Raw genomic sequence first — 72,089 nt, 5'->3', positions numbered from 1 at the left:
CAGACGCATGCTTAGTTAAAGACAGAGGAAAGAAGCAGAGGTCCAACCACTCAATGGAGATGACAGAATGAGAAGTGATGAGAAAGAGCGCTCAGTTCTTTCCTCAGTACTCTGGCCCAGTCTTTCCCCCTGCTGACCTCAGCTCATCTGCAGGTTTCGCCTGCCTTACACCGTCCCTGCAATTCTATGTTGCCAGACAGCGCTCTTCCTTTATATCCCGCCCTTCCTTCTACTTCCTATGCGTGTCCTTTTTTGTTAAACCACATGGGCTTCTTTTGTTGTCTTCTACCCATCCCCCCCACCCTCGTTGGAATTGTTTGAAATTGCATAGTATTTCCTTAAAAAACAAACAAACACCCTTCGTGGACTCAATTTCTCATTAGGGTCTTTCTCCATGGAACTTCACATGTCATTTTCAGGTTTATTAAAATCGGCTCTCCTAAAATCCACAGTATGTATTTGGCTAAACTCAGCTTTTGCTTACTTTAGAATGCATGTATTTAGAATGCATTCCTTTGGAATGGCTTAAGAAAGCCATGAGACCTGGTGTTGCACACCACGTCTTCTGGAAGCGATTTCTGTAATGCAATGACGCACGGTGTGCAGAAATATTTCCTTTATGAGCAGCCTGCTATATGGCTTCATTTGAATGATTGTGGGTTCTAAGAGTGAGAATTCGAGAGAGAAATATCTCTCAATTTGTGTTCTCCACACTGCATGCAATTTTATATACCTCACTCGTGTTCCTGAACTTGCCTTTTTGCTAAACAAAGAGTGTAAACAAAATTAATTAATGTTCACTTAAGGTTCAAACCTTAATTTCATTGGGGATGAACGAGAACCTTGAACATCTGAATTTCCTTTTTCCAACTTCCTAGCACCTAGCTATGCACAATCAGGAAAACAAGCAAACAAGCAATCAAACGAAAGCACAAACTCAAAGTTATTTGCATTCAGTGTTGACCCACATTTCAACTTATGCTTGCATCAGTTTCTGTGTATGGTTTGTTTCTTTGTTTCTTTAGTTTTGCATGAAGGCCGTATTTCAGATTAGCCTTGATTATAGTCTGTTTTAGGTACATGGAAGCTAAACCTTGAGAAAGATGGTTTCTAGAATGCAGGCATTTCTCAGCTAATCGGATGAAATTGGCGTTGCTATTCCCAATGGCTTTTAAAAAACAATATCAAGCCAGTTCACAAACTCACGGAAAATGTTCAGAAATGTATTACTTTATTCGGGAGATGCCGGTCTTTTTCCTCCAAAGTGAAAATGCTAAATATTTGTTACATCCCTATTAGAGTTGCTTCATGTATTAAATGCCCCATCAAACAAGGGGTGGAGAAATGGATTCGTTGAACTGTGCTAGAGAAAGGCACTCCATTAAAAATAGCTTGGACCCCGCCCCTCACCGCCCTGGGCCACCAAATAAACCCTCATTATTTCTTTCCCTAAACCGTGGAGTGCCTTGTAGGCATTTTCTTATGGGATAAGCATGAAGCCTGAAAACACCTTAAGTCTAGCCAAAAGGAATAATGTGTGGTCTCATTGATTTAACGCTTCTAAGGGACTGAAATGAAATATACTACAGAATTACACAAGCAGTAATGCCCATGACCTGACTCAGCTTATATGGTGTTAGCTTTCTGGAAGCCTGCTTGTATCTGTTCCCAGATACATGTGTGTGCAGACTCCCACGGCAGGCACTTGTTCAGCACCTAACAGAAGCGCTAACTCCTGCTCAGGAACTGGGCCAGCACCCTGAGGTCAGCCCATGGGGCCAGGCAGGTGTGAGCCTGCAACATGCTTACGGTCAAACGGAGATGTGCAGAAGGAGTTTATGCGAGTCTTGCCTGTTTGTGTTTCCCCATCAGGTGAGCCACGTTCGTGCCTTGGCTGAGCACACCTGCAAGCCCTTCTCCAGGCTGTCATGCACAATGCATGGAGATCTCTGAGAAACCCAGGTAAGTGTGAATGCTTCTGTGTGGGGCATAGATGCTTGTGTATGTCTGAACCCCACTGTATTTATTTTTAATGGTCCAGAAACTTCAGTGGACTCAAAACAGGGCAGCGAGGTTGGTAGTGGGGACTGGCAAATGAGAACAAATTGCATCAGGTCTCTTCTAGCTGTGTGAGCCCGATTCAAAGTCCTAGTATGAACCTTCAAAGCCCTTAATGGTCTGGGGCCAGGTTGTCTGAAGGAATGCCTTATCCTATATATACCTACCCAGACCCTGAAGTCATCTTTGGGGGTCCTTCTCTGGGACTGCCTCCAAAGGAAGTGAAGTAAGTGGCTACCAGAAGAAGGGTGTTTTCGATTGTGGCACCCCAGCTATGGAAGGAGCACCCCAAAGAGGCATCTGGTTCATATTATTTTTGGCACACGCTGAAAACCTTTTTATTTTCCCAGTATTTTAACTTTTTAAACTTTTGTTTTACTGCATTTTAGCCTGTGCTTCTGCTGTGCCTCTGGGCTGATTCATTTGTGCTGTGGTTTTATTCTCTTATGCTCATTTTTTGTTGTGTGCATGTTTTTAACTTCCATTAACCACTCAGAGAGCCTCAGGTATTGGGCAGTATAAAAATGAAATAAATAAAAACATAAATTGGCATTTTAAACTGTATATTTAACACATGCATGCAATTGCAAGTTTGGAAGTGTGCAGGGTTTTCCAAAAACTGTGCACATATTTCTCTCACGCTCAGCCCAACCTACCTCACAGGGTTGTTGTTGTGGGGATAAGATGGAGGAGGAGATGTAAGCTGCCTGGAGCCCTTTGTAGGAAAAAGGCAGGGTATAAATCAAAAAATAAATAAAATATTTTGTGGTATGGATGAGCCATTCCAATGATTTGCAAACCAAACCGAAATGTGTGTTCCAACCTTGTACCATCAGCATTTGCTTGCACTGACCAACCTTGTTGGAAACAATCAAGAATCCCTATTTGTGAGCTGAATCTCCTGCATTGTAAAAACACACTGGGCTTTGATGTGAATCAAGAGAATCATTGATTTGTTGTTGTTGTTTTCTCCATCCTCTTCATCCTCTTCATCACACTTCCCATTAATGTACTATCTTCCTGTTGCAAAGAACCCAAGGGAGTTTACAGAACCTTCCTCCCCTTTAAATTTTATTTTTGAGGCAGTGACCAGCCAAGAGTGACACAGTGAGCTTCATGGCTGACTGGGGACTAGGACCTGGATCTCCTATCTCCCAGTCAAAGACTCTCACCACTATACCACACTGCATAGTATAATAAACATTTCAAATACAACATTTTCTCTTTGCCATTTAGAATTTTAAACTGAAGGCAAAAACAGCAGAAATGAAGTGGAACATTTATTTAAAACACATTTAACCAAACATACATTGAACATCTTTATTAAATGTCGTTATTGTTGTTGTTAATACTGTTAAAAATGGTTGTGGACTTTACAGCATTTTTTCTGCTACAGAAGATGAAGGAATGTCCAGGAATGTGAAACCTACCTGGAAAAACTTTGAAGTTCAGTTAAACTGACATTTTACAATTTCGATACATTAAATCCAACAAGCGGAGATAAACACAAGAGCAAAGGAACCCAAATGTTGATAACAAAAGGGAAAACGCCACTCTTCCCCCGTATTCCAGAGCCATCACAGAATGGGGACCTTCTGTTAGGATCAGCTCTTTCTGTGAAGTTTGAAAGGAAGGCAGCGCAGCATCGCCTGCTATTTGTTACGAGGGTGTGCTGACTTGGGCTTTGTAGCTTACCGAAATCAAGGCCAGTGCTTTACATGACCAAAAGCATATAAAAAGCCTTTTGCCACTTGCTAGCCTCTCTCTCTTCCACCCCATGCCTCCTGCCTTTGAAGCAAATCCTGAGCCTGATCACATGCTAATGCGAAAAGCGCTCGCTCACAGCAGCACACGGCTATTTCGTGTGCATCAGACCCCAGGTGAGGAACAATTATGATCTGGTGTGGAGATTAATGCTGCCACAACGTTAGAAGTCTGGCAGAGGCAGAGAAGCCCTCTTCTGGTGGAGGTGAGACCAGACAAACAAGAAAAATATAGCAGCCCATCACTTTCTAGGAACCCAGGAGAGAGGAGGAAGGAGGGAAGCAAGGAACGGAAGAAGGAAATCAAATTAGATGAAACTTGCTCTTTAAGAGAAAATATGCTTGCTCCCAGAGTTTGTTTTGTCACCCTGAATCTGGGAGATTTACTCCCGAGGAAGTGATAATGATCATGATGGGTGGCGGAAAGGAACTTGCTAGGGTTGCAAAATGTTTGAATTCCTCGAAGTTGAATAATTTAATCTGATGCTCATCTCACCGTTGTCTTGCTCCCCAAATGCAAGCACTTGTTTTTCCAAATAGGAAACATGTACATTTTCAAACAAACAAAAATGCATATTTTCCCCCATGCATGCTTTTTCTCATCAGTTAATGTATACAAATGAAGGTTGAAATGTGTATGCATAAGTGCATGGCCTCAAACCTGAACACCAGTTGGGCAAACTGGAGACTCTCCCCAAGAGTGTTCTCTGTTGTTTGTGTTTGGGATTTCAAATGGGACATGAGATGCAAGCATTAACAGCATCCTTGCACATCCCTCCAAGAGGGTTTGTTCGCTTTGAACCCAGGGCAGATGCAGTCATGCCCAGCCCAAAGAGTCAAGATCCAGGTGAGATCCAGGTCAGCTTGGAGCAATACACTCCAGAGTAAAACACCTCCATCTTACCCAGGTCCTAGAGACAGAAGCTTCTCGTTTGCAAGCATCTGCAGGTCTTTGCGGAAGCAAAAAGCCAAAACTCCGGAATGCTGGCATTGCAGTGCAGATGATGTGGCTGAGGGCGTCTGTAGGCTACGATCTGCCTTTTACCATCACGTCTGATTGCCAAGTCACCAGGTGCCTGAAGAACAGGAATAACCAAGCATCCCTCTGAGAGCCTGGGATGAGCCATTGCTGGACAGGCAACCGGCAAAACCCAAGATGTTCTTCAAAGACCTCCACCCAAGCAAGTGGGGAGAGATCAGTGGACATGCAGTGGAGATGGCCCAAGGTTCCTCTCCTGCATGTGTCCAGATGTAGTGTTTTTCCCCTATCCAAAGTGGGTGAGATCCAATACAGGCACCAGGAGAACTTTGCCACCGACATAATGGAATTTCAGGGAACAAGGTAGACAGCTTAGCGCAGAGTTTGCTAGCTAAATGAGATGCTCTCCTTTTGATTGCCCTTTCTTCTTACCTTCCACTTTATTGCTGGTGCACTGAAACCGATTTAAACTGCCTTAATTCTGTGACTCTGCCAACTGCTTATTGTTGCATACATGCTCAGGGACCAGTCCTCTTTGCCCCCATTTTGTACTTTTTCCTGACCCAACTAAATCAACTCATTTTCCCTGTGAAAGAGGAAAGATCACAAAAGATGCAGCACATTTTTGAGTCATGCTGCTCTGAAAATGCTGGGCATGACTTGCAGTCCAGCGGTGCTCCCCTAAGGACACTGGAGGGCTGTAGGAAACCCCACAAATGGGACCCCCACATTGGAATGCTCGGTCAGTCATTCCCAAGGTACTAAGAAAGCCTGAGAAGGGAGGGAACTGGGTTTGTTTTGCTTTTGGTGGTAGCAGCCAGTACCAGGGGCACTTTGGACCAGACCTTGCACGCTTGTTCACACTTGCCTATAAGTGCCAGGTCACTGCACTATGTTTCTGGGTTAATGAGGGCCAGAACTTCATTGACTCTGCAGGCACACACCATGCCTGAAACGCACCAATAGGCGGCCAAAGTCCCAGCTAGCCTTTCCCTGCCCCCACTGCCTTTGGGTTGAGTTTCAACCATCTCAGAACTGGAATAGTTCCATAGAAGCACCTCTGATTTTTCCATCGACCCAAGAAGGTTTGTGTTTTGACATGCCCGCTTCCCAGGATCCAAGCTCCTTCATCTTCTAAGGACTCACGGGTGAATTTTAACCATTTTCCTGTTTTCTTGCTTGTTGCAACTGCTGGGCTGGGATCTCTATAGCCTAGCACTGCTTCCGCAGAACTTGAAGTGCAGAGTAGAGGGAGAGGAAATCGAGTCTTCATTCAGAGGGAAAACTCAGAGGGAAATATTCCAGTTCACATCCTATGCAACCAGCTAATCCTAGGGTCTTGGAGCAAATTCAGTGGTGGGCTGGTTTTGTTGGGTTGGTTGGGTTGGGTTTCCCCCTTCAGCTCTCTTGTCTTCCCCCATTTGCCATCACCCCTTAGAGCAGAACCATTACTACGTATGCCTGAAGCAACATGATCCCAGCCCCAAGCCTATTTCCTTGGATCTAAATTCTTCCCCAGAGACCGGAATATTTGCTGCACAAACAGAAAGATCTCACTTAACATCATTGTCATGCTGAATTGCTAGCATGCTGTTCCAGTGGAAGTGCAGGCTGGAACTTTGGACTGGGACCCTAACCTTACCTCATGGGATAAAATAGAGTGGGGGAGGATGGCTAGGTAAGCCATCTTGAGTTCCTTGCAGGAAAAATGGTGGGTGTAAATATGAGGAATAAAATAATAAATAACAAAGAGAGAGGTTTGCAAGGGATGAACTGTTGCTTTCCCACAGAGCTCCCTAGAGAAGACAATCATGCTAGGGAAAGGCAAAGGCAGAAGGAAATGAAGAGGACCACAGATGAGACGGATCGACTTCATAAAGGGAGCCTCAGCTGTGAGCTTGCAAGAACTGAGCAGGGATGTGAAAGACAGGCCATTTTGGGGGGCTCTCATTCCCAGGGTCACCATAGGCCAGGCATGACTTGATGACACATAAGAACAACAATATCTCTGGAAACACACACACACACACACACACACACCCTTCTCTCTGAAACACAGCTACATTTTCTTTTCTTTTTTTGTGGGGGGGGGTCTGTTTGTTTGGAGTAGGGTGCATAACATATAGAGCTGGAACATTGCTTTTATTCCCTCCCAAATCACAATCGCCTCTCCTAGCCCTAACGTGAACCCTAAACAACTTCCTTAACATGAATCCTTGTAATGTACTCTGAGACCATTTTCAGATGAAAGGTGCAATAGTTGCAAATAAATCTTTAAACAAAAGGATGATCTGGATGCTGGCAAGTTGTTTGGTTGGATTTGCTTTCTGGGAAATTATTTCTGTACTTGCCTTATACGTGCAAGTCAATGTAAAGCAATGTATGCAAAGTATCTACTGTATGTGTTTTATCCCACTGTAATCTGCTCAGAGCTCCTCCAGGCCAATATAGTGGCATATAAGTTTAATAAATAAATAAATAAATTTTTGTCCTATGGTCCTGGGCCCTACTTTTTTAAAGACCCCTTTGAAACATCTGCTGGGCTGTGAAGCCTGGAAGTGTACCTGATCTTCTTCCGAGCAGGGAAGGCAAAAGACACAACTTAATACATTGGTGGAGATAGTTTTCTGCATGAAAAGAAGGGGAAAGGCATCCACTTCCATCCCACTCCATGGAAAGGGCTGGTTAAGTGTGCAGAAGTTTGAACCTCTTGGTACTAGTGTGTTGAGGGGTACCACACGGCTATCTTATAGACTGAGCCCAGGTGAACCAACAAGACATTTAAGAGAAAGGCTGTGGACAAAGACAACTTGCATTTCTTCCCTCAGTGCAATTTGCCAGCCCTGTTTCCAGCAACTGCTTCACCTCTCCACTGCTATGCTTAACCAGGACTGGAATGCCCACCTAGCAACCAGCTGTGGCTGGTGACTATCTTCTGAAAAGACTCTCTTCTTGAGGACGACCCCTTCTCCAGAGTCACCTCTTTACTCCCAAGGAGTTTTCTGCTGCACTCAGAGGCTGGCCTGCCTCTTCAGCTGAAGTCACTCCAGGTAGCTTGGGGATCTCCCCTCTTCCGCATCTCATTGCCCTCCTCCTGTGGGGGCAGAACTTGGGCAGGCATTACCGAGGGTCCAGGCTCCTCTAAGCCTTTTGATCCCGGCAGGCCCTAAGCCTCAGCAGCTGCTGGAGGTTCTAGGCCTTCTTCCACAGAGGACGGCACAGATGGAGCCACGGTATGTAGGTTCTGTAGGCAATGAATGGTGCAGCCATGCAGACAACCTGGGTCGCTTCACACTGATAAACCTCTGATGATTTCACACGAAGCTGTCTCCCACTGATCATTTTCAAGAATGAGGAACAGCCATCGGGCACTGCTTCAGCCACCCTGCTCCTTCTGGCTGCTGCATTTCCTGCATGGCAATGCGGTCCTCCCTAACCCACTCCGAAACGTGTCGGATGCCATCCTGCAAGATAATGTGCTCTGTGCGCACACATGTGCGCATCCGATGACATGATGCTGCTCTTGAGTATTTCTGGAAAAAATCCAACTGGAGGTCAAAAGCAGAAGAGCAGCACCATAGGAATGCTTCCCACTTATTTATTTATTAATTAAAACATTTCTATACCGCCCCTTGCTGAAGCCTCGGGGCAGCTTACAACACAATAAAATACAATAAAAAAAAAATACACTTTGTTGTGATCACCACAAGGGACTGCAAAAAGTTCCCCTCACCTGGGCAGTTATTCGAGTTCCCAAAGGAAGCCACCTGGAGGCCCCTGCAGTGCTTCTGGGCGTCACGTTATTTAGTTCCCTACGAAGTTCTTGCAGCTCATCATTTTCTTCGAAGGGAACATATCCAGAGTGGCTTTTCCATTCATGGTTGCTCCTTAAGGCTGTTGCGCTAGACCATCTTCCCCAGTCTGCTGTACTTGATTTGGACTTCCATTCCCATCAGCCCTGGGGAGCATGTCCTGGCAGTGGTAGGCTACAGCATCTGGGGGGGAACTGGAAGGAACCTTATTCTTTGAAGCTGTGGAGGGAAGTCTCTTTCGGAATATTGGAGGATGCCTCCTGAAAGCATCCAAAGAACCATTGCATGAATGCAGAGCATGAGCCAATTAGTGCCTCTGAACAACAAAAATGGGGAGAGGATAATTCCAGCTGCTCGTTGCTTCTGGTGTTTTCCACTAGTAACAAGTGTGTTCTTCTTGTGCCATGTGAAAACTTGTTCCCAGAGTTATGGCAGTTGTTTGCATCATTCCTGGGCTTTGTCCTAGGAGTAGCACCAAGAGCTGGCTAGAGATCGCTTTCAGCCCTTCATATCCCTATTAGAGGGAATGGAACTTGATGGTGCTGTTTAGCACAAGCTTTCATACTTGTCTATTGCTCAGAGCGTGCTGAACAGACTTCTGCCAGGCCTTTTCTTTTGCAAGCCCCTAGAGCTTTGAGAACTATTCCCTTATCTTATTTTCTTTTTTCTCCAGTGGAATAAAGTTGCAGGCATCTGCCTTGATGATCCTTTTTCCTTCTAAAGATGTTTATACGGTGCTGGAAAGAATAGGATATGGTATGAAATGATAAAAGATCTGACAACTTGAGTTTGGAGCAAGCCAAATATCTGGATCCAAATATTTCTCCTTAACTTCCACATATATACTATGTATTTGGGGAAGATCTAATCTGTCTGCGTGTCGGATTTCAGGTAATCAATTACGTATGTACAGGAAAGGTGCTGTTAAAAAGCAACTCCTGATGACAGGAACGTCCTGGATGTTACTTAAGCTAAAGCAAAAAGTTTCATATATTTCCATCCAGCTGGGAAGAAGAGGAATGGGAGGCCATGTTGGCTGCTTGGGGTGAATTTAGGAGCAAGGACATGCATGACTCCTTGTTGCAGCCCCAGGGTCCTCACTGATGCTATCTCCTTCTCCATCATATCAAGGGAATTGTCATGGAAGTCACTCCCCATCGACAAAGACTGTACAGCATTCCCAAAGTCAGTCTCAGGTTCCTGAAATGTGGAAGAGGAGATGCTATTTCAGCTCCCCCTTTCACTGCAAACCTATGTCATATTTTCAAAAAATTGGCCCAGCCTTTTAGATGTTATATACTGGAGAAAGTTCTCTCACATCTCCTGGACATAGAACCAGTGATGTACAAATCCACAAAACTAGAGCTTGCTGAAATTGTCCTAATGTCATCAGATTATGAGCTTTTTATTTCAGATGAAAACCCATGCATATGTTCATGTATACTGTTTTTCAAATGTATATATTAATTGTGCACGTCTTTGCAAAATGCAGGTTCTCCTCCCATTGATCAAAGCATGTGCATGTGCATTTTCCAACAGTGCACACTCTGAGATGCATTTTTCCCCAGTTGTATGAAAGCTGTTGAACGCTTTGGCAAATGGCATTTGAACCTAGTCCATGCTGGGCTTCAACTGCGGATTGTGACCAGATTCAGACTGAAAGATGCAATCTGGGTTCACCTCCTACAAGATGAAATTCTCATTCTTCCCTGTGAAGAACAAGTGCTGCTGCCACTGTTGCTGCTGCTGCTGTTTGAAGAAGATCCACCAACCAACTTATACAAAGCCTATTCTTGTCAGTTGCGAATTTGCGTCTGACCCATCACGACCTCATGAACAACCTTCCTCCAGGCTCTCCTGTCCTCCATCATCCCTTGCAGACCACCCAAGCTCACACCCTCCATCCCACTGACCCCATCCAGCCATCTCATTCTCTGCCACCCCTTTCTCCTTTTGCCATCTATTGTTCCCAACATCAGGCTCTTCTCCAGTGAGTCCTTCCTTTTCATTAGGTGGCCAAAGTATTAGAGTTTCATCTCCAGTATCTGGCCTTCTAAAGAGCAGTCAGGGTTGATCGCCTCTAGAACTGACCGGTTTGATCGCCTTGCGGTCCAAGGGACTCGCAGGAGTCCCCTCCAGCACCACAGTTCAAAGGCCTCAATTCTTTGGCACTCAGCCTTCCTTACGGTCCAGCTTTCACAGTCTATTAAACTTATGTAAATCTTTACATGAGTGAAAGAATCATTCCAGGTACGCGAGCAGGGGATGAGGACCTGACAGTTTGCAACATGCACACGAAATGGACTTTGCGAGGCATCCACAACCTGTACTGTGTGGTCCCCAGGGCCAGCCTATGTCCAGTGCCATTAGGGGCAACACGCAGAGAGAGAGGTGACAGATGTGGATCCAGTAAAAGTTGATGCAGAAGTTCTTGCAGCCTCTTGCAATTCATTTTTTGTTCTGCCTGCACGACTTAGTAGGGCTTCTGAATGAAACACAGATTTGGAATGCATGGCAGCTCCTGATTTTATTCCTTCCTTCCTTCTTCATTTTTTTAACACTGATTCCTGAACTATGAATCAGGAAAATCTAATCTTTTCCCTCCAACTCCCACCAGTTCTGGGGTTGAAGATATAGTAACAGGGCAAATAGGCAGAAAGTTGCTATCCACATATTCACCTCGGAAACTTCTCCCTGCTCCTTTTTCATGTTTGCAAACTTCATTTATTGGAATGTTTGGTGTCGAACACCAGTTGGTTTTGCATTTCAAAGAGCCGGAGTCTTTTAATTATTCAAGAAAGCTCTCTCATCTTCCCTTTCAGCTCACACAACTCCCAGTGTATACTGTATAAATCCCCAATCACCACAATCCCATCATGGGTGAAGAACGATTTGGGATTATTTAATTCAATTCGAGCGTGATTTAATTCATTTTAAAAAGCACACATTTACGTTCTTGTAAATAAACTTAACTATTCGGCACGGGAGCTGCGCTGAACGTAACACAGGCCCTGATAACGAAGCTTATTTACCAAGTTGCCACGAAGCGCGGCACGGTGTTTGCAATTACTAATGTAACTCCATTTATCTGCGTGGTAATTCTCGGGAAGGCTAGGTTTCATTGGCCGTTTGTAGGTTGATATAGTTCTATAGTACAAACAGATGTTAAATTAGCTCAGAGAAACACCTAGAAACAACTGTAGCGGCAGATTGCTTGTAAGTAATAGGCAAGATGATAAAATTCCGATTACGGCGACGTGTGCTCATTTTATGTGCCAACACAAAGGCAAAATGGAATAGCATATAGGCTGTGGACAAGGTGGAAAATGGATCAAATTAAGATAATGCCATAATAAATGGACTCTGTATTATGTTAATAATGTACAAGTTTTGCACTGTGGGTCTGCCCAGGATTTCTTAATACATCTTCCATATAGGCTGCCTTGTAAAGCTGCTCTCTAAAGGATCTGAACTCACTGGTAGGAACTCAAAGGGAGAAAGCCAAGCCAGCTCTCACATCACAGCTGAAGCATGTCACTCTGATAGTTAAATCATGCTTAGCCACACAGAGAGCTTCAGCTATTAGGGAGCATAAATGGACTCAGTGGAATGACGGTTGGACTTCATCATGGGGGACCCTCATCTGTTTGGTACCATCAGCTGTGTCATCTCCCTAGATTACCTCTGGGGGGCACACGGGGGCCTTTCTTGCTAGCCTCAGAGAGTCACAGTGGGTGAACGTTACTTGACTCCTTAGCACTTGACTCACGGACTTCGATAGGCTACCCTCTTGTCTCCAGTCTTGCTCAGCATCAGCATTTATTTATTATTCAGTTTATATTCTGCTAATCAGCAGTCCAGAAGGACTCTAAATGGACTGAAGCTGCTAGGAGAGGTCATCAGGGAATTTGGGGTCAGGTGCTCTCAGTATGCTGATGACACACGGCTCTATATCCCTTAGACAGCTCAGCCAGATGAAGCTGTACAAGATCGCAGTCTGGAGACTGATGCTGAATCCTGACAAGGCAGCAGCTCTGAGGAGGAGCTGGCCCTAAGTCCAGGAGATGGGTTCATTGACTTTTCAGGACGGGGTTGCACTCCCTTTGAAATATCAGGTGTATAGTGGCCGTAGCAGCATGGAAAGTCTTCCAACCAACTTTGATGGGCAGCTGCAGCTGCTTCTCTCATCTCCTCTTCTCTGGCCACAGTTGCACACTGCTGTTAACCTTGAGACTGAATGGCTGCAGGGTTCTTCGCGTGGGGCTGTTATAATGGCAGGTCTAGAGATTGAAGCTGGTTGTAACGAACGGCCGGAGAAGTCCCTCTCCAACCTACTGTTGCTGGACCAGACTCACTCAGAACCAATCTTCCCCACCACCCCACTCCCACCATGGCCAAGAGTTTATTAAGACAGCAGAAGAGGGAGAAGGGTACCAGGATACAGAAAAGCAAGGGCGAGGGCAAGGGCACAGTAGAAATCAGAGGCAGCATCAAGAATGCTTGGTCTGAAGCAGCTGAACTCCTTGTTGCACCACTGGAGTAAGCAATGAAGCTAACTCCTGGAGCAACCCAGTGTAGTCCTCCTTGCAGTGAAGATGCTGGGAGTGGGTCAGGAGACAGCATCTCCCACCAGTCCAGGATCCAGCAGGAGACAAGGGCTCTCCAAAAGCAGCTTCTCCTTGAGCTGTTCTTCTGGCGATGGAGTGATGCCAGCCAGCCAGCCAATCCGGGGGGGGGGGGCCTCCCCAGCTGCCAGCAGTTCTCACTGGGACTCCCCAGGGTAACAGCTCGAGCCAGATGTCCTCCGGCCGATTTCTATATCAGTCTGGGACATGAATCACTCCCTCTTCCCTGGCAGACGGAGTGTCTCCTAAACTGACTAATTAGCCCTTCCCTATTTCCCGTGGCCTTTGCTACACTGGCGAAGAATGCCGCAGATCTTCTCAGGAGCACCCCATTTTTCATCATGTGTCACCATTGTTGAAGGAACTGCACTGAATGGCTTTTGCTACTAGGCCAGGGTTAAGGTTCTGCTACTGCAGCCAGGAGACATGAAACAACTCCTTATCCTTTATCAGTCTGAGATCATTAGATGGGATAGTTCTGGTGGTTTAATATGGACCAATGGCCTGGCCTGGACTCCAACTGGAGTAGAGTCGTTAGGGTAGTGGTTCCCATTTGTGGAATCTCATCTATGTTCGCCAGTGTTCTGTTGTCTTCAGGAACTGGTGAAGATGCCTTTAGCTCCACAAGCCTCCCATGACTGACCAATCATGCTTTGCCTTGCCTTGCTTTGCTTTTTAAATGATGTTTTAATACTGTTTTGGTCTTTTTTTTTTCTCAGATACAACCAAAAGCTAAGAAGAAACAGGACGGCGTGAACTTGGAAGGAAATACAAGCATAATCCAATTCTCCAGTTCTATCTTGAAGCTTGTTCTGACCTGCATCCATATCAGATTTTCTCTTTATTTTCAGATGAACATTCATGAGTGTGTTCACTCATGTTGCAAAGTGTCCACAAAATGTCTGCATTTTTGCAATAGATGCATTGTGCTCCCATTGATTGAAGTGTATTTGTGAACATTTTTCCAATGCGTGTATGCAGACAAATCTCTTTGTCTGGATCTGCAAAACACACTGGAAGCCTGAAAACAGTTTTTGGTCTGGAAGGTGTGAAATAAGTAAATCCTGCTTTAAAAAAAAATGATCTGCAACAGATGTCTCATTCATTCCTACTCATGTGTAAAATAATGGGCATATTACAGAAAGCAGAAAATACACCTTCATTCATGCCAAATCATAGGAATGTTCTTCCTTCACATTTCTTGTGCATCTAGTGAGCTATAGCTGGGAACATGGTAGCATAAATCTCAAGGTCTTTGTTTCTTAGACGAATAGCATTAAAACCTAGTTTGACCTAAGATGTAAGGGTTTTTCTTTCCCAAATGAAAGGAAATCTCTCTCACCAAAAGAGAACAAGCTTTCTTCTCTTATAATGGAAATCCTGACATGATCTTAACTACAGTCGAACAAGTAGCAGCTCTATAATGAGGTGGCACTCCTGACAGCTTCTCTGGACTCCAGGGAAAGGATCCTACAACAACACAGCATGAAAAGTATCCAGAAGATATGCACATAACTGGCTGGTTTTATTTATTCTTCTTCCCAAAAGGACATGTTGCCAATCCAAATTAGGTTGAACAAGATTTGAAATGAACCCTGTCTCCGTCAACAGCCAAGTAGAAAGAAAATATTCGAGAAGGCTCCGACGTGGGTCGTGATTAAGTATCTGAAAAGGTTTTCTGCCAAATGGAGAGAGAAATGGGTCTTCTCCTGGACAAGTGACAGGTGTGCCAGGAGATCTGAAGAAGAGCGCTGTCTGAAGGTTTTATTTTCCTTGAACCAAGGCAAAAAGGAACCCACAATTGCCTTTTAAGATGTGTGTTGCTCCTATTCCGCAAAGCCTAGAACAGAAGTAGGCAATGTGACACCCCCAGAAACCTGTGCAGCCCCCACATTTCTCGGTGGCCACTGAGTTGCTGTAACCCTCCCATATTTTCTTGAATTTAATATCAAAATAGTAGCCTTGGAGCAGCAGTGAAGCGAGGCAAAGTGAGGCCCTCCACTTGCATGACTTTGGGCCATAGGTGGAGTCTAGAGACCATTAGGAAACGAAGATGGTGGTGTGCGGATCCTTTCATCGGTGGCATGCCGTTTTGTGGTGGTGCCCACTGTGCTTGCTCACATTGCCAAACGTGTACATGGACCTGTAAAGACTGTCCAGCCAACTTAAGCATTCTACCTCTCGCCAGGTCATACACAATGGAAGACCCAGGTGTCTGCCTGACTTCAAATCCACGATGATACCAAAAGCCTGACACAGATGTTCTGCCTGCCAGCTGTGGTGATGAGATCTGGCTATCTGTTCAGCATGCCATTTATCCAGTGATCCAAAAGAATAACCATATGAGCTGATCTCACTGAGGTCTAGGGACTCAGAAAGGTCATCTCCTTTCCCATAGCAAAGAGACAAGGTAGGAAAACCCCAAAAAAACAGGCTACAACAGTGAACATTGATGGTAGCCCACAGGGCCAGCTCAACCATGGACATTTCATCCGCACGTTGTACGGAAGCCCTTTTGGTCCTCCTCCACATGTTAGTTTTCCAAGTGCACGGATGGTCAGACACCGCACCAAGAGGTAACCCATGCAGGTGAGGTCTAAAGGCCATGACAAAGCTTGTGTGTTCAAATTATCTCCCCCTAGCTCATTCCTTCATGTGCAGATTTATCCTGTGTCCTTCCTAAGTAGCCAAAGAACTTTGCCTATTCCCACTAATGCTTATATCAGCTCCGTAAGATAGATCTGTACTATTTTCCCCATTCAACACATGCGTTCTTGAGAGAGAGGGCTGTTATTCACTGATATTGTGCCTGCAATGAAACTTATTTAAAAATGGGAAGTCTCATATGTATTAAGCTTATCTCTTAGCCATGGGGTAAACACCTACACACACACACACACACACACACACACAGGTTGTATGCATGCATACACGCATATCCATTTCCCCCTTCCTTCCTCCTGCCTTCACCTCTGTCTCCAGTAGATCAATGTGCGAGAAGAAAATGTCACAGACTCCATTGAAGGTAATAGGTTTAGATCACCATTACACTTTCTATTCAATGAAGTGAGACTGTTTGGGCCATTTCTGTTGGAAAATTCACCTGTTTGAAAAGATTCATTTTCTTCAGTGCAGTAGAACGTAACAGCAATGCCAGCAATGCCTCCAGTATTTCAGAACTCTTGCCGTTTTCCCTTTCCACTTTCTCCTGCATTTATAGTCTTGTGTGTGTGTGTATTTAAATATGAGTGTGTAGAGGAAGTGTTGGAGAAGCAAGTGCCTAATGGGAGGGAGCTGGCAATTTTTCCTGCTTGTTGTTTCTACTTATTGGTAGTTATTTATTATTTCTTAATGATGGTCACCCAAAATGTTCACTTAACATTCCATAATATATTTTTCTCACCCTCCATCCCTTTTTTGATTATTTCATTGTGAATTTCAGCACGGCAAAACAAAGTGAGACAAAGGGCACACACACAAACAAGAAGCCAACATAAAAGGAACCCTGAAATTTGCAAGCACTGATATACAGCAAGTGACATCCAAATGTATTTATCAAGCATGGACTCCAGAAAAGGCAACCCAAAAATGCACCCGTCTGATGATTCAAGAGTGGCGTCTGCATGTCATTTGCTCGCATAGTCAATGCATCCATTGCAGTTTAGGAGGTGAGATACGTTAACTAGGCAGAGACTGAAGGACAATGTCTGATAGAAGTCAGCTGGTATGAATCTGGTTCATAGTAGATGACCTGGAATGCGGTCTAGTTCTCCACCCTCATATTGCCAAACCATCCCACTCAGACTGAATATTTTAGGGATGTATGTGAATTGCAGTTTTGTTTGCAATCGTACCTGTTTGTTCGCACTCCCAAACTTGGTTACGAATGCAAGCACATGTCCATGGAAAATGTTGCAAATAGCCAGGCAAGGGTGCACATTTCCTAGACTGATTTTATATAAAATTTCCTGCAGACTGAATTGGCCTCACTTTAGTCTGTGGAGGAAAGTCAGACACATTCAAAACATTGGGAACACAGGAGGGCATGTGTGCAAAGGGCAGGTTTGATTGCTGCTTGATTGGTGTCATGCCTAATGCCTCAACAGAGGTGGCACCTCACGAGGAAGAGTCAAACGCCCAAAGAGAAAATCAGGCATCAGAACAGGGGGACTTATACTTGATGCCCTGTGACCAAGTGACCCTTCCACAACCTGGCTTGGGAGTAACTGAACAGGTAGCCATCCCTCATCCTGACCCTTTACCCCTTGGGCAAACAGCCAGACCTCAGCCCAACCACGAGGGCCCCAAGGGAAAAGACACTGAACGTTCTGCCCCTGAAGAACGTGGGCAGGATACCCCCCTTCCTCCTGACGCTGAGTCTCCTGAACAAGATACAGGAGACGCAAGAGGCAGGATAGATTTGACTCGCGCGATTCTTGGATGTAGCTTACGCAGATTGGAACAGAAGGAGGCTTTGTCCCACCTCAGGGGGGAAGGGTGGGACAGAGAAAGCTAATCCCACGTGGGTTCCCTGAGGGACGTCACTAAGAAGATAGCAACTAACTTGTAAAGGTCATTGCAGTAGAGCTTATTCGTAGCATCGTAAATCTTGTAGAAAAGTAGCAATAAAAGACTTTAGTTTTGGTTACCTGAAGGAGCACTTACATCCATATATGCCCACCCGCCCCTTGAGATCTGCGGGAGAGGCCCTTCTCCGGGAACCCTCCGTGAAAGAAATTAGGAGGGTAGGTACTCGGAGGAGGGCTTTCTCTGTGGTGGCGCCCAATCTATGGAATGCGCTGCCCAGAGAGGTCCGCCTGGCGCCATTGTTATTTGTTTTTCGGCGCCAGGCGAAGCCTTTTTATTTAAACGTCATTTTAATTGTTAATATTATTTGCGTATTTTATCTGGCCAGGGCGACTTATTTTATATTGTTAATTTGTTGTATTTTTGAATGTTTTATATTTTAATTTTATGTTGTGAGCCGCCCCGAGTCTTCGGCGAATGGGGTGGCATAGAAATGTTTTAAATAATAAGCAAATAAATAAATAAATAAATAGTTTTATTGCCTGCATAAGTGTGGGTCATTTACAACTGTGAGCTGACACCTCACAACAATTGGCATCATTTTTCCATTTGTTCAGAGCAAGCAGCAGGTGCAGAGATGCAGGACGACAAACAGCAGGATGATGCCTGCAGAGTCTTTGCGCTCTGAGACAATGCTTGATTGCCCATCTCTACATTATATATAACCAAATTTGAATTCCAGAACCTGATTGCTACAAACCAACAACCTGGGTGCATCTCAGTGGACAATGTGGAAGGAGGTTCATGGCTGGGTCAGAAAGAGGCAATGATTCTTGGTGCTCTTTCCAGGCCAGGCCAGGCCGGCACCAACTTCAGATGAAGTTGCTGAAGCCTGGGAGATAAGGCTTCCATCATGTCCTCCATCTCCTTTATACCTCATCTTTCTCCTTCTTGTAAGGAACCCAAGGTGACTTTTAAAGTTTTCCTTTCATCTGTATTGTCCTCAAAGCAACAACCCAATGAAGTAGATTAGGATGAAAGAGGGGGACAAACCCAGTGTCAGTGGGCCTCATAGTTGAATGGGGACGAGAACCCAGATCTCCTTGGTCTAAGCCACTATATCACACTGGCTCTCCTTAATCACTCCTTGTTCTCAGCTGAGTAATCACATGTGTCGCAATCTTTCCTCATTGTGAACGTAAGTTAGGAAGATAATGCATCATTGATGATGGAATGACACACTCATTTCAGTTGGCCATTGCTGCATCTTTTCCAACTCTACAATATCCCGTTCAGGTATGGTAACTAGAATTAAATAGTAAGTGAGGTTGACTCTTGAATTTTTATATGTGCTGTATGATTTTAGGGGCTTTATTTGCAATTATTTCCCTGATTTTGCCTAAATGGCATTTACGCACTTTTTCACAACTGCTGTAGCTTGGACTGGCATCTCCGTCGAGCTTTCCCCAACAATCTCATGATCTGTTCCTTGATCAGCCATTGCTATCACAGACCCCATCAGCTAAGAGCTGAATTTGGGATTTCTTCCCAACTTACTCTTGCTTATATGGAAGCACATTTGCCGTTTGCATGCACCTTCTCCCACCTTGGTAAGATCTTTTTGTGCTCCTCACAATTTCTTCTTGTTTTTACCACCCTGAATAGTCTGGTGTCCTCACCAAACTCAGCCACTTATCCTCTGTTAATAAGTTGAAAAGCTTTGGTCCCAGTAAAAGATTGTATGGGGCTCCTCCATTTACATCCCTCCATTAGGAGAATTTGCCATTTACAGTAAATTCTAGATCCAGCTTTCTGTTGCTTAGCCTGTCACTGATCCAGAAGAGGACTTCCTATTTTATTCCATGACTACTAAGTTTGTTTACTAAATCTTTGGCCAGGGATTTAGTCAAAAGCCTTCTGGAAGTCTGGGAAACTTGCTCACCCCATTCACATGTGTATTGATACTCTGAAATAACTTTTAAAAGTTATTGATACAAGATTTATGGACATCATGTTGAATCTTTCTCAGTGTGGCTTCTCCTTCTATATCCTTCCTAATTGTATATTTTATAACACTTCAAGCCATTTACCCAGAGCAGACACTGAGCAAAGGCATATGTACTTTCCTGGATTCTCCCCAGGTGATCCCTTTTAAAAAGTGTTATAGGGGCTGTTCTCCACTCCTCTGTTTCAGTCCATCTTCACTAATGATTGACTAGAATGTGGGGTTTCTAATATTAGTGCTTAGAAGTGTTCTTAGCAATCCTCATTTTTCGTCATGGCAATGGCAGATTTTACACAATGATCTTGCCTAAAGCAAAGTTTGATGTAGACAGACAAGTCAAAATGGTGACACCTTTGGGACATCCATGAAGAGGTAAAGGAGTGTGGGTAATACCAGCAAAATTCCTCAGAGGGATTCCAAGCATCCACTAATCTTCAGTGACATTCACAGTAAATTTGGAGTCCCCTCCTTTTATAGAAAAGCTGAGAAATTCCATGGAAAGTATTTTGATAAGGCTGGACAAATTTCTCAGCAATTCTATGTATCGCTAGATAATCGCCAACTGCCCACCATGCTGTGAATGTTGAGAAAGGAAATAAAATTTCCTTCTGGAAGGTAATCAGATGTTTGCCAGGTAAAAGCTTGGTGAAAGTTCATTCACAAAGGTTTGAGGAAGACAACAATACTTTATAAATCATTTAACAGTGCAAAGAGATTTAGGATGCTAATGTGGGCTAAAAATTGGATTCACAGTTTTACAGAGTATACCAAACTGAACCAAATTGTCAGCATAACATTTAAATTACTTTTTTGATAAGCTTGGCTATTTACAAATCATCAGACAATTACATCTTCCAAAAACTATTTAACATCAATTCACTCTGCCTTTTCAGTTGCGCACTTGACTAATTCCAAATAAATTGAAAAAAATTACCTTGCAGATTGCAAGAAACTGACCAAGAAAAAGAATCCTACCATTTTAAATGGTGCATCATTTAAGCTTACTCTGCATAACAATTTCCTTTTGTAATATTATTTACTTTTTCAAGTGTGCAGGAAAACATTTAACTCCTGAGTGAAAAGACAGAAATTAACAGGGAAAATGAAATGGGATCTGGCTCTTCTAATTAACACTGGGAGTCTGCAATTTCAAACCATGATTTTAATTTCTAAAAAAAAACTAGTAGACTTTATCAGGAATTTGTGCTGTTGTACAGTACCCATATATTGCAATCTTACCTATGTTTCCTTGGAATTCTGTCATTCTACAAATATGGGAAAATCTCTCCATCCCTCCCAATGTTTGTTGGAATTGGTTGTAAACCACCTGGACAGCATCAGCTATTGGGTGGTATAGAAATGAAGAAGCAGCAGCTGCTAAGGATTAAACGCTGGTCAGAACAGCCCGGCCCCCATTACTGCCCTAATTCAGCAAAAACATAGTCAAGTACAGAGGAAGTTAAATCCAGAAGTTTTTGCTCTATAGCTCATGGCCAGGAATGGATGGATCTACCTGCTCATTTTTTTCACAATCAATCAGTCAATTTGAGTATTGTGAGAAAGGGCAAAACATGTCTCCCTCTCCATGCATAATTTTAAACATTTCTGTCTTCCCTTACAAGCTAATAAACACTATGAATGGTACTAATGAAATTATTAGTGATGTACTCTCAAACTGTTCCTTACTTCTCTGATTATTTACTTGCATCTCCCTTTTGTAATCTTGTGGCTCTTTCTATTCTCTTCATTTGGTCAAGACTTCCATTTCTTGAAGGAACTTATTTCTCTTCAATGGCTTCCTTGACTTTACTTGCTAACCAAGCTGGTGATTTCCTGTAATTTGTGCTGCTTTTCTCACTTGGGATAAGTATATTTTCTGTGCCATTGCTATGGTATCCTTGAGTAATCCCAATCTATGGAATGCGCTCCCCAGAGAGGTCCACCTGGTGCAGTCGTTATTTGTTTTTCGGCGCCAGGCGAAGACCTTTTTATTCAAACGTCATTTTAACTGCTAATACTATTTATTTATTTTATTCTTTGGCCAGGGTGACTTATTTTATATTGTTAACTTGTTTTATATTTTTATTGTATAATATTTTAATCGATATATTTGTGAGCCGCCCCGAGGCTTCGGCAAATGGGGCGGCATAGACATTTTCTAAATAAATCAATCAATCCCCAAGTGCTAAGAAGCCATGTATTTTCTTGGTTCCCTTTCTCTGCTTCTGTTCCCCTTAGTCTTGGGACATTTCCTCCTTTGACCTCAAATGCAACTGTGTTCGGTCTCTTAGGCTACCTTCTACATATTAAATCTGCTGTGAGTGTTGTCACTCAACATTTACAGCCTGTACTATGTCCTGAGTAACTCCACCTATGACGAGATTGCATTAGTATAGCACCAATTCTGTTCAATTTACTTAGGTCTGGTTTCCATTTGTGTTCTTATTATGCATCACCCAAGGAACAATTTGTTTTAGCATTCCTAGCAATGTGCAAATAAATCAGTCATGATCATGTTCAAGTGCTGAACATCTGAGGCCTGGTTTACGCATCATGACCATGAGTCGTAGGCAAAGAAAAACACCAGAGCGTGGGTGAGCTCCTGGCCAGTCTCTGACCAGACAACCTGGAATTGTAGCAAAGAACATTGACCTGGGCAGACCATGGTCTGATCATCCAACGAGCGCACATATGCGGGATTGCGTGATGTAGCACATCCCTATCTTAAGTGTTAAAGGAATGGATGAGGCTGCTGTTGTCCCTGCCATTGGCCTGACCATTGGTTTTGGATGGACCCCGCAAGTCAGATTGCTAGCTTAGGAGCCACTTCATGGTTTACAGATGCACCCGCGAACTGGAAGCATTGCTCATTAACTCATGTGAGGAGAATGAAATGCTTGCTCTGTAGTACCTGGGAGAAAACCAGGCACAGGTGCAAGTTGATGCTTGCTATTACAACATTGAAGTGGTATATATGCAAAGGCCCTGTCCTTTCCCCAAGACCTTCCACACATGATGAGAACTAAGACCAGTACTTTGCAAATGCAAGGCAATCGAGTTTTGCTTGACTATTGAGGCATCTTTGTGGAGATAGCCTGCAAGGCGCCCATTAGAGAGTATGCAGTGATTGCTGTGGGTGTATTTTTTTGCAGCTGGCTTTCAAGCTATCTTTCTTTATACACCAGAACCCTGGGCACTGTCATGGCCCTGTAAAACTTGCCACTGTTCTGAATAAGGACTGGAGATTTGACATGTTGCCAACCATCTCTGCAGCGTCCATGTCTCAGCACAGACACGAGGTGTTTGATACATGATCTGGCAAACAACACTCTGGCTCCATAATCGTCTCTTAGCTACAGGAGCTTACAACTGAGCGCAAAGTCATCTTTCAAGTTTGAATGCGCAAGTAAGCAAAGACACTAATTAAACTTCAATTGGTATTTTATTTTTAATTCAGCTGCAAAGAGCAGAATCTCGTCTTCAGATTTAATTAACAGCCTTCTCCCCGGTCCACCCCTCCTCCCCATCCAGAGACACAATTACCCATATATTAAATGGGAAACAAATTCTACTCATACTTTTAGTGGCACACAAACCCATGGATCAAACTGGAGAAATGGCCGTGCAATTTCGAGTTTCCCACTAAGACACTTTCTTTTATCCTGCCCAGTCAATACTGAGAATATGGTTGCTATTAGATACTCTTCAAATTCAACAACTGTAGAAGCACAATATTTATTTTCTCACCACTGGAGCAAACTACTAGTCTTGATTTCACCAGTGACTTTAAGAATGCATGCAGAAGTAATTCATTATTAATATTAATTGATTAAGAATTAATATTCAAAGCAATCTTTGAGGAGACTTGCCCTTTATCTGTTACACAGTGAAGATTAAAAATGCACTTTGGGGGAAAGAGCAGATTTGACCCCCACAATCTGGAGAGAACGAGGAGGGGTGCTATGCGTGTACCAACGAATGGGCATAGAACTCCTCTGTGTACAAGCAACTTAGGTCAAAGAGGACCCCTCCCCTTGCAGGAAGTGGTCTGGGAACACAGGAAAATGTCCTGACAAAATTTCCAAGAGTGCTTCCTTCAAAGCCCTGAATGTGAATGTAAGCACATCTCCAGAATAAATAAATAAATACTACAAAAAATAGTAAGCTGCCATAGATATGCATTCATTTTACACCTTTCATTTTTCTGCAGATTTCCTTATTTGTACAAATTCCCTAGTAGACTAAATCAGCCCAGCTTTAGTCTCCAAGGAGCCCAGGGGGATCAGGGTATGGATTCCCAGCTCTGAAGCCAGTTCTGTTTTCCTACCTTGGGTATGGGAGCTCCAGGTCTCCTGGGACTCTCCTGGATGGTATCCAGGGGCCATAGGATCACTTTCAAAAAGAGAATGTGCTGTGTTCTGAACATAGCTCATCAGTACACTGAATGCATGGGAAAACACAGGATTATGGGGACATGATCAGAGATGGGAGGGATTCGTTCATGGGCCTCCAATGGTATGCATTGTTGAAAATTAGGAGGAGGGGTCAATTGTAAAGGCTGGGGGAAATAAAGGCAAGCAGAAATGGGACATAATATGACCAGTGCTTGATCCCAGTATTTGATTTTGCTTAAAAATCATACTAGAAACAAAGATGTGAAAGCATTTTATCCACACCCAGACGGGACGAAACAGAATCTGTACCAGGGCCCCCGTCCTGTTCTATATTACTGTGCAGCCATCAATAACTGTGCAGGAAGGGCATTAAGCATGCGTCAGCTTGCAACCTTCTCCTGAGTTTATGGGTAAGCCATCCAATTTCCTACAAAGTATACGCTCTCTAGTGTTTAGGTCTAGCTTAGGCTCCCAGTCTGGTCCTTTGTGGTCTGTCCATTTCCCCCGACCACCAGCTTGATGCTTTCCTGACTTTGTGCTATTCCTCCCAAGTCTCTTACTGGGGACAAGAGCATTACAGTAAAATGTAGGAATATTTATTTTGTGACCTTGGTTCTTCGTATGGGTTTGGACCCATTCAGCAAAATACACCCCTGGAATGTCCCTTCCAGCAATTCCACCGAACTTTAATTTCACCCTCAGACAGAAATATTTTCAACAATCCTGATCTAGCTGGCCCACTTTGGTTGGGGGTGGCCCACGGCAGTCCCTTCAGTCCCAAAGATGCCCATTAGTGTTCCAATGAATCTTCATGACCCCCTGGCATTTGTGGACTTCCTCTCCTGTTTGACCTGCTCTTGGAAAGCTACCTGGGCTGAGATGAAGTCCATCGACACTTGCAGAGTGAAGGCTGCACACCCAACAAGCTTCTCCCACAGCTGGTGCAGCAGCAGAAGCAAAGGGTGCTTCACACGATAAGGCGGATGGGTGCCATCCATGCAGGGCTCAGTTCCTGGCCAATGCCACGTGAACCCTTGGTGCACTTATCAGCAGCCTGGACTCAGAGTCACGACAAGTGGACCAATTACCACTTCTCCTTACAGGAATCCTGATTCCAGCTAGGACATGCCCTGACTGTTAGAGCAATATTTTATTTATTATTTTATTTTTCGATTTATATCCTGCCTTTTTTCCTACAAAGGGCTCAAGGCAGCTTGCATCATTCTCCTCCTCCATCTTATCCCCACAACAACAGCCCTGTGAGGTCGGTTGGGCTGAGAGTCTGTGACTGGCCCAAACTCACCCAGTTGGCTCCATGGCCAAGCTGGGACTCGAACCCAGGTCGTCTGAGTCCCAGTCCCATGCTCTTAACCACTACACCACACTGGCAATGGAACCATGTGGCGAGGGAGATGGTGGGCACCCCCACAGTGGAGGGGTTCAAGAAGCCCTTCATCAGGGATGTTCTAACTTGGAGTCCTGCACTGAGCAGGGAGCTGGACTTGATGACCTTCAAGGTCCCTTTCAATGCTACCATTCTTTGATTCTATGGCTGGAGCCCACAGAGCTGAGTTCAGGGGATCCCTCAGATTCCCACCACAGTGAGGACTCTTCCACATTATTGTTCTACTATTGCAACTGGCGTCTTTAAGGAATGACACCATCCATTCCCGTTTCGGTTGGTGTAGGGTAGGTCAAATTCTCCTAATACAGTCTTCCAACGGCCTTTGATTTATTTTATTTGTATTTATTTGACCTGTATTGAAGCAGAGCTTCCAAATATGATTTAGACAACATTCAGCGGCCACTCGTCAGTAAAATTTCCAAAATTAGTAACAGAAGAAGGAGAAGAAGGGCAATGGCATATGAAAAGGTAGATGGAGTTTCAAGGGTAATTAGTCAACACTTCAGGTATATCTTGTATAAAGAATGATAGTTCATGCAAGGTTTCATGTAGATTAGTGAACATTTATAGAACAATGCTATTACTTTGTGCGGTTGTAGTATAGCTATGGAAAAAGAATATTTAGGCCTCCAATATTTGGTTAATGTCATCCAATTCCATTTCTACCCACACAGCTCTTAGCACAAGGAATCAGCTCCTCACACCCACCCGAGCCCCTCGTTCGGAGTTTCCGTATAGTACAGTGGCACTTGAAACTGCCTGGACTTAATCGGTAGAAGAAATGACATTAAGCAAATAGGAAAAGCTTTCTAATAATTATGATACCTGGAAAAGCAAGCGAATCACATTAAAAGGGAAACAATATCAGCTGCCGTTTCTTAATTGAGTAGTGGAAGCGAGTTAACAGCCCAATGATGTAGTATAAATTAAAATGCCATGAAATCATGATAATATAAAAGTTCAGTCTAAATAAGATTCAGCACCAATCACAGCCCAGTCAAGGACTTCTTTTCTTTCAGATAATTCCATTTTGCTCGTTTCTAGCCTGGAGTCCATCAATGGAGCTGAAAAGAACATTTGCAAAAGGGAGGGGGAATGGAAAACTGATGTATGATGGAAGCCGTGCATTTGCTGAGAGCAGATGAAAACTGTAGACTCTTCATTTCCAGAGATGTCATGTGAAAAGTTTGCAAAGAGGTGAACTTTTCTCTGGTCATGGCATTCTGTTGGTACTTGTATCTGGGAGCTTATTGAAATAATCTGACTGCAGGTCAAAGACAGTAGTAGTAGTACTACAACTAGTAGTATATTTAGTAGAGAAGTCATATACATGGAGTTCATGGAATGCATTCCCAGGTGAGTTTGAATGAACACAGACTGAAGCTTAGATTTTTAACGGAGATGGCAAAGGTGTAGGAAAGAGCACCATCAGTCGTTTGTAATTTCTTCCTCTTCCTCCTCCTCCTCCTCCTCCTCCTCATCATCATCTCGTCTAACTAGACTTCTCACGTACAGTGTGACATATCCCAACACTGTTAACCCACAGGAGAAGACGGTTTCATGGGGACCGGTGTGGGTTGTAGCAGAAGCTACTGATGGGAAGGGCGTGATGGATGGGTGACAGCACCATCCCTAGGATTTGAGCTTGTTCAGCGGAGTCCAGCTCTCCAATTCTAAGATATGCAATGGTGGTTCTTCATCTGGGCACTGGCCAGACTGATATGAGATAGCTGTACCATATCATGTGTTGGAGCAAGATGGCAGAACTAGATCTAAAGGGATGTGATTTTGATGATACCTGGAGGAGGAGCCCAGCCCTGGCTGACACAGTACACAGTAGCATGGGCTACCTCCTCTACCAGAGGTGGCATCTCTGCACACACCAGTGGCTGAGGAGTTTGGGCAGGAGGAGGTCTCCCACCCGTCCTGCTTGAGGGATCCTCTGGGCAGTTGGCTAGCTATTCTGGGTTTGGAGTGCTGGACTGGATGGAGCTTTGGTCTGACCCAGCAGGGTGTTTCTGCTGTTCTAATGCTCTTATGTTCTTCTCATATGGTTGCGGCTATGGTAGTTGATCAGACAAATGGTATGATCCAAAATACTATATTTTTTGCCAAGATCCTTTGTACCATTCCTATGTTCTCCTTCATAAAAAAGAGGCAAGCAAATTAAACAAAGGTGAAGCAAATTGAAGCAAATTACACAAACACAGGCTCAATGAAGGCAAGTTGAATTAATTAAGAGGAATTAATCTATTCTAAATCTGAAGAGAGGTTATCTCCAGATACGAATACAAATTCAAATATTCATTAAAGGCAGTAAATGCCTGAGTTTGATTCATGATGGGAAAAAAAAATCCCATTAGTTTCTGTCAGGCGTATGTTGGTGACCAGAAGGAAAGCTGTGAAGATGGTACAAAGAGAGTAAATCTCCCACTTGTCCATTTCTGGTGGAGGCCCTGATTTAAATCCAAGCTTTAACAAGTGTCCCCTAGCTGCTTTGCCAATGCCATGGCCCTGATCCATCAAGGAAGACTCAACGTGTGCCAGGGTGCACTTATCCAGGCTTCAGGGCAAAATCCAGGGCCCCTAACCTTGTCTGGGAGACCATAGGCATTTCCATAGGCTGACCCCTACTCCTTCTCAAAACCGGCATGGACATGACTATGCCAGCAGCCCTTCGCAAGGAGCAGCTGAGCCTTGGAGGGAGAGGAATGGGTGCATCTGGAGGAGAGGAGGGGAGAAGAACAGAACTGTGGGCCTGGAGAGACTCAGCGGCTGCCTCGAGTTCAAGTCCTTGGCTACACAGGGCTATGGCAGAACACTTGACCTCCTTTCCTGCCATAGATTATTCATGCAGTGCTCGCAACTAAGCACTTGATAGCTATCTGGAAAAGCAACAACAATAACACAAAAAAACAACTCCCCTGCTGGAAGACGCACGTGATAAAACATTGAGGCAAGCGCTACAGGGAGTAAGTTGAAGGAGCCCCAAAATGGCAGCTGTTTAGTGCTTTTTGGCACATTTATGCCATTTTCCAGGATGCAAGATATTAAAATACTTAGGAGCCAGTGTGTTTGTGCCAGAAAAAGAAGGTCTTAAATGCAACTTCATGACCTTTAAAATACTACTAATAATAAAGTCCTTCCAGTAGATATCAACCCCTGCTAAGTGCTCTGTCTTTGATGTCATGCTAATTCAAGGCCATTAAAATAGATTCTGTTAAGGGTGCCATTCCTTCAAACAGCCCAAACATATAACTAGAATCATGGAGAGAGAAAGAGGGGGGAAAAGAGAGAGAGAGAATGAGATTTAATTAGTGATGCTCTGTATCTTCAAATGTGAATGCTTTTCTGAGTAATAATGACCTAAGTTTGTCTTCAAAAGTCACCCTAATACTGCTAATACTAGTAAATATTGCTCATTTCAGTCCTGATGCACTATTTTAAAAGTTCCCATGGATTCTAAAAGTCATTTCTTATTGTTTTACTGTAGCAAGAATCTCACTTTAATTATGGTATAATTGTTTGCCAGCCATAGAATCTTAATTAATGCCAATGGCTTCAAGGCACTTGCTGGATACAGTTGAGGGCTGTACTTGTTTTTTGCCATTTCCTTTTCCCTGCAAAAGCTTGAATACTTGGCCCATCAATTGCACTTCTCAGATGCTCATAGACTCTTGCTGTCACATGCTGGCAAGTCAGCTCCAAGTTATGCTTACCCTATGAATGAACATCCTCCAAACTCTGAACCCCTCTCAGTTCTTGCAACTCAAGGCCATGTTTGCCTTATGGAACTGAATCATCCCAGTTGGCCGTCCTTATCGTATTATTATCCCGCCTTCAACTTCCTGTGGCACAATCATCTTCTCCAGTGACTCTTACCTCCTCACGATGCGCCAAAGTACTCCAGCTCATAGCTTAGCACTGTTGGCCACACCTTCCTCTCCAACATTATTTACTTATGAGTCATTGAAATATCTTCCTTGCCTTGCCTTCCCCCACCCAGAAGGACCCCAGGTCAGCCTGCATGTTCTTCTTTGTCTTCCCCATTTTCTCCATACCGCCACCCTGTGGGGAGGGTTAGACTGAGACTCTGGGATTGCCCTGAAGCTGCCCGGTGACCTTCATGGCCAAGTGGGGACCCCTGGATCCCAGTTCAGGGCTCTCTGCCACAGTGGGTTCTCCTAACACAATTGGGTTGCATGTTGCCTCTGGACTTGCGGTGGTCATGCAGGCGGTATTGATTACCCCACATGGGAAGAGCCTGAAGCCCGTGTATTTCTGATATCTCTCTGCACTGGACGGCAGGGAACTGTCAGAAATCTCCATGCCTCCCCCCCCCCCCCACACACACCTTCCATTTTATTCCATTTATTTGTTTACTGCAGCTCAATGTCTATCTTTACATTTGCTGCCATTAGGACGGACAGCTCATTTCCCTGGTCCATGGTCCTTTTCCATGTTGTTGTTGCTGCTGTGTGCTGTCAAATCATCTTCAACCTCATCCAGAGGTCTGGGCTGCGGAATCATCAGTACGCTGATGATACCCAGCTCTACCTCTCGTTTTCCACCAATCCAGGTGAGGCAGTGGCTGTGCTGAACCGGTGCCTGGCCGAGGTAATGAGCTGGAAGAGGACCGATAAATTGAGGCTTAATTCGGATAAGGCAGAGGTCCTGTTGGCGGGTGGTGATATTTAGTGATATTAGTCCTTGTTCTAGATGGGGTAGCACTCCTCCAAAGGACGGAGTGCACAGTTTGGAAGTGCTCCTCAATCCGGAGCTGTCATTGGACTCTCAGGGGGCAGCAGCAGTGAGGAGCGAGTTCCCTCAGCTTCAGCTGATTTATCAACTCCACCCTTAAGCACCTCCATGAGCCGCTCCAGAAACAAACCAACATGACTGCTTGCTGGGTGGGACACGTCAGTAGAACTCCCATCCAGAAATGGATAATCGGTGCATTGCCAGTTGCTTCCTGTTCCCTTTGGGTTAGGGTCAGCTGGTGCACTGGTGGTGTTCAAAACTGCCCAGTATTGCTGAGTTCATGTTAGAAGATGTCCTCCTCTCCTCTCCTCTCCTCTCCTCTCCTCTCCTCTCCTCTCCTCTCCCTTTTTTAATGGGAAGTCCTGAAAATTATGATGTTTGGGGCATTCTGGGTTTTTTAAACTGAAAAAAGTGGCAGACTGGAACAGATACAGACAAAACATCCACGGCCGCTGGCAAGGGGTAGTCTCCCCTTCCCATGTCACACTAATGAATATGAATGGGCATCCCAAATGGGAGCCCTGGTCATATCCATCTGTTCCTCTGTGCACTCTGGAAAGACTGCAGAGAGGAACAGATGGATATGAATATGATTGCCAGTTGGGCAATCCCAAGCTCCCCTTCATACAGCTTCCAGTGTGTGTATCATGGGCCGATATGAATTGCATAGGTTATATTATGTGCTTAGGGATTCTGATTGAAAGACACCGTTAACAGAAGCAACTTCAGACACTCGCATGCATGAGCAGGACCCAAATATCTTTTTCCCTCCGGGGCTATCTGGCAGTACTCAAGGTTTGCACAGAAAACATTCCAGTTTTACCAGCTACTAAGAAGCAGACAATGCTTCCTCATTTGCTGTCTCCAAAAATGTGGGGAAACACCAAAATGTTTCCCCTGGGGGAGGGGGATTATCCCCACCCTCAAAATGGTGTGACGAAGCTGAGAAGACAATTTCTGGGACACTTGTATGTGAAAAATCATAGAGTTGGAAGGGGCCAAGAAGGCCGTCAGTCCAACCCCTAGTTAGTGCAGGATTCCAAGTTGATCCATCCTTCTCAGATGGTGGTCCAGCTGCCTCTTGAGTGTCCTCAGCATGGGAGAACCCACCACCTACCCATCCAGTTGGTCCCATTCTCATATTCCTGTAACAGTCAGGAGGGGCTTCCTGGTATCCAGCCAGAACTTGTCTTGCTGTGACTGGACCCTGATATTCTGTGTCCTGCATTGTGGGATGATGGGGAAGAGATCCTGGCCTTTCTGTGTGACAGCCTTTCAAATACTGGGAGAATGTTATCCTATCTCTTCTCAAAGAAGTAGAAAGCATTGCAGAAACCAGACCATTATACATCCTTCTGCGGAGAAAGCATCAGTCTCCTGCTAGTTAGATTGCTGCTGGAATTTTCCATATTCTGTCTTCCATTCTGTTGGTGTATCAATACATCAAGTAGCAAAGGCACTATCTTCTGGATGACTCTCCCTTCTAGTTCCCATTGACCTATGACCCATAATGTCCCTCGTTGCTTCAAGCTCTTTTATCTGTGCCATTACTTGGGCTGATACATTTTGATCAAAGAGCCCATATTCTCTGCTCAGACCCCACCAAAGATGCTCAGCGAGAACCGCCAGGGCAGGATAGGCAGTCACCCAATATATGAAATTGTGACAAGGTATAATGTAATGGTAGTTATGTGAATCTCCAATAAACTAGTGGTACTTTACCGATTACTTGGAGAGAAAGTCTTTTAGCGTGCTTGAAGAAGTATGAAATGAATTTCATTTCCTTCTCATTTGCCTTCCCTTTGAAAGGTTTCATGTGAGATATGTGACCAACTATTACAGCAGTAATCCATCCATGACAAAGCTCAATTTTCCCTGAGAATTTACTTCTGAATGGGCTGCTGGGGAAAAAAATAAAATAAAATAAAAAACTGAAAGCTCAAAATTAAAGTACACTGAACAGAGCAGGCACTGATCTATGGACCAACTGTCTATCAAGAAAACCAGTTTCAACAAAAATGTAAATATGAGTTTTGGTTTATTTGGAGTGGATTCTTAAAAGAAACCGACACTAGTTAAAGTGTTGGGGCTGTTTGGAAACACAACCAGCAAGCTGTGAAAATGTGAGTTTGGCAATGAGTTCTTGGCAGGTGGGGCAATGCAGGATCAGTCCTTGGGCACAACTAGGAATGTGAGAAACTTCATTTTTTATTCCTTCCAAAATTCTTCCAACATTTTATTTCAGCAGAAAAGGCTAAATGCGTAGAACATTTGATGTGAGGCAATAATCTGACTCTAATTTTTAAGGCCAGCAACTAGGTACATTCTCAAAAGTTCAGTCAGGGTAAACATAAAAATAAATGGACACAGAAAGGCTGATAGACCTGTTTTTCTTCTGAGTGGCAAAGACCACGGCCCATTCCAGATGATGGGATTGCATGAGTGAATGTGTTTGGTTCATTGAATTATCCCTTGAATGGAAAGGCAGTGTGGGGCAGTGGTTAAAAAGGAGGACTAGCATTTCAAAGGCATGGGTTAAGAACCCTACTCAACCATGAAGCTCACTGGCTAAATCAGGCATAGTTATTCTTCCTTAATTTGACATACTCGACAGGGCTTTTCTGAAGATAACATGAATGAAAGAGAAACACAACGTAACTGGAAGAGAGATGGGGGGCAGAATTCTGTTGTGGTTAAATATTTGCATGGCGTATCTGTCTAGCCAGCCAGCCAGCCAGCCAGCATCTATATATGTGTGTGTGTCCATAAAAGAACAGCCTATGTACCAGGTACCAAGAGACCCCAGAAAACTCATGTGCAACATATGTCCGCACATACATTGTCCTCCTCCTCCCTCCTAATCCTTCTCTGTCTCCATCTTCATCTCTGTCTCAGTCTCCTCCTCCTCCCTTGACTTTTGTATACCGCCCACTACCAAATGGTCTCAGGACAGTCTTACGATAAAACAAAGTGGAGTACAACATCCACACAACCAGGAACTCTAGGAAAGGAGCTTGGGGTAACTCAGCAGGCTGAATTTCAAACATACGTAAATCCTTTCCTCTTCTTTTGTCTCCATGTGTCCTTGGAATGCATGGAGGGGAGATCAGGGCAGGATGTGCCACTCTCAAAATATGACACTGTCCTGAAAACATGTTATGCATATACTGAACATGGTATGCATGTTCTGATAATGCACCCCTTATGTCCACTTCCTTTTCTTAAGATGCAAGATACTGCAGAGGTTTTCTAAGTCTGTGGAGACTCTGGACTGTAGACCTGGGAATTACCGAAATAAAATGAAGGGTTCCACATATCCCTGAAGGAGTGAGGATAAATGTTGCCCCCTTTTCAGCATCATCCGTTCTACGTTTTGGCAGGGGGTTTAATTTGTTCATGTAACGGGGCATGTTCAGCTGCACAATGGTTGCGATTAAAAATGGGGGAAATCAGAACCACATTCAGATTCAGTTCATCAATTCTTCACCACTCCTTGCACATAAAAGCATTTTCCAACTGTAGCATTTGATCCATTCTTCACACCCAACTTTTCAATGAATACAAAAGATCTGTTAAGTGTTTCACATACTTATTGCTCTTTTGCATTGAAAATATTCATTTTAATTGCAATTATTAGCAGAAATAAATCATCCATTCTGACCTCCCCCTGACAAAGCATATCTTCAAGATCACTTCAGATAGATTTGCCGCTACCTGAACTCTTGAAGCATCCCTCATATAGATGCAGGCAGGATGGAGGAAAAGCTATAAATATCCAGTCTTGGTGATTGTGGGGGTGGGGGGGGGAATGGGAGAGGAAGATAAGGTAACAAATGAAGACCATCTGCTACTGAAGGAGAACAGGAACATGGTTTTTGCTATCCCGGAGCCAAACTGCATGTTGCGCTAATTGTGTTGTGTGGATGAGTATCAACTGTTTATTTACTCCTGTGGTGTTACTTCACTACTGTCAATCATAAAGTCATAAAATAGAAGAGTCGGAAGGGTCAAAAAAGGCCACTGAGTCCAACCCCTGCCAGTGAAGAATACCAGGGCACACCTTCCCTCTCTGTCCAGCTGCATCTTGAATGCCCCCAGTGTGGGAGATCCCACCTCCTCCTTAGGTCATGGGTTCCATCATTGTACTGTTGACAATGAGGAAATTTTTCCTGATATCAAGCCAGAATCCGACTTTCTGTAACTTGAGCCTGTTCCATGTCCTGAACTCTGGGATGATTGACAAGAGATCCTGGCCTTCCTCTTTGTGACAGCCTTTCAAGTACTTGCAGAGTGCTAGCCCATCTCCCCTCAGTCTTCTCTTCTCAAACACACACAGTTCTTTGTGTCTCTCCTCAGAAGCCTTTGTCTACAGATCCTGGATCATCCTTGTTGTCTTTTCCTGAAACCTTTCTAGCTTGTCTGCATCTTTCTTAATCAACATAGAGTTTTGCTTTTCTATTGTTACCCCCATGGCGAATTTCAGAAAGCAAAGCGTGTATGGGAGAAGGTTTAATCCTACTTGTCTTGAACAATATGAATAAATCTGGATAGTGGCCACACCCACAAGCAAAATACAAAAATATACTCCTCACCTGCAGAATACTTTGTCAATGTATATACAGTTTGTTTTTTGAAGAGGAGGAGGAGGAGGAGGAAAGGTATTAAAAATTCAGAGGGAAGTAGGAGCTTTTGAAAAGAGGAACAGTGGAGAGCATGGAAAAAAGTGGGAATTTTTTTGTGGGGCAAAAAAAAGCTGGAAATTTGGGTGGATATATGTGGGACAGAATAACAATTGGGAAAGCAGGAGTGTGGCAAGATTGGGGCAAACATCACCAGTGTGGTGTTCTCAAGTTAAGATCAGCTTGGAGATACGTATAAAGCAGTGCACTAAAGAGTAATTTGAATGGTTTGTTTCTTTCTCTCTTATTGGCCTCCTTCATTCAATTCACCCTGGAATGATGGTGGCAGAAAAGCAAGATGCTAATATTTGGGGGCTGTTATTTTTATCAATAACCTTCCCCAAAGGTTATTGTTATTTCAGCTCAGTTGAAAATTAGTTTAAAAACAATAAAGGAGTGAGAAAGACAGTTTCCTTTCTGCTTTAGGCTCTGCAATATCAGACACACAGAAATAGATCAGTCTATTTTCAGTCTATGCTACTTGCACATATATTATTTCCTACGTCAGTTCCATCATATTCCCATCGAATCTGGTCCCTATTTATCCTTCTATCTGTTTCACCCTCCTGGTTGTGTATGTTGAACAACAAGGGTGATCCTGCACTCATGTCCTTCTGGTGGGTTGCCCATGGACAGTCGCTTGGTCTGAACCAGATCTTCTCAAGTTCTTATGCACTTAGTGATGTCTTGATGCTACCGCATTCGATGGGCTACGTAACAGAATTACAAGGAGTGTGTGCCTGTGTGTGTGCATGTGTGTGCATACATTTAAGTCTTCATAAATATAGAGGGTATACCTTTATCAAAACAGAAGATAAAATAAACCATTGCTTATATTTCTAGGAGTTCTGAAGTCCAGGGAAGGTCTGCTGCCTCTTTTCCCTACATGTAATGAATATTAAATGAAATCAAAAGTTGCTAATCAAGATGAGAAAGTGTAGCAGTATTAAGGAGCAGCCCAAGATCCAGGTAAACCAGGTAAGCCCTTTGCAATAACTGAAGAGAAGTCAAGCACTCTTTCATGCATTTCCTTCTCAATAAGATGCAAATAGGAAACCAAACTCCTGGCTGATGGAAGACTTAGATGCTGGAACGGAGATAGGTGGCATTGATGAGGTAAATCAGGCTATCTGGCCACTCTTGAAGCTTCTCTTCTGAAAGCAATGGGGAAGTTCTAAGAAGCCCCTCTCCTTTGGCACCACCACCAAAGCAAACACTAACCACTGGGTACTGCTGCAGCTCAGAACTGTAGTTGGCTTGTAACATTGAAAGGCTACAAGTAAGCAGAAGAAAACTAGAAAGACTCAGAAGCATTGTCAAGGACATTTTGGAGGACGTCCATCAATGGGGTCATCAAAAGCTGGAGATGACTTGATGTTACAGAACAACAGTAACATTGTTACTATTGCCCTGCTCTGCTCAGTCCTTGTAAGCTCAAAATTGTGTCTTGGTTTAGATGAGTCCACCCCTCTCAAGCCATCTTGTCTTTCCTGTCTTCTTCTGCATTCAACTTTCACTTGCATGGTTGTCTTCACCATTGTCTTCTCAGGATACTCCCAAAGTGTGGCAGCCAAAGCTGGTCACTTTGCTGCATTTAAGTTAAAAAGCATACAATTGAACACATGCATGTGCACCTCAGGGCCTAAACCCATCCGATAAAATTCATCAGCAACATATTAAGCTGTTCATAGATTGCAAACTTTCCCGCCATGCTAGGCTCACTCTCTCCGCTGAGTCTTGTTCCACATAGCATTCCTCTGCGCACACTATTTGGTTCTTCATAATCTGGAGAAGAAAGTGCTTGGCAAGTCTTGATTTTTCTTATAAAAGAGAGGGCAGGTAATATAAGATGTTCAGTAAGATTAGTCGGCCTTGGATTCCCGACATTTATGAAGTAAGAGTGATGCTCGAAGATCAATAATATATTTGATTCCAAGCCAACACAATTTGTTCAGATCAACTTAACAGAGAAACATGTTACGAAACAAGCAAATGAGAAAGGAACGGAATCATGACCGTTCCCTGGTCTAAGGGACCCTATGGATTTTGCCAGCTCTGGTCCTTTTCTGCCTCTATTCCAAATTTTCAAGCCATGCTGGGGGTTCTCTCTTCTCTTGAGCCCCCTGACGCTCCCATACCCCCCATCCCAATTTAAGCTAAAGGAGCAAGCTGGGGAACAGCTTGATAAACTCTGATATTTTCTCTTTTAAAAAATCAGAAACATATAGTGAAAGAAGGTCAGGGTGATAGGCCGGCCTAGGAGGCCGTGACACATCTATAAGGTGAGAGTGATGTTTGCAGATCAATATTATATTTGACTGCCAGCCAACACAATTTGCTCAGAATAGGTTAAATGTTTTCCTGCTGGTTCCTTTTTCATAAGGCGTTCCGTTATCAAGCTCAGAGCCTGCCTGAGATCCATCTGAGGTGGAAATGAACATCTGCAACTTTGAAATATTCCATAAACGCAGAGTGATATAGGAGCTATGACAGGCATGAAATCAGGCTGAAACTTTTTATCTGCTGTATATCAGGTTATCAGTGAGACGAAACGACCTTTGCAGAGGGTTTCTCTTGCACTTTTCTTCGCCATCTTCTTCTTTTGCCCCTGAAGTGAAATGTAATATATTAATCAAATGTCAGTTTTCCCTCATTGATGCAGCTGGTATGGACAGCACCTAATTGTTATTTCTGCCATTGTCTCATGGCTGTGGGTCAAATCAGGTGATACCTTTCCCCTGATCCATCATTTCCATGTGGAATGCATGAGGCAAGGAGACACTTCCAGCAGACATGCACTGGGAATTTCCCTCACTGGTCATCCATGCACAATCACGGATGGAGCAGTGCGTTGAGTTCTGTTTCTATCTGTTTGGACTTTGTTTTTGTTTTTGTTTTTTTTTTGAACTATAAATTTCTTCCTTCCTGCTTTTTCTTAAGGTTTATTTTTTTAATTAATTTATTTAAAGTATTTATATGCCATCCAACACTAAAAGTCTCTGGACGGCTTACAAAAAGGTTAGGTATATACAGTATTTCTGTTAATATCTGCATGGATATTATAATGTATATACATATGCATTTCCCCTAATCCATATATTTTTGTCCATACTTTCCCTTAGTGGGCACATTTGTGCAAAGCATTTTACTTGATTGAAATGTCCATCTCTGTAGATTAATTTCACTGTTATTGTTCTTATTGCATCATCAACAACAACAACAGTTGCATGCATATCCCACATTTTCCCCTCTTTTGTGGGAAACTGAAGGCAACTCATACAGTCTTCATTCTCTCCAGGCTGTGCTCACCACAGCCTTGTGAGGTAGGCTCACAGATAGCGGCTGGCCCAAAATCTCCCAGTGAGCTTCATGGTGGACTGGGAACTAGAACCCAGATCTCACGAGGCCCAGTCCAATTCGCTACCCTTTGCACATTCAATTTTTTTGTGCAAATTCCTACACTATAGGTATCCTTTTGTGCATTTCAACTGGAAAATAGCATTCCAAAACGTGGAGCGATGTGAAAACCGAAGGATAACAGGATGTTGGTTTGCACAGAGATCCAGGTATGAATTATCTATTTATATGCTAATTTATTTGCTCAATTACTGTATTGCTACCCCATCTTTCCACCAAAAATTGCCAACACCAAAAGCAGGCTGTCATGGTGGCACGATGATTATACACTAAGTATTAAGTACATTCTCTTCAAAGGTTAACCAAACTATTTTCTCCCCCTTCCCCATGCCAGGCCAATGCATCTGAATGCAGGCTATCCAGGAATAAATCATGGTTCCATGGATAAAATCTGGTAACAAAGCCATGCAATCTGGACATTTTATGTGCAGAGGCTGTGAGCATCATTGCCTTTGATGGGCCTCTGGACTTCTTCTTCTCCCATGGGGATGGACCATATTGTGGAGAAAAACCTTTTGGTCCAGTCTAGGATATTTGACTCCATTGCTCTACTTGGCCACTTGGAATTCCACTATGAAGACAACCTTGCAAGAGTTGTACAAATCATGTGCAGAGCTCTCCTCCACTTCACCAGAAGGTTCCATTCTCTCTGGGTGTGTCACCCTCCATCTGCAGTCCGTTGACAGTGGGCTCAGCAAGAAAGTTAGTGATGCAAGAAAATAGAATGGGAAGCATTGCAGGAAGGCTCCACCCTGCACTGCTTTGTTGTTGTTGTTATTAGTCACGAAGTCGCGTCCAACCCATCGCAACCCCATGGACAACATTCCTCCAGGCCTTCCTGTCCTCCACCATCCCCTGGAGTCCACCCAAGCCCACACCCACCACCCCAGTGACCCCATCAAGGCACCTCATCCTCTGCCCTCCCCTTCTTCTTTTGCCGTCAATCATTCCCAGCATTAGGCTCTTCTCTAGGGAGTCCTTCCTTCTCATTAGGTGGCCAAAGTATTTGAGTTTCATCTTCAGGATCTGGCCTTCTAAAGAAAAGTCAGGGTTGATCTCCTCTAGGACTGACCGGTTTGATCGCCTTGCGGTCCAAGGGACTCGCAGGAGTCTCTTCCAGCACCACAAATCAAAAGCCTCGATCCTTTTGCTCTCAGCCTTCCTTATGGTCCAACTTTCACAGCCATACATTGCAATTGGGAAAACCATAGCCTTGACTATAACACACTTTTGTTGGCACAGTGATGTCTCTGCTTTTTAGTGTGCTGTAGCTTTGCTATAGCTTTCCTCCCCAGGAGCAAGCGTCTTTTAATTTCTTGGCTGCAGTTCCCATCTGCAGTGATCTTGGAGCCCAGGAAAATAAAATCTGTCACTACTTCCATTTCTTCCCCATCTATTTGCCAGGAAGTGAGAGGACCGGATGCCATGATCTTAGTTTTCTTAATGTTGAGTTTCAAGCCAACTTTTCCACTCTCCTCCTTCACTTGCATCAAGCAGCTCTTCAGTTCCTCTTCACTTTCTGCCATTAGAGTGGTATCATCTGCATATCTGAGGTTGTTGATATTTCTCCCAGCAATCTTAACTCCAACTGGTGATTCAGTACTGGGGAAAATACTGCTTCTTCTTGCCATGACAACATTGTCCCTGAGACTGACTGAAGGAGAGACTGTTCCAAGTTCCTTCCTGCCTACTCGGAGATCCATGACCATTAGCTCATGGACCTTGCCCTGTGCAGAAAGGATTCTTTGGAACGTTGGTTCCAGGGCAGGACAGTCAGGGCCATATTCAGTGCCCAGGTGGAGTGAGTGAGTCCTTGTGCAGCCTGAGGCATCAGTGCAGTCCCATGCATCTGGACACCTTCACATTTGCCTCCAGGAAGCCCGAAACACCCCCAGAGACCTGCCTCTTTACCTGGGGATTGTGCAGCCTGCAGAAAATGAATGAAATATTTCCTTGCCCCAACCAGTCTTCATCCAAGCTCTTTTCATTTTCCAAAAAACTACTTGTCTGTCTTGGTGAAAGAGGATACCCCAGATTGATTGACTGATTGATTGATTTCCTCCCTCCCTCCCTCCCTCCCTCAAATGCTTTCTAACCTCTCCACTACAAACATCTTGAGGCGCCTTAAAATAAATGAGTAGAATAAAACAAACACAACAGCATCCAACAGTTGATATAATGAAACCCCACTTAAAATCACTTATACATTAAAATAGTGGGAAAGTAAAAAAGGGATTTGCCTGGCGCCAAAAAGAATATAACGTCAGCTCCAGGCAAACCTTTCTGGGGAGCACATTCCATAGACGGGGTGCCACTGCAGAGAAGGCCCTCCTCTGGGTAGCCACCCTCTGAATCTCCTTCAAGGAGAGCTCCTGGAGCAGGGCCTGCAGCTCAGATCTCAAGGGGTGGGAGGTCACATAGGGGAAAAGGTGTTCCTTCAGGTATCCTGGATCCAACCCATTTAGGGCTTTGTAGGTCATCACCAGAAACCTTAAATTGGGCCCGGACTTCAATTGGCAGTCAGTGTAACCAGTAGATTTCCAGGTTGCTTCAGCAGATTCAAATGACCACCAGCTTTATGGCCGATGAAGACAGAGCTGCACTGCCACTGGCTTCAACAGAGTTTACTCCCAGGTAGGGGTACACACCAGTATGGAAGTAAGTCCTACTGAATGCAATAGCATTTATTTCTGAGGGGACATATCTAGGGAGCTCTCCTAGACATGCATTTCAATTGATGATATAGTTAAAAATTGACTTCTTTGTGAAGGATATCAGCCAGAAGACACTCTCGGTCAATTAATGTAAAGAACCTATTTCTTTTTTTATTTATTTATAGACATATTTTCTGCTAATCAGCCTGAGGGCCCTCTAAGCAGATCACAATCATTAAAATGTATACTAACAATAAAAGCGACAATTAAAATACAATGACCAAAAGACAATAAAACAAGGCAGCACGCAGCTGAGGACATTAATTTAAAAATGTACATATTAATCAATAAACAGTTTAAAATTATGAGAATAAAATCAGTTATTAAAATGCCTAGAGAACAAAACTGTTTTTGCCTGGTGCCAAAAAGATTGTAGCGAAGGCGCCAGGCAAACTGCTTTTGGGACACCATTCCATAAAGGGGGCGGGACTACTGAGCACCCCCTCTTTCGTTCACCATCCTCCCTACCTCCCTGGAGATGGGTCTCTCAGAGGGGCCTCTGAAACCAGGACTTAGGGGCCTGGTTGGTGCATACGGGAGCAGGCACTCCTTCAAATACCGTGGTCCCAAGCCATTTAGGACTTCATATGTCAAGACGAGCTCCTCGGATTGGGCCTGGAGCTCAACTGGTTACCAATGAAGATGGCAAAGTTTTGGGGTCATGAGCACATGGTCCTGCTTGTACCAGCAGCTGCACCACCCTGTTCTATACCAAGTGGAATTTCCAGACCATCTTCAAGGGCAGTCCCACATAGTGTGCATCACAATAGTCAAGCCGAGAAGGCACCAGGGTATGTGTGACTGTGGCTAGTTCTGTCTGTCCAGGTTGGGCTGCAGTTGATAATTTAATTGCAGCTGAAAGAAGGTGGTCCTGGCCACCAGGTCTGCCTGAGACTCAAGTGATAATCTTGGGTCCAGGAGCACTTCAAAGCCAGATCCTGTCCTTCAGAGGGAGTGTGACCCTATCCAGGACTGGTTGAAGGGCATTCCTCTGAGTAGACAGACCATCCACCAACAGCACCTCCATCTTATATGGATTCAGTTTCAATTTATTGGCCCTCATCCAGTCCATTATCAAGCTCAGGTCATGATGCAGAATGGAAAACACCTCACCTGGTTAGACAAAAAGAGAAATTCACCAAGCTTTTGTTACTGCTCAGTTCCCACCTCCAAATGACCTCTCCCAGTGGGTCCATGTATATGTTGAACAGCTTGGGGAACAGTATAGAGCCCTGAGCCACCCCATAGCATAATCACGATGGGGCAGAGCAACTAGCACCAGTTGGTCAGGTAGGAGTGCAGCTACTGTAGTACAGTGCCCCCAACTCCCAGCCCAGCCAGCCAGTCCAGAAGGACACCATGGTCAATGGTGTCAAAAGCTGATGAAAGTTCCAGGAGAACTCCCCCAGTCCCTCTCCTGGCAACAGTTATTCCATAGGGTGACCAAGGAAGTCTCTGTTCCAAACCCTGGCCTGAAACCTGATTGAAATGGACCAAGAGTGGCATAGTGGTTAAGAGCATGGGACTGGGACTCAGATGACCTGGGTTCGAGTCCCTGCTCAGTCATGGAGCCCACTGGGTGACTTTGGGCCAGTCGCAGACTCTCGGCCCAACCTACCCCACAGGATTGTTGTTGTGGGGATAAGATGGAGGAGGAGATGTAAGCTGCCTTGAGCCCTTTGTAGGAAAAAGGCAGGATATAAATAAAAAATAATAATAAAAAAAACACAATCCATTTCATCCAAGAGTGCCTGGAGCTGCTGGGCCACCACTCACTCAAGCACCTTGCCCAAAAATGCCACTGGCTTATAATTAGCAATGGCCCCTGGTCAAAGTCTGGCTTTTTTTAGGAGTGGTCTTACTTATTTGATGCATTTCTAAACTGCCTTATAATTCATATTCTATGGGCAAATGCTGACTAGTTATGAAACTTAAACATAATTTTAAAACTGTTACATGTAAAACATGACAAAATATCTATCACAAGGGACTGCAGTGTATGAACGATCATGGTGCCACCATCACTGTCACAGTGACAGCTTGGCACGAGGTCTCTCAAAATACCTGGGAGAAAAGAGTGGTGTTGGACTGGTCTCAGCGATCTCAGATGAACCGCTGACGTTTCATAAGATAGCTGTCCCCACTAAGAAGGACCTTTCTTTTGTAGCTACCCCATGTAGCTGTTTTAGGATGTCCACAGCGGGGAAAGAGCCTGAAGGTGACCTGTAGGTCTGACCAAGTGCATTTGGGAGGAAAAATGCCATTATTATTATTATTATTATTATTATTATTATTATTATTATTATTATTATTATAACATTTCTATGCCACCCCTTGCCGAAACCTCGGGGCGGCTTACAACACAATAAAATACATTGAAATACAATAGAACATAATAAATTACCATTAAATACAAAAATACAAAAAAATACTCTGAGTTACAAATATAAAATTATCAGTATAAAAATAAGTAAATAAAAATATAGGAGGAGAAAGAGAAGGAAGAAGAAGTTGCCCTGGCCAGATCATATGTTTTAACAATTAAAATGATGTTTAAATAAAAAGGTCTTTACCTGGCGCTGAAAAACCAGTAATGACGGTGCCAGGCAGACCTCTTTGGGGAGTGAATTCCATAGGTTGGGTGCCACCGCAGAGAAAGCCCTCCTCCGAGTACTTACTCTCCTAATTTCTTTCATGGAGGGTTCCCAGAGATACTCCAGCACCAGGGCCATGTAAGACTTTGGCACCACTTTTTCAAACTGGGTTCAGAAGTGGGCAAGAAGGCCATTGCTATCAAATGGTCCACCAGAGATTCCAGGCAGAAATGCAGCAGCTCTGTTCTGAGCTCACTGGAGCATCTGACTGTCCTACATAAATGGTAATTAATGAGCACTGGTTTCTTCAATTTTATTTTATTTATTCCTTCTGCCCCTTTGCCCCATCTCTCTTTTAAGCGTCTCAGGACTTCTAATGCTTTAAAAAAAAAAAACAAATATATTTTGGGCTGACGAGCAGGAGAAAAATAAATAAATAAAGTAAGCAAGTAAGAGGTATGAAGGTGGGAAAGTGTATTGGAAGTTATCCACAGAAAATGAATTATGCACTAAATTGTAAATATTCTATTTTTTCTCCTCATCGGAAAGTCCCCAAAGAAATATGAGCACTTGATTTAAAATTCAGCTCTAGTGACATTTTCTAGCTGTACACAGAACCTTGCCAAATGCACATGAGTTTCCTGTGAAAGATGGGGGGGGGGTTTATGGGGGTACCACTTGGTGTTAATTTTTTTGTTTGTTTGCAGACAGATTGCAATATCTCTTCCCTGCTTCCTAAATCAAATGAAATAATTCTGAGGCAAGGTGATGTGAAAATAAAATAAAATAAATAAATAAGAGAAAAGGGAACAGATTTAAATAAATGCATCTTTTCAAAAATATGCTTTAACTTATTTATACAGTGAAAAATATTTATACAGCAGGATAAAAAATTCATTCAGATAAAAATACATATTATGAGGCACATAAAGCATGTTGGCTGGGGATAAAGCATAATCTCTTTGGAAGAAATGGTAAGTTAGCGCCAGGCAAGGAACTCATAATAGATGATTCCACCTGTTGTGTTTTCTCCGTCTTTGTATCAGCCATAAAGCAGCTTATTAGGGCAACTCCCTGCTAAACAAGGCACACATTCCAAAGCGATAGGCAAAAGGTTGATAGGACATTGATGCAAAACAGGCATTGCAGCAGGGGAATCCCTCTGTCCCCTCTGGTGTACACAACGCTTTAGGAACACAACCAGATCACGGCAGGGTCAAATCAAAGGTGCGTCACTAGAGCCATTGTCATTCCACTCCAGATATCTGGTTGCATCAGAAAAATCCACACTGCTCTTCTTGACCAGAAACTGATAAGCTCAAGCACCTGGTCCTGGACACGATGACCTTGTGTAGTACCCAAGAGATGGAGTTGTGAGCCTCGCACAATGTGAATCAGAGCTGGGCTCCTTTACGAAATGAAATGTTTGGGTTAATGTGTCTTTTAACCATCAGCCTTGGGATGGTATTAAATTTGGGGAGGAAAACTAGCCATGTTTTCTGATGCGAGTATTCTATGAACATGGCTCTGCTCTTACGTTGCTCCTGATCCCTGTTCACTTTTTTGGTCACTGCTCACTGTGTGCAAATGGGAAAGTTATGCAAACGGAGCAGTGGCTGAATAGGACATTGGTGCAAATCACCTCAAATTTGCATATATTTGCATGGATTTCTTCCATATTGCATGTTATTTATTTATTTAAAACTTTTACATGCCGTCACCGCATGCCTCGGCATCTCGGGACAGCTCACAAATATACGATTAAAACAATAAAACAGTAACAGATTCCATAAAATTTTATAAAAACAAAAACAAAAAAGTGACTGTTAATAAAAAATATTAATTTTTAAAATAGCAATTCAATAAAAAGTTTTTAACCTGGTGCTGAAAAGAGTATAAACTCGGCGCCAGGTGCACCTCTCCAGGGAGTGCATTCCATAACTGGGAGTCACTGCAGAGAAGGCCCTGCTCCGGGTAGTTGTTCTTTTTATCTCCTTTAAAGAGGGCTCCTGGAGCAGAGCCTCTCCCGCAGATCTTAAAGGGCGTGAGGGCATGTAGGGGAAGAGGCGCTCCATAGACTAAAGCGGGGTAATTCAGGTACTGAGGAAGTTCATGTAAATGAGGAGAAATGGACAAGTGGAACTGGGATTCTGGAACAATGATGAATGCAGTTGAAAGTTCTCAGTTTGTGAACATTTTCAGTGGGCACTTTCACATTTGAACACTCATGTTTGGACTTTTGCCTGGGCCAGACTTACGTATTGTGTGGGAAAAAGAAAACTGGTGCAGACTTCTCTCTCCTTTCTCACTTTCCCACAAGGAAACCTCGAAAAAACCTAGTCTTTCATTGCAGCTCAACAAACACCATAAATCAAAGGAAGCCGTCCTGAGGTCTTGTATAATAGGACGGCATACAAAAGTGCTAAATAAATAAATAAATAAATAAAGTGACGATTTTCTGTGAGAAGGGGAAGTAGCTTCTGCCCATGTGAAGAGCTGACTCTGAACTGAATTGGCCTTTCCTTTTCCCCCTTTTTGCACCCTTCCGACTCCACTCTAGCAGGGCGGCTCTTGATGCTTGAGAGCCAAAGGAACGGAGTACCGATGCTGCTTACTTGGTCTGTCTGTTTTGTCCATTGTCTTATTGCAGAGTAAAAATCCCACTCCTTCCGCCACCTCTCCCTGTGCTGCGTTGTCTCCCTCTTTTCCAGTTTGCTTTGGTTCTCAGATGCTGCCCATTTATGCTTGGTGAGCAACCCACACTGGTAAACTTGATGGATCAGAGCTGTCTGCCCCCTCCTGCATCTCCAGTTACATAATACCATATCTGGCAGGGCCGGGCTTCTTCTCCACATGAGCAGTACTACCAGCAATTGATGCAGGACGCCCTGGTCTACCAGCTGCCTGTGAGCATGAGCAAGCCAATGGTTGTTTGGCTACTACGAGAGGAGAATGCTACACAAGATTCGGGTGAGTGATATTCAAGACGGCAAGGATTCTCTGTACACTGTCTCGTCCTTTCTTCCATGCCCTGTTGCTTCCTGAGTCTGGAATTGCCGCTTACTCTGTGCAAAGGGGAAAATCACACAAATTGAACAAAAATCCAATGTGAATTAGTGCAAATTCCCTAAACAGACTGAAACAAGGCTGGTCCAGTCTATGGGCAAATCTGTGCAAATTACGAAATTCACAGAAACTTAACATGGGAAGGGTGCACAAATGTCTGGCCACTGGCAAACCTTTCTGTGGGCAAGTGCTCATGTTTGCAACCATTTCTTACATTGCAAGCCAGGCATGCTTGCCAGTTGTATGAGCCAGAAATGACAGCGGTGAGATGGACATACAATCTGGCTTTTCTTCTATTCTAAGGTAAGGCTCGACCTATTTTCCCAGCTTGGTACCTGCATTCTTTTTCAGGAGATTCCAGTGTCTTAGGCAGCACAGCATGCCCTCTCCTACTAAGGTGCAGCAAGCAATAATCACGCCCCCCTGTCTGTTTTGGTCGCATTTAAGCGGACTGCAGTTGTCTTTGTGCTGAATTCAGAAAGAGCGCGGGTGCCTCCGAACTCAGATGCAACTGAGATGCCGGTGAGGGCAGGGGCTGTGCAGCGGAATGCCCTTCCTTCTGGGACATGCCACATTACCTCGAGAAAAAGCCCGCCAGCAAATTGCTTTTCCAGCCCGTGCGGCAGTATGGGGGCTTGACCTCGCCGGCATTGATTGGCTGCTACATTCCCCTCTCTCTGCTCCGTTTCCACAAACCATCAAAACACATTTGTGTTGTGTTTTTCCCCTTTTTCCCACTTAACAAAATAATAGCTGACAGAAGAGATGCCACGGAAATTACAGCTTCTGCCCATTTAAACTTAATGAGTCACTTGCCATAAATATAAAGTGGTCAGAACACACGCACACACACGGATGGGGTGGGGGTGGGGGGGTGGGGGGATGTTGGTGAACAAGCTGTTATTAATCCTTGCCCTGTTCCCCTTAATGTATGATGGGACGGAATTGGGCAGCGCAGTAAACAGAAACAGCTTCAGCAAATTTGCTAAAATGCTCCAGTAGGTAACACCTTCCACTTCTTGACTATAACAGCCTCTCTACCATGATCAATTAAGCACTGCTAATAAAATGGGAGAGCTGGGTGAGAAATGTCAACTCAACCTTGTTCCCCGAATGGAACATCACGAAAACTTCCTTGGCACCATCCCGCACTGTGTTGAAATGTTTGGGGATGAGGAGCGGGGACACAAAGGAGTCGGAAGCTCAGGGAGCCTGAGCAAAGTTCCTGGAGGAGGATACTCTTAGGAGTGTGAATACCAAAGGGAGGGACTGCTTAGAACAGGCTGAGGAGCATAATTGAGAGTAACGGGATGCAATTGAGCAAAGGATTGCTTGAAAGCCCCACTGAGTGAGTCACTTTAGTTTTATAAAGCAGGCTGAATTGAAAGCATTGGACCAGTTTTGACTTGCCCCTGGAGAGATGTTGAGATGACCTGACCAAAGAGTAAGTAAATAAATAACCATCGTGTTTTTATCTTGAACTTTCTCTGCCTTTTAATTGCATTTCCCCTTCTTCATCCAGGTCTACCATAGACGTGGGTGAAATCCCACCCTCACTGGCCAGAAATTCCCAGTGCTGGCTACTTTTCTGAACAGCTGCAGAATAGACTGGTCATTTCCAAGTTCAAAGGCAAACCTTTTCCAGATTCCTGTTCTTCCTCAATCTGGCACCACATGTCCCAGTAGCGGACCATGCAGCAGGGATGGATAAAAGGAAGGATCAGTGCGCTTCCTCTGTAGAAGGATGTCATGTGGAAGAAGACAAGTGACTGTGACAAGGTTGGGAAGGGATTGTGGCAACACTTGTGGTCCTCCAGGTGTTTTGGTCCACACCTCCCTTCTGTTCTAGCCCATGATCATGGAGGTTATAGGCCAAAACCTTGTGCAGGAAGTCTAAGGTGCCCAACCTTGGGTTAATAATCTTGAGTTGTAAGCCAAGAGGGAACAAAATTCTGGGGACACGAGGCCAACCCTACAAGTTGGAAGGACTACCTTTAATGATATTGGCAACCGCTAGTTACTTCTACCATACCAATTTGCTCTTGCTTGCTGTGAGGGCAGAGGTCCTCAGTATCTCATGGTCTGATAGCATGTACAGAAAGGAGATGGCTGAAGAAAAGTCTTACATATCTTCTCAATGATCTCAGCCTTTCCAAACTGGTCTATTTGCCACACTTGTCTTGAAGAATGTGGTTCTCATGAGTGGGTGGGTGGGAGCGTCCCTAGTCAGCCAGCTGTGTCATTCGTGACACAGCTCACGCTGCCATTTTCCCCACCTGTACCTGCCAACACCACCAGCGTGGCTCATAAGCAGAGCAATTCACTGCACCGTTGCCTTATCACACATAGTAAAATGAAAGAGGTCAACAACTGGAAGTTGAAAACTCGCCTGCACTGAATACTTATACCTCAGCAAACTTTCAGCTGTAGCTGACACAACTTTCCAGTGCAAGATCTCTTTGTTAGTCACAAGGGCAACCAACCTCTGGGATCACAGTGGGTTAACAGAGGGGGTAATGCAGTCTGGCATAAAAAGAAGAGAGTTAATTGCTGGACTCAGTAAGAGTCAAGGCAGAGGGCCAATTCTGCACAGACTGCTTCCTTTAGAATGTACGGTATCTTTTACAGAACGCTGTCCCTTCAGTGCCAGTATGAGCTCCTTCCATATTTCCCCATAAAATAAGAAGTCACACACTGTGAAATGAATATCCTTGACTTTGTCACTTACAAATGTATGTTTTTAACTGTTAAACAGTCTTTTTTGGGTCTGGTCTGGTCTGGTTTGGTTTAGTTTATTTAGTTGTTATGTACCTGACCTATTTGCAGTATTATGCTAGACATTCCCCACACCCATGACTGTAAGTGATAAAAGGAAGAAATAGGGAGAATGAACCATTCTTGGAATTAATTGCTCACATCTTTGTAGTGTGGTTAAATAGTTTTTACATGTAGAACATTAAAATTTTATCAACAAATCAAGGAAAGGACATTTGTACACAGAAATCAATTTGCTCAGCAACTGTCTGCAAGACTCACTTATAATTTATTTTGCCTATAAAACACTTTTTAGATCTAAGTTTATTTCTTCTGGGCAGAGCAGAACCATGGAAGCATTTTCTGGCACCTCTACAAGACAACCACACAGAGAGCAATAAAGATAAAGAAATTATATGGAAAGGGAGAGAAGCATTGCAGAGCGAAGCGTGGGAAGTTTAGTGCAGTTCAGTAATGCATCTGCCTCGAGACCAAGAATATGGATTGCAAACTCCGATCTGTACCCTCGAACAGAAGCAGCCATATTCAGAGTTCCGGTTGGAGTGTGATGGGACTTTTGTAACATTGTTCATAGAAGGTTATGGTGGAGATTTCATGGAAAATGGAAAGGGAATATAGGTTTCTCCCTTTCCCACTATTCTGAAACCTCTTCCTTCTGGGTGAAATAGCGTCGAAGGTTTTAGATTCAGTGCTGGCTAAAAGAGAATCCAAGTTTGGATGGAGCACATGGAGGAAGAATCTCACTCCCACTTGAGTTCTGTGGGACAAAGAAACTATTTCCTATTAGCAACGCCGCCGGGGTTATGATGTGTGAGGAATCCAGTGGTGGAGAGGAGGTAAAGTTTCTGATGATTCTCTGGACAGGGCCTAGACTCCATTACATCAAGCCTGCCCTGCTGGTACAACTTAAGTCAGCATATGGAGTTCTGTTTTTAAAATGGATCATTGCTGTTGTTGTCATTGTTGACATCATTTTCAGCCTAAAAATTTGGACAAATTTTGGGCTTCTGCTCCACCCTTTTCACAAAGGGTGGAGCTGAGGATTTCACTTGTACAGATCCAAAATGAACAGTTAGAAAACTCATGGTGGCCAAGGTGGAGTGTTGGCATATACACGGAGAGAAAGATGCCTTGATGCTTCTCGTGTGAAAATGCTGAAGCAACAACTCCAATCAAATTGAATAATTGGCCCTGCTCAAATCACAATTTGGGTGAAACACACTAAAAATGTGCAGTTCTCAGTTCCAAATTTTTACAAATATTTTCCCCCCAACATGGACCACTTTTGGCCACCAGGTTGGAAAGGTGTTGAAAGTTTGTTGAGCAGAAACTGCATAGCTTTTCCAGTGTTTCACACCCTCAATTGAGTGAAACTTTAAAAATGAACTTTTCCCCTGTCCTAAATAAACTGGAGTCATGAAAGGGGATGTTGTCCAGTTACATAACTTTATCTTCCTTGTATATACTTGGTTATATGGAAAAAAAATTCAAGTAATTCAGGATGAAATCATCGACTAGGAGAAACTTCACCCTCACCTTCACCCTGTCCCTCCCTCCTTCCCTCCTATTTATTTATTTATTTATTTATTTATTTATTTATTTATTTATTTATTTATTAAAACATTTTTATGCCGCCCCATTCCTTTTTTCCTTTCCATTCTTAATATATATCCCTAATATTGAGGGGTTTGTTAAAAAAATTCTTTTAGAAGTTTCAAAAATACACACATTTGCCAGCTGGTTTGAAAAAAAAAATAGCTTAATATGTATGGTTTTACAAATAACATGCATTTTCATCAACATAGATATTGGATGCACTTGGATGTGTAATTGAGTTTTGGTTTTCATTTGGTTTTGAAGGTGTGAAATAGAACAGTTTTGCACTACAATGCGAACTGAAGAAATCTCTCTCCCAGGAGAAGCCCTGCCAGCTGCCTAAACCTCTACTGACCTAATCAGAGGAGTGTGCCAGGGAGCAAGAGCTGTGCTGCTCCCCTCAGAGGCTGGCATTTAATTATGGGACATGCTATATCACCTGACTTCTTTAGATCCACCAGGGCTGAAAATAATAACAAGAATAAGGCTCATTCTGTGTCCTTGATGCACCCTGATGCCAAGCAGTTTAGAGGTCTTTTTGCTGGGGCTGAGCTAAGAACACAATTTCTCTTCTTGAAATTGAGGATGGACCAAAAACAGCACCTGGCCCACCAGGTACGCTCATTCCACAATGAGTAACCTCAGTCCCAGGAGCCCCCGGTCATAGCTTATAGTTCTATGCAAGCCACCCTGACATTATTCTCATGGGTGGCCACCTGGACCTAATCCAGGCTAGTAGCTCACTTCTTCAGCAGGCCAGATGCAGGCTGGAGTTCGCCATGCTGAACTTCCCTCCAGGTCAGTATGAATGTGACATGCAATATGGATTGCCACCCATCAAAAGCTTCATCTGACGAAGGATGCACAGATATGTGATCTTTGTGAATTACTACCGAAAATGGTCTGATCTGCGCCTCTCAGGCTGAAGGGTCCCGCATCTCTCAGAATATGGCAGCATTAACAGAGCAACTTCCCATAAATTAGATGGACTCGTTGCGTGATACACTGCGGGACTTCTTATGTTACAGGCATATATGAGGCTGGGGCAGGATTTAAACTCAGGAGTTCTGACCTCAACACCATAGTCTCACGGGGCCAGTCAGCTCACAGATGAGCTCATGAAGTGGCTACACATTATCAATAGAGATGGGTAAATTTCCTCCTTTGGATTCGGAACAGCCCTTTTCTTCTCAAGCTTCTCCAAAGGGTTCCTGAACTGCCAGATTGATATGGAATCTCAGAAACACCTGCCACTTGGCATGGATTCACATGTGCTGGGCCAAAGAGGGTTGCAAGTTCCCTGGTGTGACATCCCCGAAGGGGAGGAAACCAAAGAGGTCAGCTCCTGGGAGAGCTGCTGCAGGGGACAGACAAGGGCAGTGGCTACTCCTAACATCTCAGCTGGTTGTGTGTTCTCACAATCTGTGAGGGGACTTGTTCCCCTTCACAGGGCCTGGATCTGTACTGGAGAGGAAGCAAGTGGGGAGACCTGGAAGAGGGCCAATTTGTGATGGGTAGGGATTGGAGGAGGGCTAGCTGGATAAGGGGAATGCTGCTCGGACAACCAACAAGAGAACTGAGTTCTGGCCCTCCTCAAAACTGAAGAATTGGTGGAAGAACTATCCCTTCCCCTTCAGCTTCCAGATACTGATCAAAATGCTGAATAAGTCCTCCCTCATCCACAATTTAATTTTGAATAAAGCACCTCATTTCTCATGAGTGGGTGACCAGCAAAGGGTCAACCTCTTCCAGTTGGGGTGATGGGATGCACACTACAGCGTCAGGTTAGAGGCAGGGAGAGGGCTTGCTTCGGACTATAGGGGTTTCATCTCTTCCTCTGGGCATCACTTCCATGTGATGCTGGATCAGCAGGATAGAATGGGACTACAATGGCCCAAGGTTTTCCCTACCTGAGCTGATGGAGGCTGCCTCCAGTATTGAGGTCCCTCAAGCTGTTGGTCCTGGGGAGAATTAATATCCATGTTGAGAACAGCCTATCTGGAATGGCTTGGGATTTCATGAACTGCATGACAACCATGGAACTGTCCCAGTATTCATCAGTCCAATACATGAAGCAGGACACACTCCAGATTATACCCCCCCGCAAGCTGGGCATGGGGATCTGAAAGTGGGGGCATAGACTGAGCCCATTGTCATGGTCAAATCACTGACTGCTGAGATTTAGACTCCTCCCTGTTCTCTTCATGATTCATGAGAGGAAGAACCCTAGTGGAATACATTCCTCTTGTATTTCCGGACTCCCTCTTGGGCCCCTTAGTCCACGAATGCTTGCAGAAGAAAGGTTGCACAACTGGCAGGCTTCATCTGAGTCAGGCACAGTAGTGCAAAGGCTGTGGCAGCGGGTGTGGAAGAGGGACATTGTTTGTGCAGCGATCACATGGCGCTCCAATCCTGGAAAGTCCAGTATGAGCAGCCTTCTGCTGCATCATGTGCAGGAGCCCAGACAGCATGCATAACACCTTGCTATTTGAATGCATCCTTCACCATCCTGTCTAAGGATAAGGAACCATGGAGGAAAGCCAGGCCCTGAAGTTACTCATCAGCAGTTAGCCCCTGGGCTGAGTAGACACAAGCCACCTGGCCACAGCCTGCTCCATTTGGGTGAGATGCATTTTTTGATCATATTTGTGTCTAAATTTGCACCTATTCTTATAAATTGATGCAAATTCTTGCCCTTTCTTGCCCTTTTGTTGTTGGTGACCGTTTCCCCCTTTTTTGTGAGACATATATGACTGATTCACCCCATTCCTCACAAGTTAATCCTCCCTGCCTACCCCGCTGCCAGCAGCAGTAATCTTGGAGATGTGGGAGAAACTTGGAAGCCAAAAGCTTCTGTTAACTCCAAGAACCTTCTTAAATTCACCTCTCTATATCTGGGAGTAGCTTTTTCCAGCTTCCTCCTGGTAAGACTTCAGAGCAAATAAAGACCTGAGTAATAGTTTTAAAGACTTAAACCACAATCCTGTCCCTGAAGGGAAGCTTTGGCTACAGTAGAGAGTGTGGAGGCAAACAAGAAGGGTGTCTGCTTATTTACAGACCTTTCCAACATACAAGGGTCTGTAAGGATGCTTTGCAAATAACTGGTGATGGATAGAGACCCTGATGCCAGGAACGACTGACGGCAAAAGGAAAAGGGGACAGCAGAGGTTGAGGTGGCTGGATGGGGTCACTGGGGCGGTGGGTGTGGGCTTGGGTGGACTCCAGGGGATGGTGAGGACAGGAGAACCTGGAGGAATGTTGTCCATGGGGTCTCAAAGAGTCAGGGATGACTTTGCAGCTTTACAACAATAACAACTGATGGATAGAGGATTATTGATTCAGAACTCGTCCTCCTAGACTCTGTATCTGCAACAAGAATCTGAATGACTTAGCAGCTGGAGGTTCTCACAGCTAGTCCACCCTGCCATCGAGAATCACCTTCCAGCCCAAGTGTGGCCAAAACTACCCTATGTCCGCTTCCCGCTGCATCTGCCATCGTCTGGCAAAGAGGTACAAGGGAGAGTTTTTCACAGCAACGTCTGTATTCCTTCTTTCCAGAGCTGTACCAGTGTGTGAGCATTTGATGGCACTGAAGCCAAGAAAGCCAGAAGAGGCATTCACACCCACTGAACTTTGGACATCTAATTCTCATTAGCAAAGAGGATGAAACAAGGAAATGGCAGTGAACTGAAATTCCTTTCCTAAGGTCTGCCTCCCACCAACATTCAAGCACTGTTCGATGATATATGTGTGAGCTTGTACTAGCAAGGCTAGGAGGGGCAGCTCTGTTGGTGCCAGCTGCAGCCCTTACTGTCAACTGGGGTGTTCGGGGTTGTGTGAACTGGTCCTTATGCACTAGTTCTCTACAGGCCTCAAAAAGCTGCTTGTGGGACACAAGGAAAGATGCTGCCTGGGCGCAGATAAAATAGGGGGAGATGTCTTATAGGTAGAATATGCATTGACCCAACAATGATTAACAGGATGGATTATGAATTTTTCCATTTTGATACAGCAGAGAGAAATGGTGAGATTCCCCCCCCCCGCCCCCCACGGCATCTTGTAAAATCTCCTTTTAAAGCTTAGATAATTCTCAGTTTCTTCTTTTTAACGAGGTTCTCAATACTGCTGGGTAAACAACAGAAGGTGGGAAGATTTGAAACCTAAATATAACTGGAGCTGATGGAGTTATATTTCTGGTGCATATAAAACATGCCATCAATACCTCATTTTACTTGCTTGCAGTGTAATGGCCATTTATTGTTTTGTGTTAGATGTTCACAGAGCAAATGTTCATTCCAGGCTCCAGACAGGTCAGAAAATGGGGAGTGGGCAGGCTTCCAGTCTGCTAAGAATATTCCCAGGTAGGAGTTCCATCCCTTTTCCTTGCACTTTTCAGAAATTCAGTGTGGGAGAAACATGCAACATTTGCAGAGAAAGAAGTGTGTGTGTTTTACGTCTCTTGGTTCGGTGTCTTCAAAATGGATGTAACTATGACAAAATAAACACGTAGAGAGCTGAAATGCAACATAGCACAAATGAAGCAAAGAGTTCAAAAAAGTTCAAAAAGAGAGCAAAAATGAAGCAAAGAGTTCTGCCGCCGAATGGCCTTGTGTCTTCCTGCTGTTCCACCTTTCATCAGCATACTTATGTTGGACTTCCCCCAAGTTTCACCGATTCTGTGGATTTGCAGACTTAAAGTCTCTCTCTCTCTCTCGCTCTTTCTCTTTCTCAGTCATGGAACCATATGTATCATAATGAAAAAACCAACACTCAAAAATGTTCAATTTCTTCACAGACAAAAAAGTAAAAAGCACACATTTTCTTGGAATCTGCATATTTTAGAGGGATGTACACATTTTGGGGACCATGAACCTGGGCAACATTGACTTGGCACAAATGTGTCTGAATGCATTTGTGCCAAATTGAATTCCATCAGTGGGCAGACAAAGAAAAGAAAAGTCCCTGGCATTCAGCCAAATTTGCATGGAACGGGGTTGCCAGTGCCCATGAATCCCCTAGTTTCCTCTTAAAAAAAAAAAAAAGTGAACTGGGCTTTGAGAAGGGAATGCTCTGTTGGCAGGGAGCCCATGTTCCACTGCCAGGTGGGAGAGGGGACTAGCTGCAGAAACCAGTTTCCTCTGAGCTACTCTCCCCCTCTTGCAAAGACTTTGCCTGAAAGGACTTGCTTTCTCAGGGGTGGCCTGGTAATACAGTATATTGTCAAATATTGAGGAAGATCATTGATCCATCTAGCTCCATGTTGTTGACACTGACTGGCAGCTGCTGTCTAGGGTTTCAGGCAGGATTCTTTCCTCACCCTACCTGGGTATTTCAGGTACGGAACGTGAGGCCTTCTGCATGCAGAGCAGGTGCCCACGACTGTGCTGCAGCCTGAGTCATGAACTTCAGAGTGAAGTCCAGTATCTGATGTGAGGGAAGTCCTCCACTGCCTTCTCACTTGCCATATCTTCCAAAGATGCCCTCTCTCTCTCTCTCTCTCTCTCTCTCTCTCTCTCTCTCTCTCTCTCTCTTTCTTTCTCCATGCACACACACAGGAGGAGAGAGGGAAACAGAGATCTTAGGACTGGGACAAACCTTGTTGGAATCCATCTCTCCAAGCACTTGTGGGCTTCCTCTTGTGGTTGGCTGGGTCTTTCAAAGAAAGTTGAGCCAAGAGGAAGTTCACCAACACTCCCGGAGCCCAGGTTGCGCAGCTGACCACCTTCTTCTGTCCCAGCTGCAGTGGTCAGGGGGCGGCTGCTTCCCTGGTGGCCACTCATGAACACTTGCTCTGAGAGCGACCTTCTTCAGCCCAAGGAACAGTTGTCTTAGCTTCTTCTGCTGTGTGAGCAGATGCTGCTTCTTCAGTGTGTGGCGTCCTGCTCCTTCCATGGGCCCCATGGATGTAAGGCGCACTCTGCAGGGACTCAGACTCTGTAAATTGGACCAGAAATTTCCAGGGAGCAAAATCCATTGAATTCTCACCCATGGATGGATTTCTTGCACACACCTAATGGAGCATTATTTAAATCAGCATCTCTGTCTCTGTTTGCTAATTGTTTATTAACATGCATTCTGCCTTTCTTCAATAATGGAGCTCAAGGTAGTATGCTTGAGTTTTCCCTGGTGATCTCCCTGGGCAAATTCAGACCTGCTTAGATTCAGCCAGACAGCTGGCTCCTCTTCTTCCACCATGCCAGACTCATGGAGCAGGGGAAGATGGCTGAGTCTGTTGGGCCTCCTTTACTGGATGGCCAGCTTGGATTAGCAGCCCTTTGGCTCCCTGGAGGGGTGGAACCTGCATTTAGCATTCTGCAGCCTTGCTGCTGGCAGAGAGCTGCAACTGTGAGGCCCCTGAGGTCAGTCTGGCTGGGACCAAACTTATTGGCAGAAAGACGGTATATCAGTGTAAAAATATAGAAATAGATAATAAAATTGTTGAGATTAGTAATGGTTTTCAACCAAAACTGGATAAGGTCCAAAATAGCCCAGGCCAATGAAAGAACAAGATCTCAGCTTGCATATTATTCTTTGAAAAACATACTTTGACTTTCTGAGACTTTGTATCTTTAAATTGTATTTTAGTAATAGCTCAAAATTGAAGGCAGAAGGAGATGGCAGAGTTTGAGGTAGCTGGATGGGGTCACTGAAGAGGTGGGTGTGGGGTTGGGTGGACTCCAGGGGATGACGGAGAATAGGAGAACCTGGAGGAATGTTGCCCATGGGGTCATGAAGAGTCAGACACGGCTTTGCGACTGAGCAACAATGGCTCAAAGATAGACTGATTGTAATGCCCAGAGAACTTTGCCTTGGGTACCTCCTCTGAGTGAGCTGGTATTCTCAATCCTGGGTCTTTCTAGCTGTTTTGGAAAGAACTCCTAAGCTTCCTGATCATCTACCATGATGACTGAGTAGTGGTAGTCAAAATGCCTGGACAATTCCCAGGGTTTTATGGAATGATGTGATTCTACAAATTCCACTGACTGCTTCTGTTCTCCTACCAGTTGTGTAAGTGCTTGTTCAACTGGTTCACAAATATAATGTACAGCCAGTTACACAAACGATTGCACAAGCTTAATGCAGAATTGATTGTACAACCGTGCATGAGCAAAGATAACTTTAATTGGATTCTCGTCTTGCACACAGATCACAACATCGTCTCCCATAGACCAACATCATTTGTTCTAATGGAATGGTACAGTTGAATACTGACCTTGTTAGGGAAGGCTGTGTGGAGCCTCATGGGGACCTCATTGCAACCCTTCCCTTCCCTGGTACTAGCGAAGGGGACTCTCATGGAGGAGGTCATCTGGAGAGAGGACTGGAGATAGGAGGGAGCCAACAGGAAAACATCAAGAGCAGCTCAGATTTTCTGAGATTTCAGACAACTCTGAATGAAAAACCTAAACTTTTTTTCTGTGAGTCCAAAAGCTTGGAAAGAATGACCCTAAACCAGGTTTAGAGAGTTTACCCATCTTTAAAGTGAACTTGGAGTTGATGTATTCACTGTCACTATCCCAGGTATGCCATTTTACAAGGAATTCAAAGAGTCAAACATATTCTGCCGACCAAAAGGCCCCTGTCTCAGTTCTGCAGTGATCTGCCTCCACTGTTTCCAAGGTCAACATCTACAATCTGAGGGTTGCATTTGGAGGAATACAAACGAAAAGCATACAAAATATATGAGCCCTCCAGAAAGCTGTTTGGCATTCTCCAAGATACACACACATCAAAAGAATGGAGGCCTTAATTTACAACACGGTTTTATATTCCACAAATAATTTATTAAGATACAGAACATTCATCCTGGGGGATTTAGACGTAAGCTCATATCCTGTACAGATTGCACATTCTAGCCTCAAAATGGGAAACAAAGGAGTCACCAAAGATTATTAACACAGCTGCAGCATCGTAATAGGCGCCAAAGGTGGCTTCCAGCTGAGACGATCTCAGCAGGTCTCCCACAATCTCAGCCGGAGGGAGAATTCGTATTTGGCACAGCTGGTGCAGCTGCTGCCCTGTGGAACAAGCGGAACCGTACATTTGGCGGCTTTAATACGTGAGATGTTTTCTGTCTCTCTTGGTCAGAATTGCAGTCTTCAAAAGGATCTGATAGATTGTCTAGTGCAAATCATGCAGTATGGAATGTTTCCTTAAGAGGTCCTGGATGGCCTAGTTTCTACTCCTTCCTCCTCCCTCCCTCCCTTCCTTGCTCCCTTGTTCCCTCCCTTTCTTCCTCCTCCTCCTCCAAATTGTCCAAGGAAAGCAATGTTCTCCTAGTAGACTATTCACAAAGTGTGCAGATGTAGACGACACTTTATCAAAATGTATGGGACTTGGGGTGGCAGTAGCGCTGGAGATTATCACCTCCTTCACAGTATGCAGGATTGGAATAATGGCCACTTTCTTTCCCATTCTTGCCTTCCTCCAGATCACAGGAAATGGTAAATGGTGTCATCATAGGTTTAAAAGGGGAACCTGCCAGTCACTGCACTGCCCTCTGTCTCCCTGTATTGTTTTCGCTCTCCATAACCCCGATGGGGCACACTCCCCCTTCTACACACGCACAACATTTGAAAGGCATCTCGAGTGGACACCTGTGTTGGTGTTCCATTGCTGAGATGATTGATGCTGAAAAGCGCTGATGGTTAACTGCAAAAGTGCAAGCAACCTGGACCTCTGCCCTACAATTTGTGCCATTCCCCCCATTTTTAAATGTAAATGGTGGCCAGTTTTCCTAATGGAAATCATCATGCTGGTTGGACTTGCACCAGATCAAGTCACTGCCAGTGTAATATGGAAAAGAATTATGGAAAAGAATCAGAGGGCTTGATGGGGGAGACCCCTTACACCAGAGTAGCTACGGAGCACTAAAAGTAATCCAGGGTGCAGAATAGGTATCTGTGCAGTGGTACTCCATGCCGTGTCGTGAGCAGAGCCGGCTGGAGCTGGGGGTCAGACTAGATGGCTCAGGAGACCCTTTCTGACTCGCTCTGTTTCTATGTTCCATGTTGCAAAATTTAGGCTTACATTGAAGAAAGTAGGGAAAAGCACTAGGTCACTCAGGTATGACCTAAATCATATTCCTGATGAATATACAGTAGAGTGACAAATAGATTTAAGGAATTAGATCTAACAGAGTGCCTGAAGAACTAAGGGCAGAGGTTCACAACATTGTACAAGAGGTAGCAACTAAAACGATCCCAAAGAAAAAGAAATGCAAGAAAGCAAAATGGCTTTCTGAGGAAGCTTTACAAATAGCTGAGGAAAGAAGGGAGGAGAAAGGCAAGGGAGAAAGGGAAAGATACACCCAACTGAATGCAGAATTCCAAAGAATAGCTAGAAGTGATAAGAATGCCTTTGTAAATGAACAGTGTAAAGAAATAGAAGAAAACAATAGAAAGCTAGCAATCTCTTTAATAAAATTGGAGATATGAAGGGAACGTTTCATGCAAAGATGGGCATGATAAAGGACAAAAATGGCAGGGACCTAATAGAGGCAGAAGAGATTAAGAAGCGGTGGCAAGATTACACAGAGGAACTATACAAGAAAGAGCTTAACGTCCCTGATAACCACAATGGGGTGGTCACTGACCTCGAGCCAGACATCCTGGAATGTGAAGTCAAATGGGCCTTAGGAAGTCTGGGCAACAACAAAGCTAGAGGAGGTGACAGTATTCCAGCTGAGCTATTCAAAATCTTAAAAGACAATGCAGTAAAAGTGCTACACTCAATAGGCCAGCAAATTTGGAAAACTCAGCAGAGGCCACAGGATTGGAAAAGGTCAGTTTACATTCCGATCCCAAAGAAGGGCAATGCCAAAGAATGTTCAAACTACCACACTATTGCACTCATTTCACATTCTAGCAAAGTGATGCTCAAAATCCTACAAGCCAGGCTCCAGCAGTATGTGGACCGAGAACTACCAGAAGTACAGGCAGAATTTTGAAGAGGGAGAGGAACTAGAGATGAAATTGCCAACATACGCTGGATAATGGAGAAAGCTAGGGAGTTCCAGAAAAACATCTACTTCTGCTTCATTGACTATGCTAAAGCCTTTGATTGTGTGGATCACAACCAATTGTGGCAAGTTCTTAAAGAGATGGGAGCACCAGACCATCTTATTTGTCTCTTGAGAAACCTATATGTGGGTCAAGAAGCAACAGTGAGAACTGGACATGGAACCACTGATTGGTTCAAAATTGAGAAAGGAGTTCGGCAAGGCTGTATTCTGTCGCCCTGTCTATTTAACTTGTATGCAGAGCACATCAAGGGAAAGGCTGGGCTAGATGAATCACCAGTTGGAATTAAGATTGCTGGGAGAAATATCAGCAACCTCAGATATGCAGATGATACCACTGGAGAGGAAGGCCTGGAGGAGTGTTGTCCATGGGGTTGTGATGGGTCGGACATGACTTTGTGACTAACCACAACAACAACTCTATGCCAGGTTTTACACTGCCCCACTGTGTAATGATGCTCTCCCCTGGGGTGAGGTCCAGATTTAAGTTGGCCTAATTGCACCTTTGAACATGAAGTTGCTCAAGAGCTCCTTCCTTCTTCCCCGTGAAAATGCTGCCCGGAGAGTTAGAAAATTTCAATGAATGGGCTGGTGTCTGGTGCCAGGAATTCCCAGAGCTCTGGCAGAGGAACCTTCCATGAGGAGAACTCTCCTTCTTCATAGAAGATCCCTTTCTTTTGTGGAATGACATTCCTCTTGCGGATCCAGCTCCTGGCATTCAACGATGTAAATTACATGTGCAAGGAGACAAGTCCTGAACTAGTATTTGTCCTTTACAAACCCAAGTCATCAAATTGCCAGGTTTGATGTAATCTGCTTGTACAGCTCAAGTTTTGGGAGATTCTACTTCTGGTACGGGTGTGGGCATGCATCCGAAACTGCCTTTCTGAAAAAGCATGGAATCATGTTGTTCTTGGGCATGATAGAGCATTAATCAAAACAACATTTCAAAATCATACCAGTAAAAGTAACTAATGCAAAAGTACAACAGAAGATAATAAAACCACCATAATCTTGTGAGTCCTGTGGCATCCCTCTCCTGGAAGGCTGCAAATTAAATTGACATAACAACATGCACAAGTCATTCTTTTTAGTTTCACTGAAAGGTAGTATTGGATGTTTAAGAAATTTATTTGCAAAACCAGATAGGGAATTTCCACAAATTCCATGGCTCATTCAAATAAACACTGCAGCATAAGAACAGGAGAAAAGATATCCAGACTGAGAGAAGAAGGCCACTCTTTTACAATGTTCTATTTGCAGAGTGGACAAACAGCTGTCCACAGGGAACCCGCAAGCAGGGTGCATTCCCCAGCAACTAGTTATATGGGTAGACTGCCTCTGATACTGGAAGTAGCATAGAGCCATGAGGACTAGTCACCACTGATAGCTTCATACCCCATGAATTTGTCCAGTGCCCCTTTAAAGCCATCCAAAATGGTGGCCATCACTGCATCCCGTCGAAGTGAATTCCATAGTTTAACTATGCAGTGTGTGGAGAAGCACCAGTTTGAAGTATTAAGGAATATTACCTCCATCACCATGCCCAATTTGTGTATCTCTATCCTGTCTTTCCATGTGTCTGTTTATAAGGAGCAATCCCAACTGTTGTAACCTTTCATGATCGAGTAGTTTCTCCAGCCCCAGGAACATCTGAATTGCCCCCTTTCTGCATCTTTTCTAACATTACAGAATCCTTAATTCTTAAGTGTACTAACTGTAGATAATATTCCATCTCTAGATGCACCAGAAACATAGAAACATAGAAACAGAGCAAGTCAGAAGGGGCCTCTCTGGCCAGAAATTTGTATAGGGGTCATATAGAGGTTCTATGAGAAATGTTTGTTTCTTTTTTGTTAGGCTTTTATTCAATTTGCAACCTCAGGGCTGAGCAAAGACTCAAATGCACTCAGTGGTCAACGCCAGTACAATATGGAGCCTGCATTATTGGGTCAGAAGGAATATATTGAAATCAGGCATATATTTGAAAATATGCCTGTTTCAGAATAAGCATTTACATTTATAGAAAAATTGGCACAAATACATTTTACTTGTGGGAGAAGAAAGTACATGTTTCAAAACTGCACACAACTAATGCATACAATGGGGGTTAAATATGCATGGAAATAAGCACAATTTGTATGTGATAATGAAGAAATACACCACCAGTGCTTATTATCTGATAGAGACTTGAGTTTGAAAAGGCTTCAAGATTCAGGGAACTTTGGCAACCTTGAGTTTTGCTGATCTGCACATTCCCAGAGAAGTTTGATATTGGCAGTTTCATTTTCACTTCCTTTTTCAATCATGCATGAGTTCTCCTTTCAAAGTGCTAACCAGCTTGCTATTTCACATGCTCTGCGTTTCCCATCAACATGCTGATCAGTTTTCTGTTGCTTATCCTTATTCTCTTCAGTATTGCATATCTTTCCATGTACTGTGCGATTGGCTTAATCAGGGGAAAAATTGCAACATTGGCTTTTCTGCATGTACGGCGTGCTTTCTCTCCGGTGTTCACAAATTCTTTACGCAGCGTCATGATGATCCACTTTCACTTGTGTGTCTAACCCGCACTTTCAATGAGTTTTTTTTTTTTTTTTACAGCAGGGAAAACTCAACATTTGCTTTTTGAAAGTGAAAGAACACAGCTTCCTCTTGTGTATTTCTGCTGTAATTCTGCATCACAGTGCCACCTAAGGATTGTATAGTGGAAAAGCAAGAAGGAAAATGTTCTTTATGAAATGCCTGAATCCCAGTTCTGCGTCACAACCAAATGGGAATCCAGTGCATTCACAGCCTCCTGTAGAAATGCTCAACAGCTGTATTTGGATGTAGCACCAAGTCAGCCCTGCTCAACTGAGTACCCTCAAATGGATCATTCCTGACTCTTGTCTATGTTTCCTGGAGCAATGGAAGTGTCGGATGCGGCTTAGGGCCTGGTTACCTGAAGGAGTGTCTCCTTCCCTATGTGCCTGCCCACCCCTTAAGATCTGGGACAGAGACCCTTCTCCGGGAGCCCTCCTTGAAGGAGATTAGGAGGGTGACTACCCAGGGAAGGGTCTTCTCTGCAGTGGTGTCCCGATTCTGGAATATACTCCCCAGAGAGGTTCTCCTGACACTGTCACTTTATTCTTTTCAGCACCAGGCTAAAACCAGTTTATTTTCTCAAAGTTTTAAGCTTTGACTGTTTCCATATGGGTTGTATTGTTGATTGGTTAAGAATTTGACTAGGATGCTATGTCTTATTCCATTGTGTTTTATTGTTAAATTAAATAATAAATAAATAAATGTGGAGAAGGGGGCGCTTAGGTTCTCAGGTCCACATTGGGAAGGAATGTACTTAACTAACAGGGTTTGCTATTATGTGTGGAAGCTTCATTTCAGTATTTGTCCCAACCAGCCAAGATCAAATAGTAGCATTGGGTTTGTTGTATGAACAAATAGAATTATTAGTTTTTACTTTCTCTTTCAACTTGTTCCAACTTCTGAATGTACAAACAACCAGAACAGTTTCAGGGGCAGTTCTGGATAACAAAGCTTAAGGGATATGTGTTCTGTAAAATCTTATACAATCAGGCATGATTAACCCCTCTCAGACTAATTTTTAGCTTGGAACTCAGTACCCGGGCACTGAAAACTGGCTTTCTCATAGGGATTGATTGATTGATTGATTGATTTCATTTTTCTACCGCCCAATAGCTGAGGCTGTCTGGACAGTTCATAAAAGTTAAAAACACGTGAACAACAAAGTGAGAAAAAAAACCACAGCAATTGCAACCAAATCAGCACAGAGGTATAGCGGTGGCATAGGATAAAATGCAATATTAAAAATAAAGATTAAAAAGTTAACTGTTAAAATACTGAGAAGAAAAGGTTTTCCGCTTTTGCAAATCATATGAAGAAGCCCCTTTCAGAACACTGAATACCAGATGCACAATTTCTCAAACTTGCATCCAAGTTCAAAATGCAAACATTGTGCAAATATGATTTAGTCTTCACCTTCCATGCACACAAACTTTTGCATATAAAGTGTGCCCTTTGGCACATCCTGAGACTATTTGGTAGCGGACAGTATAGAAAAGTTTTAAATCATAAATAATAATAATACAGTTACACATATTTTAAACAAAATAAAAGTGATGCTTGATTCAGGGATGCAAATGAAGTGAAATAAATTCTATAAGCTTGAATTAGAAATTCTATTATAAATTCTATAATTCTATAAGCATTCTATATGCATCCATTCACCTTGACTTCCTGAAAGTTCTAAATATTAACTTTTTGAAAAAAATATTCAAAGTTCCAAATATACCTAAAATTAAATTATGTATTTTAAGAGAAAATGCATTTTAAAAACATGGTGCAAATTTCCATGCAGATCTTTAAACAACCACAGGAACTTCAGAATGCAGAAAACGAATATTAAGGACATCTGTGAGAGTATCAAGGCCCTATCAAGGTTTGGCACCCATTTCAAAAACAGTCGAATTAGAAGAAAAGCGTGGATGCATGAAACAGCTGCATATTTGCATTCTGTCCATGACAAATCACAAATGTGGCTTTCTTGTGTTTATCAATGACTTGAATATAATAAATATAAAACTCAAAGAGGAGAACAGGGTGCAGGCAGAAAAAAACACCTGAGCAAGCTCTATCCCGGAGGGCTTCCTTTTATAGGAACTGCTGTCTTCTTTGTTTGTGAAATGCAGTTAGCTGCTCTGTTTACTTCAAGTAATCACTTCTTCATTCAAACGACTTCACCAGTAAATAGAATATCTTAGGACATTAATTATATGGGAGAGAAGTCCACACGAAGGAGCTGTTACAATTCATTACTGTACATGAGCTATTCAGAGAAAGGAGAAAATGTAAGGCCAGAGATAATTGTTATTGCCTTGCTTTCTTGAGGTATTGGGGTAGATGGATTAGAAATGGGTTATCTTTCTCTCTGGTAATAAAGTGACTACATATACATACGCAGACAGAGCACAAAAGAGAAATGTTCACATTGAGCCAGAAAGCATTACATCAGCTCGGAGGCAAGAGGCCCACTGGGAGCCCAGCCGAGATGACAAGACGGCTCACTCATGATCTGATCCAGGCTGAACATCTCAGGGACTGGCTGTCCCCAACTGGCTGGAAGCCAGAAGTGGGGTGTGGATGACTCATTCTGAGATCGGACAATGATCTGGGTGGCAGTCAAAGTCATTTCGTGGGGGAACAGGCTACAGAAAGCAAACGCTTATCATGGTATTGTGCAATACTGTGCATGGATTTCCAGCTTTACACATGATGTTATGGGGGGAATCACGGGGTACTCACCACCCCTTGGCTATGTACGTTGGTTTGCCACCCCAGGAAAATGGCTGCTATGGGCTCCAGGTGGGAATGATCTCTAGTGATTTTCTTTGGGGCCACCCCGAAGTTGTTTCAACAGGATATTGTGCAGGTGTGCACGTACACACATGGAATCATAGAACAGTAGAGCTGGAAGGGGCCAGAAGGCCATCAGGTCCAACCTGGAGTCCTGCTCAGTGCAGGTTAAACCATCCCTCCCAGGTGGCTGCCCAGCTGCACCTTGAGTGCTTCCTTGCTGGGAGAGCCCATGACCTCCCCAGGCCGTTGGTTCCATTGCTGTATTACTCTAAAAGGAACTTTGAGTCTCTTATTCTGCAGAGGAACTACTGCTTCTGTTATTCTGAAGAACTGCTGCTTGCTCCTGTTTGGAGATGACATCTTCTATGTTTCTATTATAACATGTCAATCCCACTTTATTCCCTCCGACTCCCATAAAAAAACCTAACTCAACACAAGCTACCCATTGAATTCCCAAGGTATTTGCCATCCAGGCACTTCCCAGTCCCAGACTTGCTAAGCTTTAGCAGACTGGAGCAAAGGTCAATTATGTCGGCTTGTGCTTGAAAACCACCGAGCAGAAACTTCTGTTTGTGCAGACTGCCAAGAATTTGGCTAGGGTCAAGTAACAGGATCATAACATGATCTCGCTCGTTGCATTGCTTGCACTGGCTTCTTTCCAGGTACAAAGTGAAGTGCTGGTTGTTACCTCTTATGGCACAATTACCTGGGGGACTGCTTCATCTCTTAGGTCTCTTCGCCTTCTCTGCAATTATCAGAAGGAACATCTCTGAGGTTGCCACACGATTATCATAGAATCATAGAGTTGGAAGGGGCCAGAGGGTCATTGGGTTCAAACCCCTTGTCTGAGTAGGACTTCAAGTTCAACATCCCTCTCAGAGGACTGTTCAGGTGCATCTTGAATGCCTCCAGTGTGGGAGAGTTTCCTAGGCCATGGGTTCCAGTGCCATACTGCTCTAACAGCCAGGAAGTTCTTCCTGATGTTCTGCCAGAACCTGGCTTCCTGTAACTTGAACCTGCATCTCTGCGTCCTACATTTGGGAATGGTTGAGAACAGATTCCTGGCCTTCCAATTTGCGGAACCCTTTCAAGTACAGGAAGGGTGCTATCCTATCTCCCCTCAGTCTTTTCTTCTCCAGGCTAAACATGCCCAGTTCTTTCCGTCTCTCCTCACAGGGCATTGTTTCCAGTCCACACACAGAGGGAAAGAGAGAGAGACACACACAGCATGGCTGAAGGAACACAGATACATTTTTCATGCAGTGCTAATTTAAACACCCACAATCACATGGGTTGTGCCAGTAGCAGAGTCCTTTCCTATGGAAGCAGCATGTTTCCTCCTGGTGCCGTGAGGATTCTGCAGGAAAGTCCACACAATCAAGCACCCCCACCCCCGTGTGGTTGTGGGTCTTACATGTTATATACTTGTGTGATAGATTCAATCCATGCATGTGGTTCTCAGGGCAGGCACTGGGGCTACAAGCATCATAGAGGTGCAAATCAGGCATGGCTTGGGAAGGAATTCTCCATCATATCCCATTTGTTCTTTTGCTTGCTTTATGCTGGCTGCAATAATAATAATAATAAAGGAAATGACATTCTGTATTGCTGAATTGTCATTTGGAAAGCCATTCAATATTTAAAGAACAATGGCTCATTTTCCACAGCTGAGGAATGATTTCCACAAGGGTCCTACCCTACCGTTTACTCCAATATTTAGAACATGTTTCTACAGTCAAGTATTCCCACCAGGAAACTTTCAAGTTTAAAAGTGTGCAATTTATTTCGGTTTAACTACACTATAACAACACCCTCAAGTGAATACAGATCTGTAATCTCCGGCTATTCATTCGAGTGCTGTGTTTTCAAACTGAGAACAAGATCCTTCCAGTTGTCTAGTGGATATTTTAGTGCGGTGTAGTCCCGGAGGTCTTCTCAGCAAGAACACCATTCTCAGCTGACAACACAGTTGACCGTACATGGAATATCAGTGCAGATGCCCCTGAGAACTTGTTTACCTGATCCATTCTCCTGGGCTAAGAGTCCCCATAATTCATTTCCCATTCTGACTTGTGTATACACTATAGGGTGAATTAGCAGGAAAAGTGAATTTAAATAGAGTGGCAGAACGCAGAGGAATTTCTTGGTCCGTTCGGCACAGAAGCAGTAAGTATAAGGATGGAGTAGTTGTTGTTAGGTGCCATCAAGTCATCTCCAACTTATGGTACTTCTTTGAATGAAGACCTCCAAAATGTCCTATTTGTGACAGCCCTGCTTAGCTTTGGACATTCACTTCCTTTATGGAATCCATCCTGCTCGTATTTGATATTCTTCTTCTGCTTTTGGCTTTCTCTACCATGACCGCCTTCTCCAGTGAGTCTTGGAGTAGTTGACCATAGCGGAATTCCAACAGAACCCATGAATTGCCTTGCATGGTCAGGCCATGGCTCCATCTGGTTTACTAGATGAATGAAAGTCCCTATTTTTCATTGGTGTCACTTCCATAAGGATTTACCTGTAATATGACTTTGTTTCTACATTAGCCAGGCTTTTATTTAATCCATGCTCTGCACATACAGTGGTACCCCGGCTCACAAACATCTCGGGTCGCAAACAAAAATTTCATAAAAATTTTGACTCAGGTCTAGAACTCCACATTGGGTGGCGACCATGATCGCGGCCATCTCCCCGCCCCACCTTAAGTGGGGAGATGGCCACGATTGCAGGTTTGCTCATGCAGGGAAGACAGGTGCGATCCTGATCGTGCTGGGGGCAGAGAGATGGCAGAGACTGCGCCCACCTTTCCTGCATGAGTGCACCCATGATCAGGCCCTTCTCCCCCGCCAAGTGTGCCCACTATTGCTCCCATCTCCCCTCCAGCGTGCCCACGATCGTGCCCACCTTCCCTGTGATAAAAAATAAATTTGCAGAATGGATTAACCTTATTTACATTTAACCTTATGGGGAAATTTGACTTGGCTCACAACCTATTTGGGTCACGGCCAGAGTTGTGGAACGGATTGAGTTTGTGAGCGAAGGTACCACTGTATTTAAGCTTGGCGCCATCGTTATTTGTTTTTCGGCACCAGGTGAAGACCTTTTTATTTAAACGTCATTTTAATTGTTAACAATATTTGCTTATTTATCTGGCCAGGGTGACTTCTTTTACATTGTTATTTATTTTATATTGTTAATTTTATATTTTTATTTTTGTATTTTATTGTACTTTATTGTGTTATAAGCCGCCCCGAGGCTTTGGCAAGGGGCGGCATAGAAATTTTTTAATAAATAAAAATAAATAAATAAATTTTTAGTAGGGGTATGCATTGGACTCAAAGGAATTGCAAACTGGTATTGGGCATTTGTCGAAAGCAAAGGACCCCTGAATCTCTCCAAAGCCAGTCCCAATGCTTCAGAACAGCAAAGGACCCCTTTTCTGGGATCTGGACACAAAGACAGCAGTATCTGTGAGGTAAATAAATGCACGAATGCGACTTTCTTCCCCAACCTGTCCATGTAAAGAGAATTACAGCAGGAGAACAGGGCTGTGCGGAGGTTGCTTGGGAATAGACCTTTGTGATTGACAGGTCAAGCTTGCAATTGAATTCAGCCAGGGATCTCCATTCACAGAGCTATGCAGAAGGTGACCTGAAGTAATAGATCAACTTCCTTCCGGCCTGTTCAGTGCTGTTAGCTAGTTCTGCCTCCTCCAGCAGGGACGGCCAGTTGTGGTAGCATCTTAATGGGCTTTGAGGTTCCTGCTGCTTATCATAGCTGTTCCAAAAGAAGTTTCTTTCCTTACACCAGTCGATCCTTTCCTTTCTAATCGGGCCCAGTCCTCAATCACCTTGTCATTCCCTTCTTAGTACTTTTGATTCATTCTTGTTGCTGAGACCATCTGGAGTGTGAATTCTTGCTATCCTCAGCCCATCCCGCTTCCATATTTGACCCTAGCTGTGTAGTTTTGAATTTAAGTTGCGTTTTCTGTTTTGCTACCTGCACGTCTGTCCTCTCGTACCACTTCCATGTCCCATGGTCTGCCTGACCCTCTGTTCTTTGCAGTATGTATGTGTGTGACTATGGGTGGTGGGTACTTGCTACCTGTGAAAGCACAAACCATATGGAGACATCTTGCTGGTTCATGGTAGGTTTGGAAGAAGGGGAAAGCTTTGTGTTTCCATGCTAGCCCATTGGAGCTCTGCCCTTCCCATGCCAAGCAGGGAAGTTTGAAGAAGGTGTGTGGTCAGTGGAGAGAGGTGATATTTATTTTATTTTTATTTATTTATCGATTTATATCCTGCCTTTTTCCTACAAAGGGCTCAAGGCAGCTTACATCCTCCTCCTCCTCCTCCATCTTATCCCCACAACAACAACCTGTGAGGTAGGTTGGGCTGAGAGGCTGTGACTGGCCCAAAGCCACCCAGCATATTACCAGCATCACCCCCTGCCTTTATGCCCCTCGCAAAGAATGTGGGGCATTTTACACAGTTCTCCTCCTCTTCATTTGGGCCTTACAACAACAACCCTGCAAGGCAGTTTATTTATTTGTTTAAAACATTTATATGCCACCCAATTCTGTCACAGCACCTCTGGGAATCTCTCAATGGCGAGAAAAAAATGCAATGAAAAGAATTAAAAATAACAACACATTTAAAATACAATAACAATGAAATACAAGCAGAAATACAAAACAAAGGTCAGATAGCATTAGTTATTTTTTTTTTAAGGAAGGTTTTTACCCAGCACCAAAAAGAAAGGAAGGAAGGCCCCAGGCGTATCTCCATGGGGAGAGCATTCCAGATATGAGGAGCAGCTGCAGAAAGGGCCCTGCTCCTCACGCCCATCCCTCTCACCTCCTTAAGGGATGGCTCACACAGGAGGGCCCCCTGCGTAGATCTCAAAGCCTGGGTGGGCACATACAGGTGCAGGTGCTCCTTAAGATAACCAGGGCCTAAGCCATGCAGGACTTCATGTGTCAGCACAAGCACCTTGAATTGGACCCAGGCCACAACTGGTGACCAGTGGAGATCTCCCATTATAGGCGTTATGTTATAGTTTAGGTTGAGAGCCCGTGACTGGCCCAAAGCCTTGAGTTTCAAGGCTGAGTGAGTCTAGACCTCCGATCTCTCAAGTCCTAGTCCAGCACTCTATCTACTCTACTACATTGACTCTTGGTAGAGTGGTACATCCATTCTGAGCTTTAATCCCAGCCTTCGAAGAGCTATATAGGGTACCCATAACTGGTTCAGCGCCGTGCATAGCTTTTGAAATGTGTGGACTGCAGTCTCGAATGGATACGCTGCCTCATTAACAATGGAGACAACCACATCTGTGGCATCATTTGATTAACCAAACAAGTGTCTACAAACCTGGAAATCCCCATAAACCAGTTTTCCTGACCAGGTTGCATCTTCTAGTTCTGTTCAAGGTAACTTAAGTTCTGAAACTGAAGTCGGCTCTAACATATCTGAAGTGGTACATTGACTCACTTAGCATCCGTAAAAGCTGCCAACAAACCACAG

At 44.0% G+C, this 72,089-nt stretch overlaps 1 long non-coding RNA gene across 1 annotated transcript; it reads left to right on the top strand.

Annotated features, from left to right (window-relative positions):
* Positions 1-36,794: 36,794 nt before the first annotated feature.
* LOC123023987 lies at positions 36,795-54,413 on the top strand. The gene is made up of 4 exons (XR_006414841.1): positions 36,795-36,805; positions 39,523-39,534; positions 42,434-42,435; positions 54,286-54,413. It is a non-coding gene; the product is annotated as an uncharacterized LOC123023987 (long non-coding RNA).
* Positions 54,414-72,089: the final 17,676 nt, after the last annotated feature.

Source organism: Varanus komodoensis, unplaced genomic scaffold (genome assembly GCF_004798865.1).
Source record: "Varanus komodoensis strain SLA01 unplaced genomic scaffold, ASM479886v1 scaffold22, whole genome shotgun sequence".
NCBI lineage: Eukaryota > Metazoa > Chordata > Lepidosauria > Squamata > Varanidae > Varanus > Varanus komodoensis.
The sequence above is the reverse complement of the archived record's forward strand: the minus strand, read 5'-3'. Positions and strand labels throughout refer to the sequence as shown.